This window comes from Dendropsophus ebraccatus, chromosome 11 (genome assembly GCF_027789765.1).
Source record: "Dendropsophus ebraccatus isolate aDenEbr1 chromosome 11, aDenEbr1.pat, whole genome shotgun sequence".
Classification (NCBI taxonomy): domain Eukaryota; kingdom Metazoa; phylum Chordata; class Amphibia; order Anura; family Hylidae; genus Dendropsophus; species Dendropsophus ebraccatus.
The window spans coordinates 63,766,566-63,838,654 of record NC_091464.1 but is presented as its reverse complement, the minus strand read 5'-3'; the positions used below and the strand labels follow the sequence as shown (position 1 = coordinate 63,838,654).

General features: G+C 42.2%; 1 long non-coding RNA gene across 1 annotated transcript; it reads left to right on the top strand.

Annotated features, from left to right (window-relative positions):
- The first annotated feature begins 16,659 nt into the window (after positions 1-16,659).
- Positions 16,660-45,298, top strand: LOC138768015 (uncharacterized). The gene is made up of 3 exons (XR_011358913.1): positions 16,660-16,797; positions 20,771-20,978; positions 45,185-45,298. It is a non-coding gene; the product is annotated as an uncharacterized lncRNA (long non-coding RNA).
- Positions 45,299-72,089: the final 26,791 nt, after the last annotated feature.

The following is a 72,089-nucleotide window of genomic DNA, read 5'->3' as shown; positions in this document are numbered from 1 at the left end:
TGAAAGAATTTTTTTAACCTTTTAAGGACAGAGTCCAAAATGGCCTTAAGGACCGGGAGTTTTCGTTTTTTCCTCTAAGAGCCATAACTCTGTTATTTGTTATATGGTGTACATTGTAATGGCACCTTTCAATTTTCAATACAGAAACCCCCAAAATATAATTTATGGGGCGAAATTGGAAACAAAAAATACAATTCCGCAAAGTTTGGGGGGGGGGGGTGCGTGTTTACGTAATGCACTTTATGATGAAACTGACAAGCTATCTTTATTCTATAGGTCAGTCTGAACACAGCGATATGTAGTTTGTATAGCTTTTTTAATGTTTTACTAACAGTAATTTTTTATTTTTTTTGCAAATAGGTGTGATTACAATGGCCCCTATTGTAATAACTCCTATAACGACTCCTATTAGGATTTTAGTTTTTCACCTATGGGGCTATATGGGGCGTCATTTTTTGCACCATGATCTCTTGTTTTTATTAGTACCAAATTTTTGTAAATCAGACGTATTGATCACTTTTTATGAATTTTTTTATATATAAAATGTAATTTAAAAAATCATCAATCCTGGCTTTTTTTTTTACTGCTTTTTTGTTTACGCCGTTCAGCACGTGGGAACAATATTGTTTTATTTTAATAGATCGGACAATTCTGCACGCTACGGTATATAATATGTTTATTTTTATATGTTTTATTTATAAAATGGGAAAGTTGGGTGTATAAATTTTTATTTTACACGTTTTAAGTCCCCTTAGGTGACTTTTACATTTTTACAGTAGATCAGTAACACTAATCATTGCTATGCCATAGCATAATATTGATCAGTGTTATCTGCGATCATTGCATAGAGCCGCCTGTGGCAGACTCAATGCAGGGATCGCCGATCTGACTGCTGGGGAAAAAGTAAGAGACCTCCGGCAGTCAGTTACACTGCGGGGGTAACGATTGGACAGTGACAGCTGCAGCTCCTGTCACTGATGTAAGTCCCGCAATCACAGAAGTGCTGGTGTTCATGGCGGGTGGACGCACAATTGCGGTGGCCCGTCATTACCAGTGAGAGCCAGGCTGCATATAGCATAGAGCTTGGCTGCATATAGCAGCCGGTCCCCACTTGCTATGAAGTGAGCTCAACTCCTGAGCTTACTTGATAGCGCCGCCGGAGCCACTGGCATACCGGTACGTCATGGGTCCTTAAGTGACAGGATTCCATGACGTACCGGGACATCATGGGTCCTTAAGGGGTTAAAGTGACTCTGTACCCACAATCTGACACCCTTAAACCACTTGTACCTTCGGATAGCTGCTTTTGATCCAAGATCTGTCCTGGGGTCCGTTCGGCAGGTGATGCAGTTATTGTTCTAAAAAACAACTTTTAAACTTGCAGCACCGTGCCCAACGGGCGTATCTGTGCCCTAACTTTGCACCACCCCACCACCCCTCCTCCCCACCCTCTTCATCATTAGGAATGCCACTGGAACATTTTCTCCTGTCTGAACATTGCACAGGTGCCTTAACGATCCAGCCCATGTTCAGTATTCACACAGCTGATGAATAGAAGACAATCTGCCTGGAGCATTCCTAATGATGAGGAGGGCGGGAAGAAGGGATAGAAAGGTTGTGCCAGCCTAATGCATATACAATCTAAGCCCCAGACATTGGGCACAGGGCTGATAGTTTAAAAGTTGTTTTATAGAACAATAACTGCATCCCCTGCCGAACGGACCCCAGGACAGATCTCGGATTAAAAGCAGCTATCCGAAGGTACAAGTGGTTTTGGGGGGTCAGATTGTGGGTACAGAGTCGCTTTACCTACCTGATCCTTCTGTTTTTTAAGTAACTAGATAAGCTGCAGCCAGAGCTTTCTGGCAGTGGCTAACCCCCCTTCTCCCAATTCACAACACATTAACATCTGGCCGAGCCAAGTGTTCATATATATGGGGTGAATGGCATGAAAGTTCTCGTGGATGGGTGTAGCCATGACTTTAGCTCTGCCCCCAGTGCACCAAACTGTCTAACATATTAGTTAAACAGAGGATTGAAGAAAAATGGCGCTGAGGAGGAAGCTAGGAAAGCTATGAGCTTCTTTAGTGTCTTTTGCTCTGTGGGAGCATAACAACAGGTTAGCGTCTCCTAACCAGTGGTTATTTTCCCTTTAAAGGGTATGTATCACCTAGCTTTCTTATGCTGATTGGAGCCAGATACTGATATTTGTTCTTTCTTTCTAATTTGTTTTCAGTTTTTGACTGTTATTTTTTTTTATTTCATCCTTTGTACATTGTCATGGGGGCTGCCATCTTGCCTGAGCTGTTTTTAACAGCATTTAATAACATGCTTTACAGCAATCCCCATAGACTTAGTGTCCTATTGCACGGCCCGATCATAAACTATAATCGAGCAAACATCTGCTAGATCAGTGCTTGTTTACTGAGCAATTACATTGGCCAACTATTGGGCAGCAAGGGCTGCACGGACATCGTTAGCAATGTCCATGCAGCCCTTGCCTTTAGAGTAAAATAATAAAGTATTAACTTGCCTTACCACGTTCCCCGTGTCCTCGAAGGCTTTCCCTGGTGTCTGCAGCTTTGCCTTCTGCTTCCTTCTATTCCGGTCTCTGCACTGACAGGCCGCAGCCACTCAGCCAATCACTGGCTGTGGCCTGTCTCGACCAGTGATTGGCTGAGAAGCTGTGGCCTGTCAGTGCACAGACTGTAATAGAAGGCAGAGCTGCAGAGACCAGGGAAGGCATCTGAGGACACCGGGGAGAGTGGCAACGTAAGTTAATACTTTATTATTTTATACTAGAATCATCAGCCGTCGGCCGTGCATCACTATTACACGTAGAGATGCGCGCCCAACTATTTTAGGTCGGCTGATTGTTCTCTCTCGATATTAGTCCAATTATCTCTCGTGTAATAGGGCCTTTAGACAACAACAAATAAGACCTGTCCCTTTGAGATGAATGTGAAACATTACTGAGCATGCTCTGTGACCTGTGACGAGGTCATTTCACAGGGAGCTGCTATTGTCCTACACTGGTGCTATCTATCCACTGGTGTCACCTGCCGCTGCAATGCTGTGCAGATCACTTTACAGCATCTTCCTGCTTATCATCACAGACAGAACAGGAAGTCTTAGCTTAGTTTTAAACCCAGTAATGAGAAGAAAAATGCAAAAACACCCAAAATTCTTTAAAAAATGTTTAAAATAAAAATGTAATTTTCAAAGTCATTTTCTGATTAAACATTCCCTTTACGTTGTCTCTTAGAAATGTTTTGATTTAACAGTCCCATTGGCTTTAATAATTTCTAACGATATATATATATATATATATATTTATTTGTACCCCAATCCTCAACTCTGATACCCTCCACCGCTCTCAGCCTCTGTTGATAAAATGAACTGCATGTAGTTTGCTTTGAATAACTCCAATGCCATATGGGGTGGGCAGTGCCATCCAATAATTCCAACCTGTGGACTTGGATGGGAGGGGGTTATGCCAATCAGGGGTAACATGACGACCCCCCTTATATAATGAATGCCATTCACGGCATGGACATAGACTAGATTATGGGGTATATCGGCCCGGACTCTATACTCTGTTAATTTAAAGTCTTATCCAGTAATTTTAAGTTTTAAAAAACTGACAAGGAAAGGAGAAATGGAGAAAGCTGCGGTCCCAGGAGAATGTTGGGTCGAGTTTTTTGATCCCTGTTGCTCATTGATTTGCTGGCTCATGTAGTGTAAAGGGTCCCTTATTAGTGGCGTCTGTCAGTGCTGTTATGTTTTTGTTATATTTTCTCATTTGTTCGCTCTGACATCATGTCATTACAGAATGGCGCTGTTCAGACCCGGCCTCGGCTGTTCGTTAGCGTGTGTTTAATGAGCAGCTTAATTGAACTGTCTAGTAGGCCACCTGTCACCCTCCGGACTTATTAACATATTAATGGCCTGACATTGTATTCACTGACAGGCAACAGGGTTTGCTGATTTGATGTCTGGACATGGGGATTTAATGCGGCATCGAGAGGGGATATTGGGAAGGAGGTTTTTAAAAAATGCAGGTTAACTCCTTGGCTCCCAGGCCTTTTGTGAATCCCGGCTGCACAGCGGGGTGTAGGATATTGCCGGCGAACAGGTTTTACCCATTCGCTGGAGTGTATTGAGCAGCACTAAATATGGTGTCTGGGCGTGAAGAGACACATTGAACACATTGCATTAATGATAACAGGAAACCCCCGAGTAACATTTTCTGCTTAACAACGGCCTGTTGGCTATTGAACTTTAACCCTTTTTCCCAGCATAGATCTGTACAATGGCGACTAATAACTCCCCAAATATTTGTTCATGAGAAATGCAGGTTGAGGCTCTCTGCAGATACATAAGGGGGAAGATAATTTTATATATATATATATATATATATATATATATATATATTTATATATTTAATTTTTACTGCAATACCCAGTCCATGTCTGGACCAGACAGGGCAAGTTCTTTTTATAGTCTACCCTTATATTATTTCCTTCCTTATTACATTAGATAGATATATGTTTATCCCAGACAGGTTTCCATTAAATTACTGTAGATTTACCAACCACATCTGCTGGAATTTTGTTCCAAGCATCTACTACTCTTTCAGTAAAGTAATATCTCTTGCCTGCTGTTCAGTACTACAGAGCTCCACAGACAATATGTGTATACCTGTTGCGCTTAAAGTGATTCCAGGGCTTCATGCTCGGCCGGTGCTTGGGAATAGACCGGCGCCGTGTGCAGGAACCGGGCTGTGGTTCAGAAAAAGGACCATGGCATGCATAAAAATATAAAAAGGGTAAACATCCTTGTATGGTATGGTTTTAAAAACCTAGCAGGGTGTATTTTTATTGCACTCACATGAACAATGCATTGGAGAAAGCAATATACATATATCAATTACCACAGTCCAACTGGTTTCATCAGGTGTGTTCTGACTTCATCAGGGATTTTCAGCAGTGTTGTGCCAAAGGAGCTGGACAAGGGTAGGGGGCACCCTACCCTACCCTCAGTCTTACACTGAAAGGCAATAATGCTTTGTAATACTATATATATTGCCATGAAGGGATTGCTGCTTAAGTGCCCTGGTGGGTCAAAATTAAGTTAAATTAGGTTTAATAAAATTATTATAACAAAAAGTGCTACCTAAAAAAAATTCTATGTTCATTAAAAATATATATATATTTTTAAGTAAAAGAATAAGTTTAGGGTATTTACACAATTGTTACAGGACAATTTTTTTTTTTAGAATCCAAACTTTTTGTAATTTATTTTGGATTTGTTTCTTTGCTGCTCCTGCACACAAAGCAACCTGGAGGTAAGTGGTGATATTGAATGTATAACAGCTTGTATTACTTAATTACATGTACATGTAACATATGTATTACTTAAGGGCCTTTCACACAGCTCGATTTTTGTGAAAAAAAAAATTGTTTGAATTTAAGCGATAATCTTCTGGTAAAACAATCAAACTACAAAGGTAAAATATTGTTGATTGCATCTTTTAAGCTGACTTTGAAATCATTGTTAATCGTTCTCAATCAGCACTTGTCGTTCACTGAACAAGCGCTTAGTCAATTTATCTGTGTGGGTACTTTTACACAGAGAGATTCATCTGACAGATTTTTGAAGCCAAAGCCAGGAATCGACTATAAACAGGGAACTGGTCATAAAGGAAAGATTTTTCCTCTATTCAAATCCATTCCTGGCTTTGGCTTCAAAAATCTGTCAAATAAATCTCTCTGTGTAAAGGCACCTTAAGTGTAAAAGTACCCTTACTAATTGCTGGGTGGGGTGCTCATTGTACAGGTGCAGTGACTCCTGTCTTTGATAGGAGTACCTGCTCCTGTACACATTCCTTGTAGGGGTAGTCACAAGGCAATCAGACAATCAGGATCTGAATCTAAAACTCACTGAATTAAACTCGAGCAAATATCAGGAGATCTATAAATAAAGTGAAATAATCCATTTGCATGGACTTCCAAAGAAGTGGCAGCTAAAATGAAAACCTGTTCCACAAAAACAAGCCGGTATATAGCCATATTGTCTGACAAATGTAACTCAGACTGTTGCATAGGAAAAAAAGCAATTCCCCATAAAACATACTAATAATAATCAGTAAAATTACTAAAATTAAAAACAAACCATATCAATATGGTATAAAAATGTGGTAAAATAAAAATCTAAAAAAAACCTTCTTCCAAGAAAATAGAGATGATTGGAGGCTCGGAAACCAAAATAAATATCTACCCCAGGGGTGTCAAACTCGTGGCCCTCCATCTGCTGCAAAACTACAATTCCCATCATATCTGGACAGCCAAAGCTTTGGCTGTTGGTTGTCCAGGCATGATGGGAATTGTAGTTTTGCAACAGCTGGAGGGCCGCAGGTTCGACACCTGTAATCTACATAATGATTGTCATAAAATTGAAGTGTAAGTTCCAAGTTTTTGAAGCTGCACAACTTCTAAGCAGATCTTTGGATTATAATGCTTTGCATTCGACTTCTCCTGCTGATATATCCCATTAAGCTGATTCTGGCAAAAGAATAAGCAAAAGCATAATTGTTCGTTCACTGATTCATGGAATTTACAACCAGTCCATTCACCAGAGTATTAGTTTTTTCACTGGTCTTCCACATTGGCCCTCTACTGTACCACTGTGTTTCCATATAAGATATATACAGGCTCTGTAAACTGCCACACAAGCTCCATAAACAGGAGTCCTGATGATAAAAGGGAAAAGTAAAATAAAAGGAGAAATCAGGATTATTTTCTTCTCCAGATCCTCGCTCAGAAACTTTCCAGCAATATCAAGTAAGATGAAAGGAGTGCTCCAGAGTTATACAGATTTATATATTACTTTTATTGTAAATCTCCAGTCTTCCAGTACTTATCAGCTGCTGTATGTCCTGCAGGAAGTGGGTCCTTTCCTGCCTGACACAGTGCTTTCTGCTGCCACCTCTGTCGATCTCAGGAACGGTCCAAAGCAGTTGTAAATCCCCATAGAAAACCTCTCCTGCTTTGGACAGTTCCTGACATGGACAGAGGTGGCAGCAGAGAGCACTGTGTCAGACTGGAAAGAATACACCACTTCCTGCAGGACATGAAGCAGCTGATAAGTACTGGAAGTATGGAGATTTAAAATAGAAGGAAATTACAGATCTGTATAACTTTCTGACATTGGTTGATTGAAAAGGTTTTTTCTCCAAAGTACTTCTTTAAGGAGGGATAAGGACTGCCTCCAATTTATGCAGCTTTTAAAGGCATAGTCCAGTATTTCTTTTTTTTTGTTTTGTTATACCTGTGCTAAGTGACCATTCTGTCATAGCAGCCACATTATTAAAAACACAAACCTTGCAAAAAGTATACACATCAGTTCCATGTAAAGGCCCCCATACATACTATACTTTTTTGGCAGTACCTGGCTCCTACTCACAGGGACAGGTGCATGGGGCTTTCCCGACCGACCACCACAGATGATGTCGCCATTTTTCTGGGGTTTTTGACTTTGTGACGAACAGAAGACATTCCATTGGACTCTATGGGAGAGAAATGCCAAACGCAAAGAATGTAGCCAGTGTGAAACCAGCCTAACCCTCCCCATAGAGAACACAGGATTGCATGGCCATGCGGAACGTTCCTGTGTATGGAGAGAATGATTGTACTTGCCTTGGCAGCAGCTGCCTGACACTATTTGCTACAGTAAATTTATTGTCAAGTCCATTGTTGCTTTTCAAGGTTTGCAAGCAGTTGTTAAAGAGGCGGTACACTTGTCTAGAAGGACTTGGATTGACTACCTGAGGGACCGTACTCTGATTGTGCTAGGGATGGGGCCATGTGCACATTTGTACATACACAGTCACAGGCAGCTCAGTGGAAGGAAAGACCCAGGCAAACCTAGATAAGTGACTGGGGAAACCACATAGGTAACTCCATGTTGACAAAGGCTAAGGTGGTGTACAAGGAGCCACCTCCCAGGAACTTGTAGCTGCACAGAAGATTCAGGCAAGAATTAGCGGCTATCTGGCAGCTGGCTGACAATGGCATTACCTTCATCATGGTGGTAGATGTCTGTGGCTGGGTGATGTGATCAGTATACAAAAAACTGAACGTCCCATGGACGTGCCTTAAGTCTGTACAGAAGTGTTGGCCAAAGATGACACCATAGAGAGAACAAAGTTGGTTACTGCAAACAAGATGACTTTCTTCTAAAACTGGGTGGGGGGGTCAAACTCGCGGCCCTCCAGCTGTTGCAAAACTTTTTGTTGCGAAAGCTTTAGGTTTAGCTGTCCTGGCATGATGGGAATTGTAGTTTTGTAACAGCTGAAGGGTCGTGAGTTTGACACCTGTAATTTAAATCAGGGATCCCCCACACACAGGGCCACAGACCAGTACCAGGCCATGGATGGTTATGGTTATCAGCTCGGTATACTGAGGCGCTGCCAGCCTTATTTCATTGACGCCAGCCTCTCATCACTACCACAACCCCCACAGCAATTGACCCTGCTAGCTTAGCAGCTCCAAGTACCGTGCGGGAGGACGGCAGCAGCAGGGGTTTAGGGGGTTGTGGTAGCGATTAGAGCGATGGGCAAAACAAACCCATTAGAATGGATGTTTCCTGTCCACCAAAACGAAAGGGGGTTACTTTTTAGGATCTCTGCACTGTGATAGCCTGGGTTTGGGGTGGGGGGGAACCAGTAAGGGGCCGGCGGCACCTCAGTATACAAAGCTTCTAGGGCATCAAAGCAGAGCACACTGTGCATTGTGCGCACGTTCACATCATCGCTTTTCCGGCCGGCAGTCACACTCTCCAATGCATTCTCTATGGGAGAATGAGACTTCCGGCCTTCAACCGACATAGAAACAAAAGAGGGGCCAGAAGAGCGGTGACGTGAACACGCGCAGGATTCGAACGGGGCCACAGCACTGGAACGAAGCCGCACCACAAGACACCGGAATGCGTCTTTAATTGCAGATCACGCCTGAAGTGGAGACAAAGTGGTGCTGTCTGTGGAAGAAAGTGGCCATGTTTTTGTAGAGCTGGATAACCCCTTTAAATGGCTGTGCTGTGTATGGAAAGACTGTGAAGGAATCTGGGGATAGGTGGGGATCACAGAGGTCAGACTCCCACAACCCTTTAAAAAACTCTTTAAGGGTGCCTTCACACCTACCGTATCGCAGTAGAAAATCCGCTGCGGATCCGCAGCAGATCCGCAGCGGATTTAACTAAATGAATGAACACAGCACTAAATCGGCACTTACAAATCTGCTGCGGATCCGCAGCGGATTTGACAGTGCGTATTTAATGCTGTGTTCATTCATTTAGTTAAATCTGCTGCGGATCTGCTGCGGATCCGCAGCGGATTTTCTACTGCGATACGGTAGGTGTGAAGGCACCCTTGAGGCTGCGTTCACACGTAATGGATCCACAGCGGGTTTCCTGCTGTGGATCCCTGCCCAGTACACATTAAGCCGGAGCGAGGACCAGGTGAATTATGAGTTCCAGCAGGTTAACAGGGCGGGCTGCTGACATACTCGCAGCTTGATGTGCATCCTGCTGCGAGTTTGTCTGCCCATAGGGTGTACTGGCCAGGGATCCGCAGGGGGTCTAGCTGCAAATTTGCAGCAAGAAACCCGCTGCGGATCCGTTACATGTGAATGCAGCCTAAAGGGGTTAATTTATATGTCATGAAAATATTTCATATTTGGTTATATGGACATTATAGAGGGGACCCCCTGTTCTATAGGGGTGACTTCCATTATGGCAGCTATTTAGCTAAATCTGTGGTACCCAAACTTTTTTCCACCAGGGATCAGCTTTAGGCAATTATTGTTCCATGGCCCGGTGGGGCTTTGGTGATATGGGGTTGGGGTTATGGTGGGCAGGGGTATGGAGGAGGGATGATGATCACTGCTGCTACTAGGGATGGATGCTGTGAAGTGTGCTCTTTTTTAATGGCCTAGCAACTCTGTATATTGAGGCGCCACCAACCTCTCACCATTGCCCCCACCACCACACACACAACCTGGGCTATCACAGTGCAGAGCTCCTAATAAGTAATGACTTTCATTTTGGTGAACAGGAGCCATCCATTCTAATGGGGTTCACTGCCCTCAGTTTCCAGCATACTTAATTGACCCCAGGCACCAGCCTCTCACCGCTACTACAACCCCCCGTACCCGCTGACGCCACCCCTCTGCACTAGTCAGAGCGGGTGGGGGGGGGTTGTATGGAAGTGATGAGAGTCTGGCGGTCTGGATCAATGAAGTAAGGATAGCAGAGGCTGGCAGCACTTCAGTATGCAGCGCTTCTAGACCAGCCTAGCAGTGCCCCAGTTTGACTCCCTTGATCTAAGTGGATGGCAGTGTAATAACAGACTTCCCTATGTCTCTCTGGCCCATGGAAGAGAGCGGTGCTATGTCACACAACTCCTTTATTATACTGATCCTCATGTATAGCTATCTTATATTATACCCTAGTTTTCATGTATCATCGCCTGAGCATGGCGGCTTCTCATTGAGCGAGATCAACTGAGCTAAGCGTGCTCCTAAATAACATTAGGAAACAATTTTGCACTTGTTTTCCATTTGGGTAAAAAACACGGGGACAGCTGCTCCATTAAGGACAAACTGTCATATTAACCACAGACCACATGGATGAAGGAGGACAAAGGGCTGGGGATAGGTGATACGTGCTCTGGGCTCTGTGGTCACAGCTAAGCCGTCTGTGTTCTCTTATCCTCCATCGTGTTTAACAGATCTTCTGCATCATTTATTCCACGTTGGGAAACAAATACTGTTATACTAGGTATAGTTTCAAAAGCGCGTGTGTATGCGTGTGTGTGCGTGGGGGCTTATGTGCAATGTAGAGGTGTGCAATTTTGCATCATGGGAGTGCATATATGATGTAGAGGTGTGTTTATGTGTTTATACAGGTATATATATGTAATATGTTGGTGGGGCGATGAGTGCTGTGTAGTAGTAGTGCATATGTATAGTGTAAAGAGGTATGTCATGTGTTATGAGTGTATATGATTGTGTAATGAGAATGTATATGTTTGTGTGTACAATGTAGCATATGATGTGTTGGCGGTAGGGTACATAATTGCAGTGTGAGGGTTTATGGGGGGAATTTATGATGTTTCTCACATTTTTACAGGCTAAAAAATTGGCAATTTCCAAAAAGGAAATTAGCACAAAAATTTTCAACTTTTTGTCGGTTTATGTTGCCTTTGCCAATTAAAAAAAAAAAGGGTAGGTATGGCTTAGTGGCCAGGGGAACTTTTGGCTTGGGTGGAATTGGATCAGGAGATTTTGGCGGGTTTAGCCAACCATCTAATATTGTATATGATTGTCGCCCGACACCCCGATGACAGATGTCAGAAGAGAAAAGGGTCAGGCATTTTAATATAAATGTCCAACTTTTTGCTGGAAGAGGTCCAGTATCTGACATCGGCTTACTACCCTCACCCCATTCAGAATACTATAGGTTGGGGGCTCGGAATAGATATCTGTTGGGAAAACAAGCATCTGAAGATCGGGATCCCAACTTTTACACATAATCCAATGTTTAATTGTTTTCCCATTATAATCATTTAGGAAATAAACTAAGATGTAGAAAAGAAGTATGTTTTTTTATACCTATATTTTTTTCTGTGTTTCATTTTCTTTTTAATTCCGTTTCTTCTCTTTGTGGCTGAGGTTATGGTATTACTCTTATTATATTGCCTTTAATCTTTGGCAGATAAAGGATACTGGGAGATTTACATCTCATTTACGGCTGCCACCCATCAAAACCAAGACAACTGGGAAGACATAAAAATAAAATCCCAGACTGGAGGAAGGTAACGGCAATGAGCAGAGCGGCCGGCTGTATAGAGCCACACACCAGGCTCAGCACAGGTCATATGAGATCGCTTACATTTCTTTGTAGTGTCCTCGGGTCCTGAGGGAGAACAGGCTTTTTTGTCCCAACTCCCGGATCTGGCCCCTCCCAATTATCTCGTCCTCCCCTCCTGCCTGACAAAGGTAACAGCAGAAGGCCAGGCATTCCTCCTTCCCTGGGGTATAGGGAAAAAGTCAAATAAAGGGATTCATCATTAATCTCTGGGGGACTATGGGCGGATTATGGTTGAGGATACATATATTTGTTTTTACATATATGGATAACTATATTTTTTTCTGGGTTCACACGCAGTAAAATAATATCAAAATACAGTGGTAGTATCAATCTGATAATGTGCTACATTAAAGTGATCGTACCACTAGGTGCATCGCTTTGTGTTTTTTACACGAACAGGCGGCGTTGGGATGCCGGTTCCTGAGCACCGTCCGGGGATGAAGCACTGGAGGCGGGCCCGCCAGCCCCCACTGTGACGAGACCCCCTCCCTTCTGATTGGCTGAGTGCCGGGAGATGCCACGAGCCCCCGAAGCAAGCCGGAGTGAGGACCCGGTAAAGTATGTACCTGGGAGGCAGCTGACTTTGACATACTCGCAGCCGGATGACAATTAGCTCTCCTGCTTAATGTAGAACTACAACACTCAGCATTGTGTTATAGCTACAGGCTGCCAAGTACTCTGGGAGTTGTGGTTCACAGCAGCTGATGGGAGAACATGGACATGGGAGCAGGATATTTCTTGACTTTTTATTGGGGGAGAAATGGGTACAGGTAGACGGAGGCCACTTGTAGAAGTTATTGAGGTCACAATAGTAAAAGTTTTTATCCAGAGTCTCAAACACCTACAAAGACATTAGTGTTATATGATGTTATATGGTACATGATGGTAGGAGTGGGACCATAAGTTTCTATACCTCTAATACCAAGCATCCCTAAAGGATATTTATATAATAACCTGATTTTGGAGAATTATTATTATTATATATGCAATTCCTCCAGCCTGGCATTCCATTCTTGTTGTTCCTGCCATGAGATGCTTTTAACCTATAAAAATTAAAGGTCATTAAAAAGCCATTTATTGTCCTAGTATGGTGACTCCCAGAACTACCCTCCATAGCCCTATGGGAGTCCTCCGCCGATTCCAGAAGCACACATCTATAATTCATACGGTGCTTGTGCTATGTTTAACTAACACACCACACATGCTGGGTCCCCTGTATGACAATACTGCCTGCCATCACTATGATGGATGACCTGGTCTTTAGCCTGTGACCTGACACCAGTTACAGGTGAAGAGATCAGGGACAGGGATCTATACGACCATTGCCTGTCATCAGTCTTACTCAGAGAAAATCTTTAAAGCTATTTGCCAACACTTCTGTAGGATGGACTGGAGAGGGGTAACTTTATGCCGACCCTTTTCTGCACAAAGTTTCCCCTTCTCCCCTGAGTCCACGCTGGGACTCGTATGTCTCTGATGAACTCTGACTCACGGTCATGCACTTAGCATTCCCCAGGTCTGCTTCACAATGGACTTCACATCCCCAGGGGGACACGGCTACATTGACGATGACTTTGTTAGAAGCAAAATATCTTGTTAATCTGAATGTTAGTGATAAAGCAGATGTCAATGGTAAGCATTGTGGAGGGGCCCAGGCTCTGGAGGTCTAGTTTAATGCATACTACCTGAATACATACATAGGTTTTGTGCAGTCTCTTTTGGAAGAAGGTTACCTATTTGTTGCTGAGTTGCCTTCAAGGTGGCTGGTCGTCGTAAGAAGGTTCAGAAACCCGAGGCTAGTAAGGGGTCCAGATCCGCCAAGACAGGGATCTAGGGATCCAATTAAAAAAAAATTACATATACAAGATAGAGATAAATGGATCAACGCTAAGGTAATGGTGCACTCACAGGTCCAGCATTAAAGGGATAATCCAGGGATTTTTTTTCTCTCTTAAAGCAACTTGTGTCAGCAAGTTATACAGATTTGTCATTTACTTCTATTTAAAATTCTCAAGTCTTCCAGTACTTATTAGCTGCTGTATGTCCTGCAAGAAGTGGTGTTTTCTTTCCAGTCTGACACAGTGCTCTCTGTTGCCACCTCTGTCCATGCAAAAACTTTGAGGGTATGTTCACACTAAGTAAATCAGGCGGAATTCCACGGTGGGACTCTCCGCCACGGACATGTCACTTCTTTGAACGAAGAGTAACGGCAGCGGCGGCAGCAGAGGAGCACGCACTCTCCCATAGATGGGCTATGGCACATTGAGACAGGCAGAATTCCGCCTAGTTTACTCAGTGTGAACATACCCTAATATGGGTTAAATGTAATTTATGATACAGTGTTACCTCCATCCTCAAACACCTTAATGCTCTAACAATTCAGTTCTTGAACCACAATTTCTCCTCTGTTTAGAGTGGTGAATCCCTTCATTATGAAGAGATTTCCTGCTCCTCTAAATGGGATTTCCCAGCCAGAAGCAGAAAACTTCTCCCCTGGAGGAGGCCCTGTCCTGTCTGTGCTGCTGTATTGGCACAAAATCACCTCCTAACCCCCAGGAGGAGAAGAACACCTAAATAATGGGTGTTATGCTCCTCTTTGGAAAGGATTCACTTACTCTTCCTGGCTCCTGTCTGTGTATTCATGTGCACAGCAGCCTCTACTGATGGCCACATGATTGTCACTCCAGGCTGCTGTGCACCAGAATAGATAGACAGGAGCCAGGAAGAGTAAGTGAATCCTTTCCAAAGAGGAGCATAACACACATCAATGCACTGCTACTTACTGTACGCCCAGATGAGGTAAGCAGTGATGCTGTTGCATCACTACATAACTCTTTACACTCTGTGGGTGAGGCTCTCTGCACCTGAGCCATGGAGGATAAAAAACAATTAAATGTATATCCATGATTTTCTATGGAAAAACTCTGCTTGGTTCTCAAACTGCTCTGGAAGATCCCTCTAGAACAGATTAAGTTGGAGAACAGAGGTATGACTGTACTGGTATGTTCTTAGGAGGCAGAAGCCCCCTTTCCCTTTTTAGTAAAAATCGTTCTATTGGAGTTATAGTGACTAACAACTATCAGAGAATTAAATTTTGTGTAAGCGTAAGGACATGACCATAGTGGTGTGTGTGTGTGTGTGTGTGTGTGTGTATGTGCGTCTGGAGGGAAGGGGGTGGTCACAGGTTTTTGCATTTTGCATAGAAGCGGCTAGAGATTCGGGGTCCTTTGTGATGCTTTCCAAAGTCTTTTCGGTTCTAGCTAAAAGGAGCAGGTAATGAGGGTAGACTAGGGGGTCTATGAGGTTGGAAACATGGAGACAACTTTTGGGGTCTGAGCAGACTCTTTGTGATAGATGGGGGCCATCAGTAGAGTTTGTGGGGAAAGAGGACCATGAGCTTCATTCTGGGCCATAGGCTGTATCCATGTTTTCCAGAACTCTCTAGGACTGCATTCAACTTCTCTCAGCCACTGGTAATCAAATGCCAAACGATTGGACTTGAGCATGGTTGAGTTGCGTTCAACTCCAATATCCCCTAATTAGAACGTATTACAGAAATATACACTTGCCCCAATACTTAAGATAATATACAGCAAAGGGCGGTGCACTTTAAAGGGGTATTCACATCTGATTGCTGAGGGTTCGACATGCAAGACCCCCACCAATCCCAAGAATTTAGCGTATTGTCCATTCTCCTCAATAATCCAAGATGTTACCTTAATAGATGATATTACATATTAGTAGAAGTGAAGAATGGGCCATGCCAGGCTCTCTGCCACTCCTTGTCTTATGTTACGTGACCTATTCTGTATCTGGTGGTCAGTTTATTACTACCTGTAAGTAACACACCGCTGTATCGCTGTACAACATAACACAATTTAATTCTATAATCACGTACAGTCTGAAGTCCAGATCCCGCTCACACGTGCGGAGATTAATTCCGCCACCTCCCAAGAGGCTGTACATTTAGCAGAATAAATCCTTGATTTGGATAATTCTTTTCAGCTGTATCTGATAACCGGCTCCATCTTTCATAATTAATTTGCATTTCCCACATTTATCACCCTGATGTCAAATCAGAAAAAAATTATACGGGAATGAGTCCACATTTCTTTTTTTTGTGTGAATCCGTCTGCTATTAACTTCCATGATAACTCACAGTACTTTAACCCTTTCTTGTCACAACACTTTTTGGTGGTTTCTATTATGAGGGAGACCTGTAGTTTTCAGTATCATTTCAGATAGAAATGACTTTTTGATGACTTTTATTCGTTTTTGTTTTTTGAGAAGGGAAATTTACTTGGAGTGATAAGCTGGAAGGCCTAGGGGTCTTTACTAAGCTTCCTAACAGGGGTCCCCTTCTGATTTGCCACCTAGATGCCATGGTTACTATTGCTCTTGGCATATAGGAGGTTAAACGTATGGGATCAAAACTATGTCTTATCCCAGCAACAGCAGCAGGGGTGTTGCTAGCAGACGACTGCCACCCCTGACTTCAGGACTCTATTATGCAGAGATACACTGTTATATACAGGGTGGTCAAAAAGTAGGTGGACAGTATGTGTAATAGGGTTATGAAGGGGGAGATTTCTCAAACATGGTGTAAAGTGAAACAGGCCCAGTTGCCCCTAGCAACCAATCAGATTCCACTTTTCATTCCTCACAGACTCTTTGGAAAATGAAAGGTGGAATCTAATTGGTTGCTAGGGGCAACTGAGCCAGTTTCACTTTACACCATGTTTGATAAATCTCCCCCTTCATAACCCTATTACACATATTGTCCACCTGTGGTGTCCCACTACGGATCTTTTTATCTCTCCTGTGCACCTCTCAAAAAGCTCCTTCCTTCAGGTTAAGTGGTGATGAAGGGTAAGTTTTGCCACTAGATGTCAGTATCTTTTATGTGTCTATGTATTGCACAGCTGAGGAAGGTAAAGAGTTACTGTTTTATATGTATGCCATGTGTTATTGTGGACCAATAGGAGGTGCTTTCTACTTCTAAACTATCTCTTTCCCTCTTTCTTATGCCCACACTCATTCCCACCGCTCACAGCAAGGCATACAGAGGCCCCTGTAGGAAGTAGTTGCATGGTGGAGGAAGTGCAGTTCAGTCTTATCCAGATTCTCGTGGGAGAAAGAGACACGAAGCAAACATCCCTGCTGTACCTGTACCTGTACTTCCTGGGTCGCCTAGAGGCGTTCAGCGCGGCGGCCCCGCTCTGAACTGCCGCGGTCCCGGGTGCTGCATGTAGCCCGGGACCGTGGCTATTAGTGGGGACGGTCCGATCGCCATGCCTGCTAATTAAGTAAAGAAAACAGCACTATCTGAACCCAGAAAGGATAATGAAGAAATATAGGATTTAAAGTCACACTCCATAAAGAAGTGAAGACAGTATAGTTAAAATTTCAGGTTCTCTCTCTTTTCATCTTCCTGCCACAGTTCCTTCAGTTCCATGCTCTTCCATCAATTAGATAAGGTACCTGCTTAACCCCTAGGCGACCTAAGACGTACCGGTACGTCCTGGAAGTCTGTCCCCAGACGACCCTGGACGTACCAGTACGTCCTGAGCTATGAAGCGCGGCGGAGCACGCTTCATAGCAGGTGGGGGCCACCTCACCGTTAATGACACGCTGCAGCGATCGCGCTGCAGCGTGACATTAACTCCTTAAAGGCCGCGGCGTTTAAGTGTAAGTGACAGGGGGAGTCCCCTGTCACTTACTGATCGGGACCCCCGCAGTGTGACTGCAGGGGTCCTGATCGGTAAAACTGACCGCCGGAGATCTCTCACCTGCCTCCGTGCGGTCCGATCGGCGCTCTGTTCTCTGAGCCTGCACAAGCAGGCTCAATGAGCAGAGTGCCGATAACACTGATCAATGCTATGCCTATGGCATAGCAATGATCAGTGTAAAAATCAAAGTACTGTATGTAAAAGTCCCCCAAAGTCCCCCAAATGTATATAAAAAAAAAGTTAAAAACACCAACACACAACCCCAAAACCCCTCCTCCAATAAAAGTCTAAATCACCCCCATTTCCCATTATATAAGTAAAACATATAAAAATAAATAAACATATAATATACCGTAGCGTGCATAATTGTCTGATCTATTAAAATATAACAAGCGTCATTGCGAACAGTGAACGACGTACACGAAAAGAGGGGAAAAAGTGCGCGGATTACCGATTTTATGTTACATTATATATAAAAAAAAATAATAAAAAGTGATCAAAACGTCCGATCTTCACAAATATGGTATTAATAAAAACTAGAGATCATGGCGGAAAAAATTACACCCCATACAGCCCCATAGGTAAAAAAATAAAACCGTTATAAGCGTCACAATAGGCCCATTTTATTAATATTTAATTGCCAAAAAAAAGGATTTCATTAAAAAAAAAATATATAACATTAGAGAATCTGTGTAACCTGCATATGGTTGTGTTCGGGCTGACCTATAGAATAATTGTATCATGTCGCTGTTACCATATAGTGTATTACGTAGACACAGGAACCCCCCAAATGTTACCATATTAAATTCTTTTTTATGATTTCACCTATTTATATCTTCATAAATAATATATTTGGGGTTCCGTCATACATGTTATGGTAGAATGAAAGACGCCATTACAAAGTACAACTATTCCTGTAACAAATAAGCCAGTACATTGCCTTGTAGATAGAAAACTGATAGTGCTAGAGCTCTTAGAAGGGGAGGAGGGAAAAACTAAAGCGCAAAGATCAAAATTTGCACGGTCCACTGGGTCATTTTGGGCCTGGTCCTCAAAGGGTTAAAGGGGTTGTTCACCAATTATTTTTTTTTTCAGATCAACTGGTGCCAGAAAGTGCTAGAGATTTGTCATTTACTTCTATTAAAAAACCTTAAGTCTTCCAGTACTTATCAGCTGCTGTATGTCCTGTAGGAAGTGGTATTCTTTCCAGTCTGGAGAACAGGAGAGGTTTTTATTTATGGGGATTTGCTACTGCTCTGAACAGTTCCTGACATGGAAAGAGTGGCAGCAGAGAGCATTGAGTCAGACTGGAGAGAACACACCACTTATACAGCAACTGATAAGTACTGGAAGACTAATAAAAGTAAATGACAAATTTTTGGCACTTTCTGGCACCAGTTGATTAAAAAGTAGAAAAAAAAATGGTGAACAACCCCTTTAAGGACTACCCTATATACAATGTACTAACATAGTCTCAGGCATGACCCCTCAAGACTCTCATATGGATCTGTGCTGATAATTATGCACATGGTGTGAAATTCTTATGAAGAACTAAAGCTCTATTGGAATTTGGTCCAAAGAATATGGTATACATGTATCTATATATGGATCTGTCTGAAAGGAGGTTGCCATTTCTATTACAAAGTCATGTGACCATACAAATCCTAACTAAGGTGTACGACAAATTTCAAACTATTATAGATTTGAATAACGTTTTGGACGAATCCTTTAGGCCTCCTGAGCACATTCACCACATTCACATTGTTTCTGTGGTCAGCAAAGCCACGGATCAATGTGACTTTTCCCAGTACATGTGTCAAGCATAATGGCCCATCTGTAGATGAGAGCTATGTGGGATCTTTGGATAGATCTCTATGCTGAGGGGAGAGATGCCCTGGTCCAGGTATGGGTAAGTGCTGCTCTGTGACTGAACCAATGACAGAAAGAAAAATGAGACTCATTCATCAGTAATGTGAGACAGCGACGGAGCAACATTATTAATAGATGTTCAATAAAGGATGACGTTACAGAGAGATGGCTTCAGCTGTCTATGGACTGTGTGTAGTATTTTCTTCTGGCTGCCCGTAATATGTAAAAATACATATGTCAGACATACAAATTAAAGGGACATTTCATGCAAAGCTCATATCAGAATGACGGCTAAATACAGATACAACAAGTCATCTCTGCTGTCCCTTACCGCCAGTTAGTCATGTGACCTTTGTGTTTTGATTTCAAATTTCTATATAAATGACATTAACAAATTCAAAAGTTTCCTGTAACCAATGACAACCAATCAGTTCTGGAACCATAAAAACATAATTTGTGGGTGCTCTCTCTGTAGAAGCGTTAGGGTACGTTCACACGTACCGGATCCGCAGCAGATTTAATCTAAATAACTGAACACAGCATCAAATCTGCTGCGGATCCTGTACGTGCGAATGCACCCTAAAGCAGAATTGTCCTGTGTAACACAGGACATTCCAACAGAGAAAAGAACGAGTGGGTCTGTCATGTTACTGAAATTATTGGGTGCTAATATTTCTGCTGCATTCAAGCCCTTATGTGGGAGGGGGCTTTTACCAAATTTAAAGGGGTTACTTTACACCATAAAATAATGAAGTATGGGCTCAGGCTGGCAAAAAGAAGAAGTTATACTCACCCAACCCACCCACCCACCCAAATCCATCTGCACATCCTCTCCGAAGATGTCCAGTCCAAGCTCTGCAGCAATTCCTGATATTGCTTTGACACGTTTGCCCATCCATTTACCTGGCGGGTCACCTCTGTGGCTAATGATTGGCTAAACAGGCATCCCCTGTGAGTCGAAGCAAAATCAGGAACAGACTGGATATCAGAATGGGCAAACAGAGGGGTAGTTGGGGTAGTTGAGAAGGACATTTTAAGGCCAGATAAACCCTTTGACCCAGCCCTGGCTGCACTGCACATAGAAAATAGATGAAATACTTGCCTATGAAAACAGGTACAGATGATGGTTCACAAATATTTAAACTTATGAACTTGACAGCAAAACATCATGGAAACATTATGGAAAAGCTCCAATGTAAATCAGAATTGCAGTCACTCATCCAGCTTTCTTGGTCTTCTAACAGGAAAAAAAATGACCTGATCACAAGAGAAAAGCATTCTTCCAGAAATAGTGATGCTCATTAGGACATAGGGGGCCTCTACACTATCCTGACAGAGTACACTCCTAACTAGGCAGGGCCCCCAAGACAGCCCCTATACCTCTCCAAAGTCAAGCTACACTTCTTTGCTCATTGTCACTTCAAGTCACTACCTCAATCACTTCTATTTCCGGTAAGTTGCAGTACTGTATTGCACTGAAGTTCTCAAGTAGAGTTGTTACTTATTTAAGAGTTAGACTTTGTGCTCTTTTTTCCACCGCACATGCACCTGCACCCACACATTGTGGTAACGTGGTGTCCCACCACAGGTGTTTTTTTTTTTTTTAATCTCTCCTTTGCGCCTGTCAAAAAGCTTCCTCTTTTCAGGTTAAGTGGTGATGAAGGGTACTTTACATTTTCATCACTAGATGTTAGCATTTTTTTTATTCCTATGTAGGAATCTAAGAAGGTCATGGGTTAATGTTTTTATGTATTTTTATTGGACAATATGAGGTGCTCTCTGCTTCTAACCTATTATCTTGCTTCTTTCTTATGCACACACTCATCCCCACCACTCACAGGGAAGTTTATTTAGGCCCCTGTAGGAGGAGACACTGGGGGAGGGAGTGCACAGGGAGTTCTTACCAGATTCTTAGAGAGGGAAGACGCAAAACCTTCTGTTCCTGCTGTAGTTAATCCAGGGCCTGGCTGCTGCCAGGACCCCTGACAGGGACAAAGAGAAGTTCAGTCTAGACACGAGTTTGTACAGATGCAGCTCGAGACAAGAATTTATTTAACCACTACTACTACGTTCAGTATGCTGTGCTAAGCACCTTAAAGAGAGAGGAGTCTAGGAACACAGCTACAAAGCGCTGGGCAGTACCCTGAAACATAAGGAATTAGCCTGGATAGGACAACGCTACTGTAAAGAAGGTCTACATATCCTATCTCACAGTGCAGGTAACTGGGACACCCCCAGATACTTATCTATCCCGGGCCAGTTAACAGGGCTGCCTTTGGTGCGTCTGACAGGCCAGCGTGCGCCCCAGCTCATAACACTATGTTTTCCAATTTTAAATAACTCCTTTATTTGAAAGAGAACCTGTCATCACTTTCCTGCAATTTGAACCACCAATCATCAAAAGCTGTTTGGGTATATAGATACAATCAAGTCTGGTGGGGTGGGGAGAAGTCAAAGGTGACCATGCTGATGACTGGTGGTTCAGGCAGCATGAAAATGATGACAAGTTCTCTTTAATATGATATAATATAAAGAACAATGCAAACATAAAAAAAACTTATTATCTCCAACAAAAGAAAAAAACTAAATACAGTGGTACCTTGATTTAAGAGTAACTTGGATTGAGAGCGCTTTGCAAGAAGAGCTTACAGTTTTTCAAAATTGTGACTTGGTTTAAGAGCATTGCTTTGGTTTAAGAGCTCCCTGTACTGGGTGGGAGGGGAGTGGAGGAGGGGCATGGTCTGCATAGTGTTGTCTACAGCCCTGTACTCTGACCCAGGAAGTTTCCCTCACCTTCCATGCTCCCTGCAGCCTCTATCAGCGCTTGTGTTTCCCAACCTCTCTATTCTTGCTATAATGTTCCTGCACTCGCACTCAGCTTTACACACTGCTGCTATAATGTGCCTGCACTCACACTCAGCTACACACTGCTGCTATAATGTGCCTGCACTCACACTCAGCTATATACACTGCTGCTATAATGTTCCTGCACTTACACTCAGCCATTTAGGCTGCTGTATAGAAAAGTTTCTGTCACTGTTCTCCTGAACAGCTCTGTGATGCTCACTTCCTGATTGGTCCGTGCTGAACAACCCCCCCCCCTTCCCTTCCCCATTGCTGTCATGTGACCACACAGACCTCTGACAGCAGCCCTGCTTCTCTATTCTAGCCTGTTGTACTACGCTACTGCATTATGGGGATCTGCAGTTCCATCCTGTATCTACAAACTGCTACTGATTTTTCAGGTTTATGCAGTTACTGTACATTATACACCACATGCTGATTGTTATACTGTACAGTAACTTATAATATCTCATATTCTGGTGTTTATAAATGTTTGTTTCATCTGTTTTACATGTTATTCAGAATAATAAATCATTATTTTTGGGGTGTGAAACCAATTGTCTGGATATTAGTGATTTTTTTTATGGGGCAACTTGCTTTGGTATAAGAGTGGATTTGGATTACTAGCACGGTCCCTGAACAGATTATGCCCGTAATCCAAGGCACCACTGTACAAGCGTAAAGCAGTTTTGATAAATTTAAACATAGACTTCCAAAAATGAGTGGGTTTTTGTTTTTTTGTTTTTTTAATTTTAACACACATATATCAAATTTTATAGGTGTGTACCTAGTGTTAGTGGGAAGATGACTGCTGCCCATGGTTGATGTAGCTGGGGTGGAGGATTCACAATGCCCAACCACTGACTTCTGTATAATAATACATCTTCCACGTTGTAGCCCTCATTTATTTTATAGGATCTCCCAATGATCATAACAATCACACAAAAAAAAATCTAAATTTGAAAATGGATAATCCCTTTAAATGACTAGTGAGTGGATTTCATTATCAGATATTTGTTACCCGACCTTCTGTATGATTCGCCCAATAACCCTCAGCTAGAATCCTTTACAGGATAATACATATAAAAAAGATTAGACCTGCCGTCTAGTACCGAAGTTTAAAATAAGAGAAGTGTATGGCGTTGTGATTAACCCCTGCACTGCCGGCGATTATCATGTGAAGCGTTCGTGGAGACGTCCTATATTTTTTATCTGCTGGCAGACCTTTCCTTCTTTTCTTATATTAATCAATGGGTGTGCGCCGCTATTCAAGCCAGTTCCTCTTCTAGGAAGCAATTATTCAGAGGTGTGGTTCATTTCAGGCATTTAATCTGGGCTGAATGGGAGTTGTGTTACCCATTTCTGTGCAGAGTTCAGTGATCGCAGGCAGCTGGTCAGTGGAGAGTAACAATGACCATGAGGGAGGAATGGGGGCAAGTGCTTTTCTGCAGATGCCTGCATCCCTCTACCATTGACCTGTGTTATTTTCCCCTTCCCAGGGTGCATTACCACTCCCAACAGGGGACCGGCTTTTTTTAACTGCTTCCATTGTCAGGAGAGGGACTGACAACCTGATGGTTTATTCTATCTTAGCTTAATAACATTTGGTCCCGGCAGATAGGCCCCACATGGGTACAAGGCCTGCACCAATATGTAGACGGCTCCCGGAGGCAAAACATCACAACAGATTCCTGGTTTTCTGGACAGATGAAGGACGATCCCGCCTGTTCTCTTGCAGCTGTATGGCTGTGCATTCATATAGACTGTGAACCCATTGTCTGTGGGGATTCATTGAGCTTATTATAGTGCCTAGATGCCTTGCTTTAGTTTCAGGACCTTGTTGTTGGAATCCTATCACATAGAGAATAACGTTTTTCACCTTTTTTTAGATGACTTAGTGTACATCGTTTGACTGTGTACAAATGCTTACCTTTTAACAAAGTCTGATACTAAACAATGGAAGTACATTACAGTGGTGCCTTGGATTACGAGCATAATCTGTTATTACCTCCACAGTCCTGTCCCCTGATGTAAGCCCCAGCCTGAAGTGGATCTGCTATGATTTGGAAGGTGAGGGAGACTTCCTGGGTCAGAGTACAGGGCTGTAGACCACGCTATGCAGACCATGCCCCTCCTCCACTCGCGCTCCCAACCAGTACAGGGAGCTCTTAAACCAAAGCAATGCTCTTAAACCAAGTCACAATTTTGAAAAACTGTGAGCTCTTCTTTTAAAACGCTCTTAAACCAAGGTACCACTGTACATAGCCTATAGCCCATGGCTATATACATGTTTTCCCAGACTCTCTAGGGCTACATCCAAATTTTTCAGCCACCAGTATTCAAATGCCGAACAACTGGACTGTAATTGTGCTAATCTCTAATAGTTACTTGTACTCTGTCTGGTCCACTATCACCCACAACACCTGTGCACACCCCTTATTGGTCAGAGTTACTGGTGGCTCTGCAAGTATATTAGTCAGTAGGAGGCAATAAAGAAAAATTAAGAGCTTTAGGTCCATGTTGGTTATAATCAGGAAAGGGGCCCAGTTTCTTGCCCAGTCTGGACTAAAGCACTTGGTACCATAGTCCTACACCAGGGACCTAAGAAAAAGTTGGTTTTAATCTTTTTACTCTTTTACTGTGTTTTTTTTTTTACATATTTTTTATATTTATTAACTGGAAGATGAAATTAGGTCACCCTTAGGTCAGCGCTGCCGAAAGACCTGCAACAGTTCAAAACAGCTAAAAAGTTTTAAATATTTATTAAACTATGCACAATTTACGCATTTCAAGGATCAAGTCCTATTACAAGGAACGATTATCGTTTAAAAATTTGCTATAACGATCGAAAATGAGCGATTATGTGTCCGTGTAATAACTCCCAATAATCAAAGGGCGAACGAAAAATCGTTCATTTTTGTTTTCAACGTGTTGAAAAATTATTGTTGGTAGTTTGCCGATCGTTCACATATCTGTTTGTGTAATAAGTCGTTCGCCGATAAAACATGTGGTGTTTTCCCTAGCGATTGATCAATATAGCAAATCTTTAAACGATAATTGCTACGTATAATATGGGCTTTACTCTGGACATACGGGACAAAAGCTAAGTCACATCAATGAATCTGGTACGCTAACAAATGGGCTTCTCTGGCCATGAAGAGGCTACTTAACATCTAGATGAGCAGCGTCTGATAACATTCCATTGAGGGGACGCCATATGCAGCTCCATTAGGTTGTCATCTGGCACCAGATGACATCTTATGAAATTCGGCTCCACTGCTGTTTCCAGAATGGGACTACAGGATGAATAGGGGTAGGCGGAGGTTTGGCTGAATAGAGTGAGGTCCAGCGAGAGTTATAAGTCCGGGAAATCCATGTTGCCTAGTATTTGCCCGCCCATTACATGTTAAGATGTCAAATAAGCTTGGAGGCCCTTCTTTCTGACCTGCATAGCTACCCCCCAATAGAAGATTTACTGCTCTCTGACCCAGGATTGGGCCTGTTACATCAATCTGGGTCCCAGGTCATGGAGTAGTAAATCTTGCTTTACGAGGCTCCTCTGTCATGTCAGACTTGGACTCCTAGTTTCTTTGACAGAAGACATGCAGTGGGCAGGCAGATACACTTGTGAGAATTTAAAGCCCTCTTATGCGCTCCTTTACTCAACCTCCCCTCCCTCTTTTACCATCCCCATTGTTCCCTCACTCACCCACACATTACCAGGCCCCATTCAACTAAGGGGAATAAGAATAAGAGGACGATTCTGCTTTTAATCATGTATTGTGGAGAAGAAATGCAAAACGTGAGCTGGAATGTACGGCTTTTGTTGGGAACAAACATTACAACATCAGGAAGGAAGAAAAGTTCAAAGGCAATAACCTCAAAATATCTGGGTAGGTAATGTCTACCTATCAATCTTTACCCATTGGAGATCTAGCACATAGATGTGATCCATAGCTGTCTATGTAAAAAAAAAAAAATTTTGTTACTTTTGTGACTTTTTTTTTTATATATACAGTATATACATATATAATATCTATAGTCTACCTTCTAGAAAACACTTTGAACATATGGATATGATTTACCCTTTGAAGAGTACCCATCATTTGAAAACACTTCTGACATGTTATAGCAACATGTCAGAGGTTTGTATCAGTAGGGGCCCCTATTGTTTCTGCTTATGGAGACGACCAGAGAGTTTTAAAGGCATGCTGGGAAAAGATATGCAAATTAGCTCTCTAGCGCCACCTGGAGTACCAGACACAGCCACTGCAAAATGTATGGTGCAAAATTTATGGCGCTGTTTCTTGTAAAATAATCTTTGTATAGTATCAGTAAAACAGAGGCTACATTCAAATTCAAGCCCCCACTGCCCCCGCTGTGGGACCTGCAGATTTTCCACAGCATCAAATCTACACCATCAAATCTGCTGCGGATCTGCAGCAGATTTTACAGTGTGGATTTGATGCTGTGTTCATTCATTTAGTCTAGTCGGATCCGCAGCAGAAAATCCACTGCGTTGCGGTCCGTGTGAAACTACCCTAAGAAAGATTCAGTCTCGGACATGATGTTAGGGGCACAGGTGTTTTGTACTAGTGCATGGGAAAGAGCTATATAACTAGGGGCCATCAGTATAAGGCCAGGTTCACACTAAGTAAAAAACACGGCCGTATGTCATAACAACGGCCGTATTTGCACAAACAACTGCCGTTATTTGCAAAATATGGCCATGTTTTTTACGTAGTGTGAACATAGCCTAAAGATGGAATGGAAAGCCAAATTCATAGTTTGTCTGATGGGCACTGTATAGAGGGAAGAGAGAAGATGAGCCAGGTCTGATTCTTGTTTGCGGACGTGGACGGCCAAAGATCAGGTCAAGTTAAGAAATGAGAAGATTAGAGATGGATTGATAGTCATCAGCTCAGGACAGGTGCGGGGATGTTTTTTTGGTAATGCGTGACAAAAGAATATAGAAAATTATTAGAAGAAAGAGGAAAACAATGCAGTCCCTTCATTCATTTGACCCGTTGACATGACCGTGGCCGGCCCCCCATCAATGGATAGGCCATCAAAATTCTCAAAAATCCTTTAACATTCCAACACCATCAGGATAATGGTGAAACACCCTGCTTTGGTTTATGTCAAATTTGAAGACACCTAATAGGTTCGCATTTACATATGTAAAGTATTCTGGACAACCTTTCCCTATAATCGGAGAATTCAGGGCGACTTCTCCTCACCGCTAATTACCCATAGGTGCGACGCTTTCTTTAAATTCCGCAGATACATTCTCATAAAAATGTCAGAATCTCCCATGTTTTTATTTTTCTCTCTAATTTTCATATCAGAGCGCTAATTTATTGATTGAAAAAAGTCAGCGCCGAATCTAGAAGTCGCCAGTGTGTGAAAGGTCATCGATAATTACTTGGCGAGGCGTCGAGGAAGTATCAAATTATACCAGCCATAATGTAATCACATTAACAAACCTGCTAGTTATATTGTTCTCATTAGGTATACTTGGGCTCCTGCTCAAACGCCTCAGGTGGAAAAGTATCCAAACAATGCTGCAGCTTCATCTGTACTTTGTGGTAGAGAAGAAGAAGCGGCCCCGTGTCTGGGACTCCGGGGTTATACATGCCACCTTAAAAGTTAAGGAGGAATTTTTAACTGAAGTTAATTGGAGATTTTGCGGCTACGGTTTATATTCGGCATTTAGCCGCTAACAAGAGGAATGTAGGAATTTTGTTTCATGTGCATCATTATCCTGAGCTATTAAAAGATCCAATATTTCGTCCTGTTGGTGTTTGTTTGGTACAAATATGTGTAAAAGGTGGTCGGGAAGTAGTTAAAGGGGGGCTCTGGTTACTGACAATCAAGGCATATTTAGGAAATAATTGTAGATTATTGGTGTGGTTGAAGAGTGAAGACAACTACTGTTTATGTTATTAGATTATATGGACATTTGGGGGTATATGATATCTGAATACCCTTTAAAGGGGTACTCCAGAGGAAAAATGTTTTTAAATACAGGTTTACAATTACTTCTATTTAAAGATCTTAAGTCTTCCAGTACTTATGAGCTGCTGTATGTCCTGCATGAAGTGGTGTATTGCTTCCAGTCTGACACAGTGCTCTCTGCTGCCACCTCTGTCCGTGTCAGGATTTTCTATGAAGATTTCCTGCTGCTCTGGACAGGTCCTGACATGGACAGAGGTGGCAGCAGAGAACACTGTGTCAGACTGGAAAGAATACACCACTTGCTGCAGTGCATGCAGCAGCTGATAAGTACTGGAATACAGGAGATTTTTAAATAAAACTTTCTGACACCAGAATCTATAAAATCATCATTATCATCTGCACATTTTCTTGTACAAACAGGGGATGTGCGGACAATAATGATGAACCTGATTAATCACATGGTTAATTGAGGTTTGTTCGCTCTGGCGCAAAATTTCATCTTGCCCCCCCCCCTCCTCCCGATCAGACTCGGTCAGGGGCAGAAAAAGGGTAGCTTCACACACAACATATCCGCAGCGGATTTCTCGCTGCTAATTCGCTAATTGTCATCCTGCTGCGAGTATGTCAAACTCAGCGGCATTAACCCCCGCGGCCCAGGAACATACTGTACTGTCTCCCGGCGGTCAGTCAATCAGCGCGCTGCCCCGTCCCAAGTATGTCAGCCCATTGAAGTGAATGGGCAAGTATCCGCAGAGGATTTTGCTGCGAATTCACAGCAAGAAATCCGCTGCAGATATGCTGTGTGTGAAGCTACCCTTATTTTGCCCCTGACGGAGTCTAATTGGGGAGAAGGAGGGCAAGATGAAATTTTTCACCAGAACCAACAAGCATCAATCAACCATGTGATTAATCAGATTCATCATTATTGTCTACACATGCCCTGTTTCTACAAGAAGATGTGCAGATGGTCATAATGATTTTATAGATTCTGGTGTCAGAAAGTTATACAGATTTGTAAATTAATTTTATTTAAAAATCTCCTGTATTCCAGTACTTATCAGGTGCTGTCAGCACTGCAGGAAGTGGTGTATTGTTTTCAGTCTGACACAGTGCTCTCTGCTGCCACCTCTGTCCGTGTCAGGAACTGTCCAGAGCAAGAGAGGTTTTCTATGGGGATTTGCTGCTGCTCTGGACAGTTCCTGACATGGACAGAGGTGGCAGCAGAGAGCACTGTGTCAGATTGGAAAGAATACACCACTTCCTGCAGTGTGAAGCTACCCTAAGCAGTTAATCCCTTAAAGGGGTAGTGTGGCGCTAAATAATTATTCACTAAATAACACACATTACAAAGTTATACAACGGCCCTCCCCTCTGCGGCGTCATCAGCTTCTCAGCCACAATTGGCTGAGCACACGAGATGCGGTGAGTATAATGCACCACACTTCCGGGTCTAGCGTTGGTGGGGGGAACATGGGGAAGGGGGCCATTCACTAACATAACATACATTACAAAGTTGTATAACTTTGTAATGTGTGTTATTCAGTGAATTATTGTTTAGCGACACACTATCGCCAACTTGCATTTTTGCACATCCGTTTTTTTCCTCCTTGTGTTTAAAAGGCCATAGCAGTTGCATTTTTTTCACCTAGAAACCCACATGAGCCCTTATTTTTTGCGCCACTATTTGTACTTTGCAATGACAGACTGAATTTTTTTTATAAAGTACACAGGGAAACCAGGAAAAAAATAAATGTGTGGTGAAATTGAAAAAAAAAAGCATTTTGTTTATTTGGGGGGTATGTGTTTTTGCGTCGTGCACCCTGGGGTAAAACTGACTTGTTATATATGTTCCTCAAGTAGTTGTTACGATTAAAACGATATATAACATGTATAACTTTTATATTATGAGATGGCTTGTAAAAAATTCAAACCATTGTTAACAAATATGTTAATTAAAATCGCTCCATTCCCAGGCTTATAGCGCTTATTCCTTTGGTCTATGGGGCTGTGTGAGGTGTAATCTTTTGCGCCATGATGTGTTCTCTCTATCGGTACCTTGATTGCGCATATGCAACTTTTTTTTTTGTTGTTTAATATCTCTTTATTAACTTTTTCACATATTTAAGAACACAAAAACACCAACATAACATAACAAAATAACATATACACAACATAAATATATTACCAACCACATCACCTCATACAGGTGTAACAATTTTCAAAACATAACACCTATCAATCACCTATATGATCTTTTACATATCTCATAACCTATAACCCCCACTTCAAAAAAAAAACTCCCCTCCCCCTACTTCTCCCTGGATCTGATCCATGGTCCCCAAATGTTCTGATATTTTTCCTGATTATCAATATGTTCTGCTATCAATTTTTTTAATATTATCTACTTCTCTAACCCATTCATTAAATATAGGGGTTTCCTTTTTTTCCAATTACGGGCAATCAAGTGCGACTTTTTGATCGCTTTTTATTACAAGTTTTCTGGATTTGATGCACCCGAAAAATGCGCAAATTTGCACTTTGGGATTTTTTTGCGCTTACACCCTTTTCCGTGCAAGATCAGGAATGTTATAAATTAATAGTTCGCGCGATTACGCACGCGGCGATACCAAACATGTTTGTTCATTTATTTATTTGTATTTATAACATGGGAAAAGGGAGTGATTCAAACTTTTATTAGGGGAGGGTTTTTTTTTTTAATAATAGTAGCACTTGTTTTTTTACTTTTAAACATATACTAGAAGCCCCCCTGGGGTTAGGATTATTCCCCCTGGGGTTAGGGTTATTCCCCCTGGGAGACTTCTAGTATATACACTCTGATCTCTCATCGATCTATGCTGTATATTGCAATACTGCGGCTGCGGCAGCCGGAAACAACCAAGTGCCGAGCCGGGATCAGCGCCATTACGGCGCAGAACCCGGCCGGCAGCAGACACAGAGATCGCTCCTCCGGGACGACGTCCACTAGACCACCAGGGATCGGGCTGCATAAGTAATCAGATGCAGCTGTCAACTTTGACAGCTGCATCTGATTACTTTATTAGCAGGCACGGCGATCGGACCGTGCCCGCTAATAGCCGCGGTCCTGGGCTACATGTGGCACCCAGGACCGCAGCGGTTTAGAGCGGGGTCGCCGCGCGGCCCCCCTCTCTGAACTCCCCAAGGCGGCCACAGGACGTAAATATACACCCAGTGTCGTTAAGGGATTAAATGAAGTGACTGACATGTGTCTGGTGGCTCTTCAGCTGTTGCAAAACTCCAACTGAACTGTCAGCCTTGAGTGCTCACCTCTCCTGCTGTGCTCCAGTGCTCTGGCCTCCTCTGGTCGGGTCTTTTTTTTCTTTATAAATTATTTTATTTTCACCAAAATGTACATAAATTGTAATCTAACATACATTATTACAAATTCATTCACTTAAAATAAAACCTTCCCATTATTAATAACAACCAATATCTACTTCCAAACTGTCCCCCTTCCCCTCCTTTTTTTTTTAACCCCCCCCCCCTATTCGAACCCCCCCCCCCCCCCCCTCCCGGTCTGACGAGAGAAAGAAAGAAAGAGAAAGGAAAAAAAAAAAAAACCCGCCACCAGGTCAATTTTCCAACCATTTACCCCAAGTTTTTAAATATTTCCTCATAGGTGTATCCCTACTGCCAGCCGCTATCTTTTCATATCTTTGTATTTTCTCCATGAGTTTGTGGAAAGTGATCCAAAGCTGGCGGGGAAGAGTCCAACCAAGCTCTAAGGATTATTATTCTAGCAAGAAGCAATGCCTTGAGAACAAAACCTCGATGTACTTCTATCCCGATAGAGCAGCCCAGGATTATATATTTTGCACAGTATGGAATAACAATCTCCATTTTCTCCACAATACTCTCTATTACTTTCTTCCAGAACCCCTGGATAACTAAACATCTCCACAACATATGGACATAGTTTGCTCCCTCTTGGCCACATTTTGGGCATATGTCGTCCATTCTCACTTCTACTTTCCATAGAAAGGACAGATGGTAGTGCAAGCGGTGTAATATTTTAAATTGTATCAATTGGTGATTTTTGTTTATACTACTCTTCTTGATATTACCCAGGATGTTATCCCACTCTTCTTCATTTATCACACCCACATCCTCCTCCCATTCTTTCCTCTTCTTACCATTCAAAAACCAATCTGTGTATAAATTTTCTGTGAAAATCGTGTATAATTTTTTTCAATTCCCCCTTTCTATTACCCTGCATTTCCTCTACTATCTCTAGAAAACTAAAATTCTGGATTATCACCCTGTTCCCTTCCACCTGAGCTCTTACTGCGTGAGCCAATTGCCTATATCTCAACCAGTGATTCTCCTGTAGTGCAAATTCTGACCTCATCTCTTCAAATGTTTTGAAGTAACCAACTCTAAATAGGTGATCTACTAATGTAATCCCGTGATTATACCAGAAGGGCTGGTCTCCGACCTTATCTAAATGTGTCAATTGTAAGTTCCCCCACATAGGTGTGTAACAGATATTCCCCGTGACCCCTAACAATTTCTTAATTTTCCTCCATACTTTCCCCCACATTCTCACCATCGTCCATTCTTTATACGGCCTCAGAGACCATCTTTGGGATTCCATAAATTCGTACAATGATTGATATTTCAAGTTCTCAATACTAAAAAGTATTCCCCTCCAGTTTTCGTTGTTGTTCCGTTTTATCTGGAGGATTTTGTACATATAAAAAAAACTCGAAAGTCCGGTAGGGACCAACCCCCCATTTCAGAAGGCAGGGTAAAAGTATGGTATCTAAGCTTAATTTGTCTACCCCCCCAAATCAGTTTCCCAAGAAGGACCTCTAAGCGTGCAAAATAACCATCAGGGATCCAGGCAGGTGCCGCCTTAAGATAGTACAATACTTGTGGTTGAACCACCATTTTGATCAAGGCTACCCTGTCCGACATCGACAGTGCCAGTTTGATCCAAATGTTAATCTTACTTTCCAGTATACGCAAGTAAGGTTTAATATTTAACATAGCGTATTTCTCAGAAGTCGCTGGAACTTTCACTCCCAAATACTCAAAGAAATGGTCCCTTCTCTGGAGAGGGAGATTATCCAATACTTCGTTTTGAGGGTGATCTAGCTCCAGCAACGTAGATTTAGACCAATTAATTTGGAACCCAGAATGGGAACCAAATAAATCAAATTGTTCCATTGCCGCTGGCAGACCTTTTCCTGGATCCCTGATGAACATAAGCACATCATCGGCATACATTATTATCTTACTTTCTTTGCCCTTAAGCCCAAAACCTTCTATCCTTTGATCTTTTTTAATTAATTGCGATAAGGGTTCAATATACAAGGCGAAAAGAACAGGAGAAAGGGGACATCCCTGTCTCGTACCTCTCTTCAGAGCAAATGCCTTTGAGACTGTTCCGTTTACTAGTAAACTTGCAGTGGGTTTAAGGTATAAGATTTTTATATATTGGATAATTCCCTCCCCAAGCCCAAACCCTCTAAGAGTCTCCCACAGGAAGCCCCACTCCACCCTGTCGAAGGCTTTAACAGCATCTATCGACAGGATGGAGCGGGGCACCCCCCCCCCCCAGCCATCTGAACATTTGCAAACGTCTCCTCTATGTTAGAAAACACTGACCTTCCAGCCATAAACCCTCTCTGATCTTCACTTACCAAAACTGGCATAAGATCCTTGAGCCTAAGGACTATTAATTTTGCAAAAATTTTAGCATCTGTGTTTAACAATGAAATCGGTCTATATGAACCTACCTCCAGGGGGTCTTTCCTTTTTTTAGGAATAAGTACAATCAGAGCCTCATACATAGAGGGGGGAAGTTCGCCCAGGACACAGGATTCTTTTATCAAGTCATAGAGGATAGGCAAAAAAACTTTTTTATACTTTTTATATACCACGAACGGTAACCCATCCGGGCCTGGCGTAGAGTTTTTCACAAATGATTTCAGCGCGTCTTCTATCTCTAATTCTGTAAAGGGGGAATCCAGGCTGGATTTCCATTCATCCGAAGCCTTTGGGAGATCAAGGGCATCCAAAAACTGCGCAATACGTTCAGAGGTTGGATGTCCCTGACTAGAATACAGCATCTCATAGTATTTTCCCAGCACCTGCGAAACATTCGAGGTGCCAAGCACCGTCTCCCCCTTCTCATTATTAATGGCTAATATGTCCGGCCTGGATTCCTGGGCTCTCACCACGTCTGCCAGGGTTTTATTGGGTTTCCCTGATTCCACGAAATTTTTCTGCCCCTGGAAGAATAACTTCTGCCAGATTGTCTTGCGCTATTTTCATCTGTTCATGGGATTTTAACGTACCTTCCCCCCTATAGTATTCCTCTGCCAGCCTAGCCTCTTCTCTAAACTTGTTTTCTTTCTGCCTAAAAGTTCTTTTAAGGCGCACCACTTCTCTGAAGAGAATACCTCTAACAAAGGCCTTTAATGTGTCCCAGACTATGAGTATTGATGCCGACCCTTTATTTATGGCCCAAAAATCTTTAATTTCTTTGTTTATTAGTTCTGAGTTATCCATCAATTCTAACCAGTATGAGTTGATCTTAAAGCAATTAATTTTAACATTCCCAGATTCCTTTCCCCCCTCTGATTTTATTTCAAATGTAAGTGGAACATGATCCGACAGTGACCTACCCTCATACCTCACATTACTGATTTTAGGGAGTGCCAACTTATCTGCCAGGACCATATAAATTCTTGAAGCTGTTCTGTGTGACGCACTATAACAAGAGAAAGCTATCCTACTGGAATAGAGAGAGCGCCATACGTCCGCCCACCCCACCTCCCCAGCAAACCTTGCGAGGGGGGAGGGATGGGCAGAGGAGGGCCCACCCTCAGAGCGTCTATCCAGCGCTGGACACATTACAGCATTGAAATCACCCGCCAGTATCAACGGAGTATTAGGTTTGTCTTTCATGTACTCCACTAACGTTCTAAGTACTTCCATTTTGAATGGAGGGGGAAGATACAAAAATGCCAAAACCATTAATTCACCATTAACTCTGGCATACAGAAAAATATATCGGCCACCCCTATCTTTCTTTTGATGTATAAGGAGGAAATTAATCTGCCTGTGGATGTAGATGGAGAGGCCTGCAGAGTAACTGGAGAAGGGTGCATGGAATTCCTGGGCTGCCCACCTCCGCCGTAGCCTGCCAATTATATCATCTGTGGCATGAATCTCAACTAAGCAGACCACGGCCGGAAGATGGCGTTGAACTACGTCAAACACCGCCCTCCTCTTCACCCTATCTCCCAGCCCTCTCACATTCCACACAAAAATTTTCACAGGGTTAGCCATTCAAAAAAAAATTCCTCTCGCCAGACCGTCCCCTCCTCCCAGAATCCCCCCTCCCTCCCCCCCAACCCCATCCAACCTCACCCTCCCACCCAACCCCAACCCCCTTTAATGACACACAGAGGGCCATTGCCTCTCTCTATGCCTCTTACCTACCACAAACACCTCCCCCCTCCCTCCCACTCCAGCCAGCGATTACACCTTTGAAAACAACCGAATTAATGAACCGAGCATTAGTGAACCGGGCCTGCACTCCAGGCACATATTTACAATCCCTTACTTTCAATCCATTCAAGTGCGTCCGCAGGAGACGCAAATAAATGTATTCTATCCATATAAGTCACACGTAGCTTTGACGGGAACAGAAGGGAAAAGGAGATATTTAAATCTCTAAGTCTGCGTTTAACCTCCTTAAAAGATTCCCTCCATTTCTGTGTAGCTTTGGAATCGTCAGGGTATAATGCAATCCTATTTCCATTAAACAACACTTCACCTTTCTGTCTAAAATGTCTGAGAATCACATCTCTGTCCCTGGAGGACATGATCTTAACTAACATAGTTCTAGGTGGAGCCCCCGGAGGAGGAGGTTTAAATGGCACCCTGTGCGCTCGCTCTATATCAAAGTACGAGGAAAGGAGGGTCGCCTCCATGTTGTCCCGTATCTATCGGGTCTGGATGCTGTGTAATGCAGGAGAGGGAGCATGGGGCACTCCTTGCCCTGCCAGGATTTGGCTATACAATTGTATCAGCGATTGCTGAAACAACTGAATACAAGGAGAGCAGCTAACCGCAGTCAGGGGGACTGCAAATGGACAGGAGGTGGTGAGGAGATTGGCGGGCCCCCCTAGCCTGTGGGCCAGGACACAATGGCTGCCGTTGCGACCGCTATATCTAACCCACTGCTGGCAAGTCAGATATTGATGGTCTATCCTGAGGAGAGGCAACTAAGGTAAAAGTCCTACAAACCCCCTTTAATGCAGAGGCATATAGCCCCCTTGCAGAGGTTTAGTGTTTGTTGCTCTGTTATTTTTAGGGGATTCAGTATGTACCAGTATCGTATTTAGGGGGCACAGTGTGTGACGCTGTAGTTTTCAGGGGGTACAAATTGTAGCAGCTTTGCAATCATAGTAATATTTCCCCGCTATGTTGCTGTAGTGGGAACATAGCCCGTAACTGTATTATATGCAGGGAATGCTGGGTGGCACTGTTGTTGTACAGTATGTAGCAGTATTCGGGGCACAACGTGTGGAGCTGTTATTTTCAGGGGTACAGTATGTAGCAGTATTCAGGATGCACATTGTATTGAGCTGTTGTCAGAAAGTATAGTATGTAGCAGTAATGTATTCGGGGGCACAGTGTAACGAGCTGTTGTTTTCAAAGAGGAAAGTATATAGCAGTATTATATTTAGGAATCACAATGTGTGGAGATGGTGTTTTCAGGGGGTACAGTATGAAGCAGTATTTCTCTCAGGGACACCATGCATGTTGTTTGTTTTCAGAGGATACAGTGTGTAGCAGTAATATATTCAGAGAGTATTTGCGAAGATGTTGTTCTCCCAGTACAGGAGTCACTAAGCTTTTTATCGTCTGTCAGAAAGTAACTTTGGTGCCAGGTGTCAGGTGCCACACCAAGAGCTGGGAGCTGTGGTCTCTGCTCGAGCCACTAGGTGTCTCACTCTTCCCTGAGCACAGCTGCAGTGTATAAGGTTTAGCTTAACTGTGTTGTGTGGTCCCATCACAGGTGCAAAACACTCTATGCTTTGCCTCCTCTCTTTTCCCTTCTTGCTGTCACACCACCCTATATAAGTTAGGGGTTTACTGCTTCCTGGGAGGAGTTAAGTCCAGACTGGGTCCTGACCTAGTTTAGTTCTGTTCCAGTCAGGAGAGAGAGGACCTGTTTCCTTACTAGAGACTGAGACCGCTAGTATGCAGTGCTAAGTCCTAAGTGTGAGGTAACGGTGGGATGGGACACCCTTGCCTACACTGTGGATCTTCTATTTGTCAGGACAGTCACCCCCGAGATGAAAAGAAGTAGGACTGATGGGACTGATCCTCAGTAAGACAAAGCTGCTAAGTGCTGACGTATCTTACTGACACACGCTCTTCCACTTAGGGGAATCTTCAGTGAGAGCTCAATCTAAAGAGAGGGACCCGTACTACCCTACCGTGTGGTCTCTGAACTGGTGGGGCACAGGGCGGTCATATATGCCCAGTACAATCTCAGCAGAGTATTGCACTACTTAGACACGGCCCCATACACTACCCTTGCTACCAAGTCTTTTTCTAGTTTTACTTCCACCTGTAGTCTGTCTTAAGAGTTTTTCTATTTTTGCACTAAGCACCTGGGAGCAGCTACCTACTGTGTGTTTTTGTATTGCACTGAAGTTCATTAAGTAAAGTATTAACTGTTGGTTAAATGGTGGACTTTTTCGCCTTACTTGTCCTGCACCTGCACCCTCACACACTATAGTCCTACTTGTCAAGCACAGTGCCTGTGTGTCCGGGGCTGGGTATCGGCACTCCTGGCCACCGTAACCAAAGCACAGCAACCTGGGCCACAGCAGCAATTGTTTTGGGGGGCACAGTATGTAGCAGTATTGTATTCAGGGGCACAGTGGAGTTTTCTTCAGGGACATAGTATGTAAGAGTATTGTATTCAGGGGCACAGTGGAGTTTTCTTCAGGGACATAGTATCTAAGAGTATTGTATTCAGGGGCACAGTGGAGTTTTCTTCAGGGACATAGTATGTAAGAGTATTGTATTCAGGGGCACAGTGGAGTTTTCTTCAGGGACATAGTATGTAAGAGTATTGTATTCAGGGGCACAGTGGAGTTTTCTTCAGGGACATAGTATCTAAGAGTATTGTATTCAGGGGCACAGTGGAGTTTTCTTCAGGGACATAGTATGTAGCAGTGTTGTATTCAGGCGCACAGTGGAGTTTTCTTCAGGGACATAGTATGTAGCAGTGTTGTATTCAGGGGCACAGTGGAGTTGTTTTCAAGGACATAGTATGTAGCAGTATTATATTCAGGGAGCACAGTGTGTGACACAGTTGTCAGGACTGGATGGAAGACAAGGAATCATTCCAGGGGAGATTCTGGATTCTGCCTGTGTCCTATTAGTAGTTCTTACTTTAGTGACATCTGTAGCAATAACGGGTAAAACAGCAGCTTCCATCTTACCAACTGGTATATTTTATTATAATTGTAGTCAAAACTCTATTCAGTGTTGCACTACTGTATATATATATATATATATATATATATATATATATATGTCGCAAAGAATTAATTCTCAGTGACCTACACCTAAAACATGTCTTTCTTTAAAAAAAAAATTTTGAAAAGTTTGACGAACCATTTTATTCCTCCAAAGTTCTTCATTTGCATAAGATGTAAAGCCACTGGTGCTGGGACTAAGCTTCTCTCAGCATGGATTTGCTTGCTCGTTCACACACACCTACAGACAAAGACTATGGTTCATGAAGAAAAAAAAAGAGGGGGGGGGGGGTGGAAAAAAAAAAAGAAACATGTTTTTTGTGCCTGGTGAATTTATTCAACATACAAGCAGAAATGGGCTTCACAAAATGGATGGAGTCACTAGTCAAAGGAAAGACCCCTATGTAAACTTCATTGCCATTCACAAGATTTGCTCTGACACTTTACAAGTGCTGTAAGAAGAAAGGACAATCTGTTCTCAGGTTTGGGGTGTTTACCAGCGAGCCTCTAGACACTTGACCCTATGTTGCGGACCCCCTAATCCTCTGATCTGCATGCGCTAGTCTCGCCCACAGCTTCTGATGAAATTGACTGGAGCACTTGTGACTGATTCATTTTACCATTCCTAAACCACTCACCTACCCCGGCCCTATTCTCTATCCAACTCCTTCCCACCTCTCCTAAACAACCCCCCTTTAGGAAACTCGATTCTGCTGGCAAATTGTAATATAAGTTGTCTGGGCTGGATTTGCAGAGCGATTGTCCCTATAATGAAACAGTCTGTTCATTATACAGTGGTAGCGAGTAAGACTTTGCACTCCCACACCCCGAGACCCAGTCGGGTTAACATTTTTAGACCGGCCATTGACAAAAGACTGAATAGGTGGATGATGTCAAATTGGACTTACAAACAGCTTGGCATACAAACAGTTACTGCTTGTGTGCGTGTTGATTTATGGTCTCGTTCGCTTAATAACGTAGATTTGTAAGAACAAATTGGCCGCCGCCGAATGTGTTTGCGAAAGGGAATTGGAGAGTTGGCTTCATTTTTTTTTTGTTCGAAAAGATAAAGTAAAAATAGAAAACCTAGGTAATAAATTAACAAAAAAAAGGGCTCTCCATTGCTTGTGTGCTTGTGTGGATATGGTGGCCAATATAGGAGTAAAAAAAAATGTTTAATTAGATTTTTTTTTTTTTTACAGATGAGATGATTTAAAAAATGTATGTATATATAGATTATGTTTTTAGAGATGTGCACATAAGCTGTATATTTACATAGAGGTAAAAAAATAACAAAATAAAAAAAAAACTCTGAAAAGAAGATGGCATTACCCCACTACAGAAACCTTAATAGACACCCTAGTAATAAACAAAAATCTAAAAAATAAAAAAAAGTTTATAAAGTCAAATTTACTAAAATGTATTGGTTTTGGATTATCTTGATTTTGGATTATGCTGTGGGTTTTGTCTTTCCCATAGAAGTTAAAGGGAAATGCTGATATGTCCCTGCAGGGCACGGGGGACTGAGGATGAAGGTGGGTTTCTCACCTTTTATCCTTGGTGTCATTTTCAGGATTAGCAGTGTTTAACCCTTTAACGACCTGGGATCACTGATGCCTCAATGCCCAGGTCGTGATTTTACATCAGCTTATGGAATCATAAAGATCCCATAAACTGATGTCCCCTTGCTCTGCCGCCTCTCCGATGTCCCCTGCCGCTGTTACTATCTTATAACAGAGGCAGGGGAGAGAGGGGAGGCGGCAGAGCTCACAGGCACGCGCCCGGCGCGTGTTATGTCCTCCCTCCCTGCCCCGGACGGCCTCCGTAGATAGAAACCAGAAGCCAGAGGCTTCCGGTTTCTATGGCTACCATCGGGGCTCTGCGATCAGTTTGCAGAGCCCCGATGGACACCGGAGAAATAATTCTCCCTCCGTAGAGGGTGAATTGTCTCTCTGGAGCAGTATCTATAGGGTTAACTCTCAGCACCGGAGCGCGGCTCAGGTGCCGAGAGTTGCGGCGGGTCCCCGGCTATCACTGATAGCCGGGACCCGCCGGGGATGACACAGGCGTAGCTTCTACGCCTGTGTCATCCTCTGCAGTAAATTCACATCGCTGCAGCACCAGGCATAGGCTGCAGTGACGTTAATTTACAGTGCAGCGGCGGGAGGGGGTTAATATGCTAATGAGGTATTTTGGTGCACTGGGGGCACCAATCCACCTCAGCCCACCCCTCCTAATGAACATTGGGGTGGTGCTCTGCACTGTTCTGCTAATATAACATGGCCTAGTGGGAGCAGAGCCACATCTGCCATGAAGCGAGATGAAGAACTTGCCACAGGCAGCAGATTCTACAGCACTTAAAGGGGCAGCACTGTTGTCCACTGCACAGTAAGCATCCATACATACATTATATGTATGACTGCACACTACAGTACAGTGGCAGAGAGATTAGCAGTAGACTGATGTATCTGCTCCTGTACATGCCGTATGCTGGGGTAGCTATGTGGTAGCTGCGTAGGTATAGGGTCACTTGGGCACTTGTCATGGTGGCCAGGAAGGGTGTTGTAATCCACCTCCGGATAAACAGGCACTGCATGCATTCGTGGTTTTGGATAGCCCAAGTGTAACCTGGTGTGTAGGTGCAGGTGCAGAATGATAGCCTCAACAGGATAACTTCCGATTACTTAGAATCTTCAGTGCAAAACAATAATAACACTTTGGGATGCAGGTGCAGACAAGAGGTAGTTGTATTAGACTTTGTAGGTAAGAGTAGAGCAGAGGAGCGTCTTGAGAGCCCTGTCCTAGGTAGCTGAGTACTCTGCCGGGATAGCATAGTAGTAAAGAGAAGAAGATACTCGTACTCACGTATAGATATCTGTGATCTTACTGCCTTATGCCCTATTATGTCGAGTTACCCGTCCTGCTTAGGTAGTACGAGGTCCCAAGTCCCTGCGCTGGGTTGAGTAAACTTCTCAGGGATTCCCAGAATAGCCGTGCATTGAAGTAGAATACTTAGGCTTTAACTGCAGCTTTGTCCTACTGGGGTCAGTACCTAGCTCAGGTATACTGTCCTGTGTAGGGCAGATGGTATCTCTGGCATGGACAAGGTTATCCTCAAAGGATGTCCTTCCTCCTGAGGAGTCTGGCACTGCATGCTAGCAGTGGTTAACAGCATATGAAATCTGTTTCTTGGTCCCTGACAAGAGTCCTGGCCTGAGCAAAGCCCTGGCTTCACTGCAGCAATCTCTGTGTGTGTCTCGTTGTCTCCACTGACTAATAAATAAGACCCCTCCAGCCAGGAACTAACTCCTATTTATAGGGTTACCTTAGCTAGTGTAGGATTGGTGGGGCTGCGTGTGTAGAAGAGAGAGAGCGGTGCATAGAAAACTTAGTGGCACACCTGTGCTGAGACACTATATACACACATTCATAGTGCTAATAGTGTACTGCACAATGGAATATGCATACAGAAGCAGGGATTCCAATCTTGCTCCAGACTCCCTGCCTTTGTACTGGGCCCCACCGCTGTCATCGTTGTCTGTATCCTTAATTAATACAGAAGGCACAGAGCATTACGTAGCTGGTGATGTCTGCCTGGCACAGGCTACTCCATGAGAATGACATAGAGCCATGGCCAGGCAGCATCTGGTGGGGCAGAGAAGTGTGTGAGCAACTGGAGAGGTGAGTAGCTGTTTTTGTTAGCTTTTTTTTTTTTTACTGAAAGAAACATCTAGGAGATGATGGGGGTCACAGGAGAGGGGGTTATTACTGCTTGTTGGGCACAATACGGGTATTATCCAAATACCAGGAAGCCATTGTTGGGACCCAGGAAAGGAAACTGCTATAGGAGAAGCCCTCTAGAGAAATCATCTAGCAGGTTAAATGATTGACATAAGAGGTTTCTCTAATCCTGGCCATTACAGATGTCAATCATTGCTGGCTGGGCAATCACATGGACGCAGCATCGGTGCCTATGTGATCACAATGATGTAGCCACTCAACTTTTCAGTTTCCAACACTGCGTCTCTGTGGGACTGCAGTGCCACCACCAATGCCCAACTCCTCTCTTCCTGGCCAGGCTGCCTCTCATGGCAAGTGCGTGATTATTGTGTACTTAGCCTTGCCCATCTCCTCTCCTCCAATGCAACTGGCTGTAGGAGGTGACATCCCTAATGAGTACCTCCCCTCTGCTAGGTGCAACCTTGAGATAAACATTCTATTCACCACTTTGCTACTTCTTCACACTAGCTATTTGATTTGGACTAACCTTTGTTGGTGTTACAGACCTTCTCTTGTGTTACCTTCAGAAACCACTCCTGGTACTTCTAGATCTACTTTATATTGACTAGAGATTAGCGATCCTTGGGGACGCTTGGGTTCGTTTTCTAACGCTCTGCATTTGATTACTGGTCGCTGCAGAAGTTGGATGCAGCCCTAGGGAGTCCTGAAAAACATGGACACAACCATAGGCCATAGGCTGTATCCATGGTTTCCCACCAGCCTTAGGGGTCAATCCAACTTCTTCAGCCACCAGTAATCAAATGCAAAGTGTTCGGGTTTGTCCGAACCCGAACACTTTGCATTTGATTACTGGTGTCCCTCAGTTTTACTCATCTCTAATATTGACCTTGGCACTAACCTAGTTTCTGTTTACCCTTTTGATATTTTACATGGGTCCTGTACTACTTTTACCTTTTGATATATTCCTAATCATGCTCTACCTAACTCTTGGAACTGTTTGAAACCTTTGGGTTCTAAACTTGTTTGTGAGCAAGGAAACTTCCTGCTTTCATTTCCCTGGTAATCCAATCCACACCCTGCCCAAAGGACCCATTACGCGAAACAATTATTCGCCATACTTGGCCGATAACTGGTCGTTTCAGGTGATAATCATTTTGTGTAATAAGACATGTTAAAAGGCCATGATCAGTTGACATGCACAATTTCGGCTAATCTTGGTCTTTCAACATGTTAAAAAAGCATGATTAGTGTAGTGATGGTCTGCTGCGTGTGCAATAGGCGCAATAAGGAGCATGGCCCTGGCAGCAAAGGCCGGGAGGGAGATCGCACAGCACGGGGAGGAAGAGATTACAAAGCACTGGGCAGCAAGGGACAGGTTAGGATTGACTCCACTACATAGACTTCTTCATATACTGCGCCCCCTGCAGGACACTTTTGATACATACACCCGAGTCGTGATGTCACGTTTTTTTTAGAGAGGACTGCCTGATCTACTAAATTGAGGGAAATAGCACTATGTGTGCATTTCCCATAATTAGTGTATATTAGGAATTTGTCTAACTTTCCTTATGTAATACCATACTAAAAAATACATTTCCCCAGAGTTCCCCTCTAAAGGAGAAGTCTGGCAGATTATAAAATCCTGCAGCCGGCAGGGGTAGGGGGGGGGGAAATGATTACAGGTTCTAACAGGACCAACCTCGGGACCTCTGCCGGAAGGCATTTTTCCCCGAGTTGTGATGATGTCACAACTCTTGGAAAAAGGCCTGTCCCGGCCATTCAGCCAATCAGTGACTGGAACCAGTCCATCAGCCAGGTCATGACGGTGGGGGTCCCCATTCGCGGGTACAGGTAAGTTAGTACTATAATCTACCGGACTTTAACTCTTGGTTGTGAAATAGGAAACATCCTGCATTAATATCCCCACCAATACAAGACTATTTTGGTTACTGCAACCTGAAGAGTCTCTATAGCAACGTCCATATCTACATGTAAGTTAGGCAGCGGCAATTGGGTTTCAGTTTAGAGGATCTACATGTGAGTATTAATGCGTTAAGGAGTTAATTTCCTAACAAAAAAATAACTTAAACTTTTTTGTATTCAGTGTCAAACGCATAAAAATAACAGATTTCAAGAACAAATAATAAATTATGTTGACAAATAACAAAATTCTCGTTATTATTGCAAATTATGGGATGGAAGCATGATGTAATTCCGCTAATACACATATATGTAAATGTCAACATTGTTAGTGGCCGCTTTTTAATTTGCTTTAATCACTAACAATGAAGGATTAGCGTGCTGAAATCTTCTATTTGATAATTACATACTTGATGAAATAGAAAACAGTTTGATTTTCATAAGCTCCAGAAAATGCAGCTTTTGTTTTTCAAAGATTTATCCCGGGAGGGTGGTATTAAACCCAGATCAGACTTAATAAAGCTGGCAAATGAAGTTACAAAAATTCTAATGAATGCTCGTAAAGAAATGTTTCACTTTTTTGAAAAAAAAAAAAATCGAAATTTGATTCCAATGTTCTTTTTGTTTGCTTTTTGTTTCAAGACGTAGAATATAGGAGGCAAGGATCCAAAGCCAGTCAGGGCATGTTGGGACAATGAGAGCCAATTCTTGTAATGCCCATTGTCGCACCGACTTCAAGATCTGAAGGCAGCATATGGAGATGGAAAATTCTAAAATAATAAAAGATTTTTACAATTTTTTTGTAATTAAACATTTGATGAAAAAAATCTGAAAAATAAACTTGAGGTGGCATGAGGAACTGTGTCCACTGTGCTTTTTGAGTTGACATGTTTATTACACCCTTATATGAATTTGATATGATTTCCAGGGGCTAGAGATAAGCACAACTCAAGCATGTTCGAGTTTGATGGCTCGGCTTTTAAAGTGTCACTGTCGTTATAACTTTCAAGATCTAAACCAACAGTACATGTGATATAAAGCAACTTTGCAATTTACATTAATTATTATTTTTTTTTTAGTTGTCATGGAGAACACGGCACTTCCTGTTTTCTGACAAAACAGGAAACAGTCAGAAAACAGGAAGTCCTGTGTCTCCCAGGCCATCTGAGCGCTCACAGAGAAAAGACAGTCATGTGATTAACGGACACATTGAGCCGTGACTCTCTGTACTGGCTGGAATTCCTGTGTTTAGTTTTTTTCAACCGGTACAAGTCAGAAAATCTGCCTTCAGGAGACTGGACCTAGATTTCTGGTAAGTTCAGCTTTGTTTTACAGCATTATAACAACAACAAAAAATAATGAATGTATATTGCAAACTTGCTTCATTTCACATCTACTGTTGATTTAGATTTTAAAAGTTATAACGACAGTGACACTTTAAATACTGGTGGCTGAAGAATGGTTGGATGCAGCCATAGGGAGTCCTGGAAAACATGGATACAACCATAGCCCTAAGGCTGTATCCATGTTTTTCAGGCAGCCTTAGGGCTGCATCCAACTTCTTTAGCCACCGGTATTTAAAGTGTCACTGTCGTTATAATCAGACTCGAACATGCTTGAGTTGTGCTCATTTCTAATAGATAAATTATACCACAAATTTCCCCATACCTAGAGGTGGTCATATCCAATTAGGTCATACATGTGGGCAGGAATGGTGAATATGTAAACTGTACGGAGGCCCAAACAACTCATCTCCAATGGCAGATGTCTGGGAAGCAAAGGATTGGGCAGTTGGATCTCAGCATGCCTGGGCCTTTGGCCTTAAAGTGTAACTGTCATTTATTTTTTTTATTTTTTTATTTTTTTTTAGAAATCAGTAGAAACTCTATAATTGGTTTTATTAGGCAGAAAAGCATTTTTTCTGTACTCAAAAAGCAATCTCCCAGCCTCCCCCCTCACTTTTTATCTGTTCATTATCAGGCAAATCCGTCTTCATTACAGAGAAGCCAGTGAAGACGGGTTCTGCTGTCTCCATTATATCCTATGGAAGGGGGGGGGCGAGGGAGATAAGTGAGCAGGGAGTAGAGACATGAAGGTGTTGTACACTGTCTGGGCACCTAAAACGCTGGATTCAGAGGTCAGAAAGGTCAGTGCTTATCTAGGAACTTGCTTAGAGAAGATTGCAGGGTGTTGTGCTGTGCAGGACTGCTCCGTGCTCACTCACTCCTCTCAGCCCCTTCCCTCTCCATAGAGCATATTGGACACAGAAATCCTGCTTCTTCTGAAGTCAGGGGGAAGCTAGGAAAACAGCTTTTTCAGTACAGAAGTAAACTCTTTTGCTAAATAAAACCCATTACAGAGTTTCCTAAAATCGCTTGTACTGTTGATATTTATTGTTGTCAGAAAAATTACCCTGAAATGACAGTTACGCTTTAAAGGGAATACTCCAGAGACATATTTCTAATACATTGCTTTAAATGTTAGATTATTTTGTAATATAGCTTTATTAAAATAAATACTATCACTGCTCACTGTGCTACTAGTTCTAGTAGAGGCTGCTAATTAAAGCAATGTATTAGAAATATATTGTTAGCCTCTGCAGTACCTCTTTAAAGAGACAATAAGCCAGAGGTGTCTGGCAGCAGCTTTTATCATTTAGAACACATAAATGCTCAGCCAAGCTAAGGCTACGTTTGTAGAAAGGGTATAATCTAATATGTAAGACCAACCCAACTTTAAGCAAATCTCAGATGTGATGGAATTAAATTGGTTTACAGTAGACAAGTTTAGTTGGTTCCGGTTGCCTTCTTTGTGGTTATGTTTCAGGTTAAATTTATGTAATTAGAATAATTTTATTTGGTTCACATGAAAGACTCCCCTGAGACATTACATTGGGAATGGTGCTTATAGCTCCATCGTGTTGTCTGTATAGCTTTACTGGGGAGAGCTGGGTATAGGAAAAGATTAAACCTAAAGGGGGCTTCTAGGGTAGGGGATAAAACAGGAAAAAAAATAAAAATATGCACTTAGCCCCAGACCCCCATTGCTCCACCACAGATCCCATTCTTCTCTCTTTGGTTCCCCAATCTTCTTACATTTATCTGTTATTATGACTGCAGCCTGTGACAATGCCTCTGCACCTCTAATAATGTGACTGCAGCCTGTGAGGTGGGCCCTGCACCTCTAATAATGTGACGGAGCCTGCACCTCTAAAAATATAACTGCAAACTGTTAAACAGATCCTGCACATCTAATATTGTGTCTGTAGCCTGTGAGACAGATCCTGCATCTCTTATAATGTGCCTGCAGCCTGTGATACAGATCTTGCACCTCTAATATTGTCACTGCAGCCTGTGAGACAGATCCTGCACCTCTAATAATGTGACTGCAGCCTGTGAGACAGATCCTGCACTTCTAATAATGTGACTGCAGCCTGTGAGACTGACTCTGCGCCTCTATTAATGTGTCTGCAGCCTGTGAGATGGACCCTTCACCTCTAATAATGTGTCAGCCGCCTGTAAGACAGGCCCTGCACTTCTAAAAATGTGACTGCAGCCTGTGAGACTTACCCGGCACCTCTAATAATGTGTCAGCCGCCTGTAAGACAGGCCCTGCACTTCTAAAAATGTGACTGCAGCCTGTGAGACTTACCCGGCACCTCTAATGTGTCTGCAGCCTGTGAGATGGACCCTTCACCTCTAATAATGTGTCTGCAGTCTGTAAGATGGATCCTTCACCTCTAATAATGTGTCTGCAGCCTGTGAGACTGACTCGGCACCTCTAATAATGTGTCTGCAGCCTGTGAGATGGACCCTTCACCTCTAATAATGTGTCTGCAGCCTGTGAGAAAGGCCCTGCACCTCTAATAATGTGATTACAGCCTGTGAGAAAGGCCCTGCACCTCTAATAATGTAACTACACCCTGTGAGAGAGACCCTGCACCTCCAATAATGTGACTGCAGCCTGTGAGAGAGACCCTGCACTTCTAATAATGTAACTACACCCTGTGAGAGAGACCCTGCACCTCCAATAATGTGACTGCAGCCTGTGAGAGAGACCCTGCACTTCTAATAATGTAACTACACCCTGTGAGAGAGACCCTGCACTTCTAATAATGTAACTACAGCCTGTGAGAGAGACCCTGCACCTCCAATAATGTGACTACAGCCTGTGAGACAGACCCTGCATGCCAATAATGTGACTTCAGCCTGTGAGACAGACCCTGCACCTCTAATAATGTGACTGCAGCCTGTTAGACTGACGCGGCACCTCTAATAATGTGACTGCAGCCTGTGAGAAGCACCCTGCACCTCTATTAATGTGAGAGACCCTGCACCTCTTATAATGTGCCTGCGGCCTGTAAGACAGACCCTACATATCTAATAATGTGACGGCCGCCTGTGAGACAGACCATGCTCCTGTCATATATTTCTTATCTATTGGGCTGTTGTTATGAGAAAACCCTCACCCACTATGGTGGCATATCCTTGTTAAAAGAAATCATTTAAATTAATATTACATATTTAGTAAGTGGATCTTGAAAGCTATAGCACTTAAAGAATCATGGCCACCTTTGACCAGCGAAACCAGGCGAGACAGGCAGCATTCTAGAGATAGGTGCAGGTCTCATAAATGTCCATAATGGACATTGCCTAGCGCTGGTTTTCTGCTGCTCCACCAGTTCTGCTATATCTGGTCCCTTAATCTGAGCACTTGGAAGCACTAGGGAGAATGACCTGCCACCTCAGTCAGTCACTGACCGATTCAGCACTCCAGTGCAGTCTTGGAAGCTGGAAGAAGAGAAAAGATCTGGAAACTGTATATAACTAGAGCTGCAGGGGCGCAGCAGGGTACCAGGTCTAGGTAAGTACGCCACCCCCCACCCCCGCTCTGGCAGCATATGCATTTTTACAAAAGGACAGGAATACCCCATTAAAAGGGAAAAGTGAAATCAAAAGTAGAAGGATTATTTTATTCTCCACAACCTTCCATACATTTGGGCCATATAAAGTGAGATTAAAGGAGGGCTCCAGAGAAAAGTGTGCTGTCAGAAAGTTATACAGATTTGTACATTACTTCTATTTTAAATCTCAAGTATTCTAGTACTTATCAGCTGCTGTATGACGTACAGCAAGTGGTATATTATTTCCAGTCTGACAGAATGCTCTCTGCTACCACCTCTGTTCATGCCAGGAACTGTTCAGAGCAGCAGAGGTTTTCTATAGGGATTTGCTACTGCTCTGGACATTTCCTGTCATGGACATAGGTGGCAGCAGAGAGCACTGTGTCAGACTGGAGAAAATACACCACTTCCTGTGGAACATACAGCAGCTGATATGTACTGGAAGATTTGAGTTTTTTAAATAGAAGTAAATTATAAATTATAAATGTACAAATCTGTATTACTTTCTTAAACCAGTTGAGTTTAAAACTATTTTTTTTTCATGTGAAGTACCCCTTTAAGAATTTTGATGTCCATATCTATAAATGTCCATAAAGTTAATATCCCTTTATTATATTAAATGGATATTCTTATCTCACATAGTTAATCTTGAATGACCCCTCAAGTTAGATATTTTTTCAAATTCATTCATTTAGCAAACATGTCTCCTTCTCCTGATATGCTGCTCTTTTCCTCCCATTGTAAACAGCTTGTTCTCTAGGTTACCGACCACCACTCTGCTCTAAAAGCAGTGGTCTGGCTGTATCTGGATGTATATGTATTTATATATCCAAACTTCCCTCATCCTCACCAAAAATCATTCCTTGTGACTTTATGAACAGTCGTGAAGTGAATGGCAACGCTTCGCCTTTACTACAGCCCTGACTACTCTGGAATCTTCTATTATCAGCGGCGTCCATTTGAAGTACGGCACATTACCTCAGCGCTGTGTGACTGAACCACTTCACGGTGCTTAACACGTACCTCGGGCCTCTCACAGTGAAGTGCCTCCATTATAAACACCTTTGAGGACAACTAATTGATACACCAGGCTCATTTCATTTAACTGGAGTGAAGTGCCCAGGAGATTTACAGAAAATTGCTCATATACGTACGTGGCGTCCTATAGGCAGCGATTCCGTCAGGCATTTATAAAAGAAATAAGGATTTCATGTTTCTCCTTCTTTCGTCTTATCATGAACACAGCCATTTCTTATATGATGCAATGGTTTTCGCTATTCTTGGAAATGGTAAGAGAGATATAGTGTGAACAGACTGGCCAACGGTACCAGAGTATCTCTATGGAAGCAGGATTGCGCCTTGGAATCCTTCTGTCTGGTGGCCCTTAAGAAGCCCAGTCAGGTACTAAGGGCCCTATTCCACCGGACGATTATCGTTTGCATAATCGTTAACGATTAACGATCTCAAACGACCGCTATTGCGAAAGACCTGAAAGCGTTCACTCATTTCCATGGAACGATAATCGTTACTTATGATCGTACTTGCGATAGTTTTTTCTTCGCTATTTATTCGATATTGCGTTCGTATCTACCGAACGATGTCTTATTCAATGCGAACGATTTGCAAACGTTTTGCGAACGAGCAACGATAAAAATAGGTCCAGGTCTTATAAAGCGATCAACGATTTCTCGTTCGGTCGTTAATCGTTAACTGCATTTCAACCGAACGATTATCGTTTAGATTCGAACGATTTAACGATAATCTGAACGATAATCATCCGATGGAATAGGGCCCTAAGCGTAAGTGAGACTCACATAGTATTTGTTGAAATATCAGCAACAGCTACAGACTGTTTAATTGCTGGATAGAATATACTGAACTGACAGCAGATGGCGCTGTGTTCACTGTTAATGGTTATTAATGTGTACGGTTTTATGGGTTCAGCAATGTTTTCCAAACCCCAACGCTTGGCATTTGGCTCTCAGCAGCTGGAGAAGTTTGATAGTACCCTAGGGTGTCCTGGAAAATATAGAAACAGCCATAGGCAGCCCTAAGGCGACATCCAACTGCTCCAGACCCTGGGAGTCAAATGCTGAACATTGGGGTTTGAAGAACGTTGCTGAACCTGAACAGTTCGGCAAGTCCGCTCAACCCTAGCAGCAAGTCCGCTCAACCCTAGCAGCTTTGCGGGGTGTTAGATCATCATTGACCTTGTTAAGACTTATCTCTATGTTTTCAGATCCTGTAGACATCTAATAGCCCTGTCTGATCGTGTCCCCAATTTAGATATCTTTTTGTGAGTTGTATTTGGGAACTGTTGCCATTTTTCGTGGTTTAGCTGCAATTTTGGAAATCAAATAAAAATTTAAAAAAACTTAGAAAACCATCTCCCTGTGTAGCTCCCCGCACCAGCGCACACCAGTCCCTGCTGGTAATCGAGGGTACACGGGGCATCAGGATACACTACAACCCAAATCTTATTGCCCCTAATTCTAGACAGCAGCTTGCTGGTTCCAGGTCATGTTCCTTCTGTCTCTCTCTGTCCTCCCCATCAGGTCACCTCTGTCCTGGTGGCTTCGGATGTCGCCCACTGATTGAGCTCTATTTATTTCCAGGCTCTGCTGCTGCTTCAATCCAGTTTTTATCTTTGTTTGTATTCTGTCTTAGGTTTTAACTTCACTTCTTGTTTAGTCCTTTTGCTCTCTTCTAGTCTTTCTGGTAGCTGTACTACTGGGTTTTGACCTCAGCTCGTACCTAAGTTTCTTCATGTTTTACTTGTTAACTGTATTTTGTGTCCATCTCTCCTATAGAATCCATCCATGAAATCACCGTCATCAATCCAGAAATGTTCTAAGGATCCCAACCTGTTACTCTACCTGCAACCACATATCCTTATGGAGATTAAAAGGTTAAAAACCAGGATATCCATAATAATGTGTATGCTGACTTTTGTGAACTGCCTAGATTTAAGATGGATGGATAGATAGATAGATAGATAGATAGGAGATAGATAGATAGGAGATAGATAGATAGGAGATAGATAGATAGGAGATAGATAGATAGGAGATAGATAGATAGATAGATAGGAGATAGGAGATAGGAGATAGATAGATAGATGATAAATAGATAGATAGGAGATAGATAGACAGACAGACAGACAGAGAGAGAGAGAGAGAGAGAGAGAGAGAGAGAGAGAGATAGATAGATAGATAGATAGATAGATAGAACACAACAATTACTGAGCTCGGGGAGATCAGTGAAATAATCCAATGGAGTACTCATTAAAGAGTCTCCACTGATTGTCCCCTACAAAATTTGAATATGCAAAGAAGGGGTCGGTGGAGCCTCAGTTACGAGTCTCAAAACTTGGGAATAGCCAGATATCCCTCTCTCCAGAGAAGGAAGCCCGTCGCCAAGGGGTGCCTCCCTGCCTTCCTGTGGTTTGAGACTCGCAACTAAGACTCTACAGACCCCTTCTTTGCATAGATAGATAAATAGATAGGTATATGATAGAAAGATAATAGATAGAAGAAAGAAAGAAAGAAAGAAAGAAAGAAAGAAAGAGATCTCAGTCCAACTTTTTTATATTCTCTTTATACCAGTTGTGTTGGTTTTCCCATTGTCAGCCTCCTATGCCTTGAAAGTCTAATTGCATTAGTAAAGGAGACATATAGGAATGTGAGCCCTGACTTTTAGGGTTTCGGTTTCTTTCAAAATTAAACAAACCTCTGCAATATTACAGACTGCCAGTAGTGTAAATGTGATATTCAGAAAAAATGACAAAGTAATATTGTCCTTTTATTTGCATTTATTTAGATTTTTTTCTTGTAACAGTAAAAAGTGACCAGTTTTATATAAGGTTCTGCAATTTTTATGTATCCATATTGCCCATTGGATCAAGAGAGCAGTGTTTCTTTTTTCTGTATTTCTATCTATATATAAACATATATTTTTTAGATTTTTAAAAAATATTATTTAACTTTTTGTCTACTCAAATAGTTTTGATTAATATAATTTGATGATGAATAGTAAAATGTAAAAAAAAATAATAATGTAACTTGCTATACTAATAATGATAATCAAGATATAATGATGGTAATATATCAGTAATATTATAATAATGTATGGATAAAGAGCAAAGCAATTGTACTGGTGAGTTCAAAATTATATATACTCAAGTACAGTAATACCTCGGTTTTTGAACGGTTTGGAACTCAAACTGCTTGGTATTCGAACGAAAATTTACCCAGAAGTAGTGTTTGGAATTCGAACTTTGCTCGGTTTTCGAACGTTTTTCGAACGTTTTTGCGAGCGTGGATGGTGGGTTGTACCTGGCGAGTTAAGCAGGGGTGAGGCTTCACATACAGTACAGTGCTGTATAAGACTGCTGGAGTGCATATACAGTGCAGTAGTAGTACAGGCAGTGCACCACATCTCCCATCCTGTACTGTATAAGACTGCTGGAGTGCATATACAGTGCAGTAGTAGTACAGTCAGTGTACCACATCTCCCATCCTGTACAGTACTGTATAAGACTGCTGGAGTGCATATACAGTGCAGTAGTAGTACAGGCAGTGCACCACCATCTCCCATCCTGTACAGTGCTGTATAAGACTGCTGGAGTGCATATACAGTGCAGTAGTAGTACAGGCATTGCACCACCATCTCCCATACATTACAGTGCTTGGATGGGGGGGACGCTATACAGTAAAGGATGGGTGAGGAGTTGGTGACTACTGTACTATAATTGCTGGTTCTCATGAACATTTCTTATGTTTAATGTCCTGTACAGTATAGTGCTGTTCTGTACTGTACTGTAGTGATTATACTGATCACTTATCAGTGTAATAAATGAGTATTGTAGGTAATTATTGGTAGGGGCTGGAACCAATTAATCACATTTACATTATTTCCAATGGGAAGACACTGCTCGGTTCTCAAACTGCTTGGTTCTCAAACTGCCTTCCGGAACCAATTAAGTTTGAGAACCGAGGTACCACTGTACTGTATTTAATTTTTATTCTTTTTTATAACAGTATGAAAAATTATATGACAAAATAACTGAGTACAAATTATTAAATATTCAAACGTTTCAAACTGTATTTATTATGACAATTCATAAATTCAATACCTCTTGAATATACATATATTATTATTATTACTACTATTATTATTTATTTTCTTAAATATCGCTATGACTATAACTATAATACAATATCACAACTTTGGAAAATATCACTTATTCACCATAATAAAGTCTTGAAATTCAATTTAAATTTAGTTAAAAAAAAAAGTTGCATAATGAAGATGAATAATATTTAGTAAAGCGGCGAGCAGTGTGCGTGTCACCGTAACCAGCGGTACATGAAATAGTCGCCTGGAACAGGTGGCATTGGATTGCGATTGTTCTAATAAATTGTTTTGCAGCTGCTGATCCTAATCCTTTGTTACTTAGCAGATTCCAACAGAAAAATGGAAATGACAGGCACCTGCTAAAGTCTTGTATAGAATCTGTACTTTCAGCTCCAGGGAATGTAGATCATATAGAGAAGAAGCTGAACTCCAGGAAGAAAAAAGATGTTGGGAATGATGATAAAAGCAAACTTCTCTTTTTATCACGTGAAGAATGATAACTTTCCCTTGCAGACAGATTTCTGGCAATGGTTCTCTTTGGAAAATGTTTTACATACCATTATTTCATGTATTAATAAATTGGTGCACGGTTTACAGTAACTATAGGTTTATTAATATGTTGTTATGGCGGCTATGGAACAGAGACATGGAATTTATTTATTTTTTATCAAAAATATTTGTTTAATATCAGATATAGAAATTTAAATCCATTTTATAATATGAGCATTAAGTATCATGGAGTAATGATTATAATAATAACAAATAAATAATTAAAATAATGTGATTTATTAGATATATAAAATGTCAATGACCTATGGCAGATAACCTTTTGATACAATAAGTAAAATATTATATATTAAATAATCATTAACATATTCATTATATAATATTTAGTATCTTAATATAAGAACTATTTTAAAAATAATATATATATATATAGGTCAATGTTGTTTAACATCAACAAAACTGATCCTAGCAATTGTAACTTGGAAACAGTTTTCTTTAGGAATAAGAGCACAACCGTTTTCAAGGCGAAATGCAGAGGATTTCTACAGTTAAAACGCCATCTAGTGGCTAATCTCACCCATAACTGCTTTTAGCCAACTCACCATTATATAGTATTTGCTTATTTTAAAAAAAGTACCCAATTAAAGAAAAACTTTTGACATGTTAAATCAGTGGGGACTGTCACGGCTGAGACCCCCCTACTTATAAGCAGAATGAGCAGGAAGATGAGCATGGTGCTGCACTTCCTCACTGTCAATCATATCTGTCCAGACAGCCCTATAGACTTTTATTAAAGGGATATGGCTGGAGATTAATTCGAGCCAGGAAGTGAAAGGCGCTGTCCCAGCTCAATCTCCTGATCGGGGAGACCCTAAGCAATCAAAACCTTTTAATGACAGTGCCCATTTATTATAAGTAAAGCTCAGACTTTCTGTTCACCTGTGTGCAAATTTTTAAGTGTTATAAATAAAAATTATATATATGTTCCCACCCCCCCAACCCCCATCATGATATGCCATTAATCCCTATGCACCAACCCTTAGAGTATGCCAATTCCTTAACCCCCTATTTTCCACAGGCTTTGGCAATGCTAATGTGTAACTTTGACCTGCTAATGAAACTTTTTCTATTAGATAGATAGATAGATAGATAAATAGCATAAGGTGGACGCAGCACTCCAGAAATCTTTATGTGGTTGGTGCCTGCAGTAAATACCCTTGCGGACCACGGGTATAAGAGTATATAAACCAGCAAAATTACCGCAGCACTCCGTAGGTAAATTTTCAAACTGTGAAGTTTATTGCTTCCACAAGTGCATTTAGCAACGTTTCAGCTCAATCGGTATGAGCCTTTCTCAAGCTGTGCAACATACATGTGTATCAACAGGCTTTAAATAGTTACAAAGTGATTACAAAAACACATCATGTGACCAATCAGTAAAAAAAGTGAATAGTAGCAAAATCGCATATCAAAAGTAATATATATGACAATCATAATAAATGTGAGAAGAGACAGCGTAAGCTGTCATAATAGTAATGTGAAAAAAAGTGTCCATAGATATCAAAAATCGTCTTTGAAAATATACAATTGGAGACAGGTGGGATGATCGCTCACCGGATGACGTCAGTCGGCCCCAGGACAGGTGTAAACAAATGCACGAGGCATATGGAGATCTCTCCGCCTTAGCTTGTAATGAAGCAAATAGCGCATGCGCCAAAAAAGGACCGACCGGATGGAGAAACGTAACCAGATCGGATAGGCACAAGTGAGTCATGTGCTATGTGACGTAACCCTCTACGTGATTCAGCAGGATGGCTTCGCGGATCTCCATGGAAACCAGACGCTCAGGCCGGACTGTGTGGGGGATTAACCTCTTACAGGTAGACGGCATTTGCACAATCGCGCTCTTGGAATCATAGTGGCCAAGGAACATAGTCCAAAAAAGGGCGAATTCCTGCATAGGGCTGCGCCCTCGGACCTATGTCACCCCCGGGCAGTCCAGGGATGTCCAGATTCCCATCGAGGCCTCATCCTAGCGATTGCAGTGCAGCCGAAAACCTTGTTCCGGCACGTCAAGTTCATGAACCAGGAAACCGCATCATTGCCAACGTCACAAACGCACCGTGTGATTGCGCATATAAAGATGATAGATCCAAGAATCAGTACATATAGGCCAAGACGTCAACCAGGTAAGTGTCCCACTCTGTTCCACCAAAAAGCAGCTTGTTACTATGGAAAGAAAACGAATATTAGAAAATATATAACATTATTTTGAATATCAGTTAATTTTAAACATAATACACATGTATATACCAATCCAGTCATATCGGATATGGAAAAGAAACCCGGGGTCTAGTTCACGAAGTACCCTAAAGTGCAAATCTATAATTATGATCATCTACAATAGCTAGGTAGAATTTTAAAGTCTACATTGAGACCATTCGGTCTCAGTGTGTTAAGAGTATCAATCCAAAAAAGTTCCCTTCTTTTTAATAATACATGTCTATTGCCACCACGAGGTGGTATTGGTATATGTTCAAATACGATGGCCTTAAGATCATTTTCGCTATGTCCCTTCTCCAAAAAATGTTTTGAAACAGGCAGGTCGGTTCTCTGTTTACGGATACTATAACGATGTTGGACGAGTCGAGTTTTGAAATCAAGTGTGGTTTCCCCTATATATAATAGTTTACAGGGGCATGTCAAAATATAAACCACCCATTCACTCTCACAAGTTAAGTGATCTTTAATGTGAAAGATCTGTCCTGTTGTCGGATGTGCGAACTTGTCACACTTGACAATGTGCTTACAGTTCACACATCTACGACAGGGGTAACATCCGTTTTTTAAAGGGCCCAAGAGTAGCTGGGGGGGGCGTTTTTTACAATTAGTCACTGCCCTTACAAGAGAATCTTTGATATTCCTTGGTCTCTTATATGACATAAGTGGACGGTTCCTAAATTCAGGGATGTCTGGAAAACTGTCCCCCAGAATTCTCCAATGCTTACAGAGAATTCTTTCTATGTGTTGACTCATGCCACTATATTGACTTACAAAGGGTATGCGTGTTGGTCTCACTTTGCTATCTTTTTTATTTAGGAGTTCCTTTCTGTCAATCTCTAAAGTCTCCCTTTTGTACCTAGAGGTAAGTGTGCGTGGATAACCTCTATGATGAAAGTCTTCTGCATACTCATCTATAGTTTTCTCCAATAGTGTCTGATCCCCAACAATACGTTTTACACGCAAAAACTGACTCTTAGGGAGAGATCTAATAGCACTCTTCGGATGATTAGATTTGTAATGCAACAAAGTATTTTTGTCTGTATCTTTTTTATATAGTCGTGTACTAAAGTGTGTCCCGTCTCTGTACACCATTGTGTCCAGGAATTGTACTTGTGTAGTTGAATGATTCAATGTTAGTTTTATGTCTGGGTCCATAGAATTTAGATATTGGAAGAAGTCAAGAAGCTCCTCCTCCGTACCACCCCATGCCAAGAAGATATCGTCGATGTATCTCCACCACCCCACAATGTGGTGGGCATGGTGGGACACACCGACGTATATCTCCTCCAGATGGGCCACAAAAAGGTTTGCGAATGCAGGCGCCATATTAGACCCCATTGCAGTACCCTTGCATTGCAAAAAAATCTTTTCATCAAACATGAAAAAATTCCCAGTGAGAATTAACTCCAAAAGTGAGAGTAAAAATTGTTGGCAACTGTCCGAATAGGTCGTCTTCTGCAAAGCTATGGCTATAGCTTCAATGCCTTTCCTATGTGAGATTGAAGTGTATAGGCTTGCTATGTCCATAGAAGCTATATACGTAACATCCCTGGAGCGTAGATTTTGTATTTTTGTAAGAAAGTGTGTAGTGTCCTGTAAATACGAGGGAACTGCTTTAACCAGGGGTTGTAATACCCGATCCAAGAATTCCGAAGCTTTATTCAGTACTGAGCCCATCCCCGAAACTATGGGGCGCCCGGGTGGATTGTGTAGGCACTTATGTATCTTGGGCAGTAGATAGAAAAGGGGCATAATTGGATGCTCCACCCAAATAAATTCCCTACATTTCTTATCAATGTCACCATTAGATACAGCACGTTCTAATAATTCATTTAATTTTGTTTTTACCATAGGAGTAGGATCTTGTTGTAGAAGTTTATATGTACCCATATCGGACAGCTGTTTGTATGCCTCTGCCATGTATTGTTTGGTATCCATAACCACAACACCACCACCCTTGTCAGCCGACTTGATGGTGATGTCGCGGTTACGGGCCAAATCATCTAGTGCTTGCATTTCATCTGTACTCATGTTTGGGTGAGCAATGAAGTCTAAAGGTGTATTGAGCCTGAGGTTTTTAATATCCCTCTTAACAACTTCTATGTAGGTTTCAATGGGATGCACAGTTTGTATAGGGACAAAATCACTTTTTACAAATAAATCCAGATCTTTTAACAATATATCAACATGATGACTGCCAGTGTTGGAACTAGGTACAGACTGGTCTATGGTATCGCTCCAAACACGCAACTTAATGCGACGAAAGAACTGCCAGAGATCCATCTGTACACTGAACCAATCTGTGGTATTGCCCGGACAAAATGAAAGTCCTTTCTCCAAAACACGCATATGTATATCAGATAGTATAGTAGAGGAGATATTTACCGCTATGTTGTTTCGTTCTGTGAGCCCTCCCTCTGTTTGGTCACGGGCACTCGCTGTACTGGTGGTTTGAAGGTTTTGCCCACTCTTTTTGGACCGCTGTCTCTTGCGGCCCCCTCGTCTTGTTGGTTTTTTGACTGTCTCGAGATGGGGGTAATAGACTGTTGATTCGCCCCTAAAAAAACTTTAGCTGGAGAGTCCGTTTGCGAGTTGTTGCTCTGTACACGATTCCTCTTGTTTTTGCGTCCTATATTGGCTTCCCCCTCCATATTCCAATTATAGATGTTACCATGATCATAGTCTTTCATATCTCTGCGCCATTTCCTCTTTTTAACCTCCTGTATCTCATTTTCATGCTTGCCTAGAAACTCTTTTAATTTTTGCATATGAGTGTCCATATCCTGTTCCAATAACAGAAGTCTCAAAGATGTCTCCAATTTCTCAATGCGGATACGTATAACGCATAGTTCTTGCTCTAGATGATCCATATTGAGTAAAATAATGTCTAGTGCATAACGGTTGGAAATATCTTCAAACCGCTTTTTGAATACAGCATTAGTGGTGAAGAGTGTTGGTTTCAAGCGAGATCTCATTCCACGTGGAATACAGCCACTCTTATAGTATTCAGTTAGTGTGGTTAGATGTAATTTCAAACCAACTTCTTTTTTGCACTCAAATTCAAGGTCACGTTTGATATCATTAGCAGAAGGTACTTTTAAAAAAGAAGGGTCACCTCGTGATGCCAGGACGATCCTGTTCCTCTCCTCCTCCGAAAAACTGGATCCCTGTGGGAGCCGTGCTTCTATACTTGCCAAAGTAGACATGGTAATAGTATTGGTGCCAGCGTCTTGGTCCATCATATAAATAGCATAAGGTGGACGCAGCACTCCAGAAATCTTTATGTGGTTGGTGCCTGCAGTAAATACCCTTGCGGACCACGGGTATAAGAGTATATAAACCAGCAAAATTACCGCAGCACTCCGTAGGTAAATTTTCAAACTGTGAAGTTTATTGCTTCCACAAGTGCATTTAGCAACGTTTCAGCTCAATCGGTATGAGCCTTTCTCAAGCTGTGCAACATACATGTGTATCAACAGGCTTTAAATAGTTACAAAGTGATTACAAAAACACATCATGTGACCAATCAGTAAAAAAAGTGAATAGTAGCAAAATCGCATATCAAAAGTAATATATATGACAATCATAATAAATGTGAGAAGAGACAGCGTAAGCTGTCATAATAGTAATGTGAAAAAAAGTGTCCATAGATATCAAAAATCGTCTTTGAAAATATACAATTGGAGACAGGTGGGATGATCGCTCACCGGATGACGTCAGTCGGCCCCAGGACAGGTGTAAACAAATGCACGAGGCATATGGAGATCTCTCCGCCTTAGCTTGTAATGAAGCAAATAGCGCATGCGCCAAAAAAGGACCGACCGGATGGAGAAACGTAACCAGATCGGATAGGCACAAGTGAGTCATGTGCTATGTGACGTAACCCTCTACGTGATTCAGCAGGATGGCTTCGCGGATCTCCATGGAAACCAGACGCTCAGGCCGGACTGTGTGGGGGATTAACCTCTTACAGGTAGACGGCATTTGCACAATCGCGCTCTTGGAATCATAGTGGCCAAGGAACATAGTCCAAAAAAGGGCGAATTCCTGCATAGGGCTGCGCCCTCGGACCTATGTCACCCCCGGGCAGTCCAGGGATGTCCAGATTCCCATCGAGGCCTCATCCTAGCGATTGCAGTGCAGCCGAAAACCTTGTTCCGGCACGTCAAGTTCATGAACCAGGAAACCGCATCATTGCCAACGTCACAAACGCACCGTGTGATTGCGCATATAAAGATGATAGATCCAAGAATCAGTACATATAGGCCAAGACGTCAACCAGGTAAGTGTCCCACTCTGTTCCACCAAAAAGCAGCTTGTTACTATGGTAAGAAAACGAATATTAGAAAATATATAACATTATTTTGAATATCAGTTAATTTTAAACATAATACACATGTATATACCAATCCAGTCATATCGGATATGGAAAAGAAACCCGGGGTCTAGTTCACGAAGTACCCTAAAGTGCAAATCTATAATTATGATCATCTACAATAGCTAGGTAGAATTTTAAAGTCTACATTGAGACCATTCGGTCTCAGTGTGTTAAGAGTATCAATCCAAAAAAGTTCCCTTCTTTTTAATAATACATGTCTATTGCCACCACGAGGTGGTATTGGTATATGTTCAAATACGATGGCCTTAAGATCATTTTCGCTATGTCCCTTCTCCAAAAAATGTTTTGAAACAGGCAGGTCGGTTCTCTGTTTACGGATACTATAACGATGTTGGACGAGTCCAACATCGTTATAGTATCCGTAAACAGAGAACCGACCTGCCTGTTTCAAAACATTTTTTGGAGAAGGGACATAGCGAAAATGATCTTAAGGCCATCGTATTTGAACATATACCAATACCACCTCGTGGTGGCAATAGACATGTATTATTAAAAAGAAGGGAACTTTTTTGGATTGATACTCTTAACACACTGAGACCGAATGGTCTCAATGTAGACTTTAAAATTCTACCTAGCTATTGTAGATGATCATAATTATAGATTTGCACTTTAGGGTACTTCGTGAACTAGACCCCGGGTTTCTTTTCCATATCCGATATGACTGGATTGGTATATACATGTGTATTATGTTTAAAATTAACTGATATTCAAAATAATGTTATATATTTTCTAATATTCGTTTTCTTTCCATAGTAACAAGCTGCTTTTTGGTGGAACAGAGTGGGACACTTACCTGGTTGACGTCTTGGCCTATATGTACTGATTCTTGGATCTATCATCTTTATATGCGCAATCACACGGTGCGTTTGTGACGTTGGCAATGATGCGGTTTCCTGGTTCATGAACTTGACGTGCCGGAACAAGGTTTTCGGCTGCACTGCAATCGCTAGGATGAGGCCTCGATGGGAATCTGGACATCCCTGGACTGCCCGGGGGTGACATAGGTCCGAGGGCGCAGCCCTATGCAGGAATTCGCCCTTTTTTGGACTATGTTCCTTGGCCACTATGATTCCAAGAGCGCGATTGTGCAAATGCCGTCTACCTGTAAGAGGTTAATCCCCCACACAGTCCGGCCTGAGCGTCTGGTTTCCATGGAGATCCGCGAAGCCATCCTGCTGAATCACGTAGAGGGTTACGTCACATAGCACATGACTCACTTGTGCCTATCCGATCTGGTTACGTTTCTCCATCCGGTCGGTCCTTTTTTGGCGCATGCGCTATTTGCTTCATTACAAGCTAAGGCGGAGAGATCTCCATATGCCTCGTGCATTTGTTTACACCTGTCCTGGGGCCGACTGACGTCATCCGGTGAGCGATCATCCCACCTGTCTCCAATTGTATATTTTCAAAGACGATTTTTGATATCTATGGACACTTTTTTTCACATTACTATTATGACAGCTTACGCTGTCTCTTCTCACATTTATTATGATTGTCATATATATTACTTTTGATATGCGATTTTGCTACTATTCACTTTTTTTACTGATTGGTCACATGATGTGTTTTTGTAATCACTTTGTAACTATTTAAAGCCTGTTGATACACATGTATGTTGCACAGCTTGAGAAAGGCTCATACCGATTGAGCTGAAACGTTGCTAAATGCACTTGTGGAAGCAATAAACTTCACAGTTTGAAAATTTACCTACGGAGTGCTGCGGTAATTTTGCTGGTTTATATACTCTTATACCCGTGGTCCGCAAGGGTATTTACTGCAGGCACCAACCACATAAAGATTTCTGGAGTGCTGCGTCCACCTTATGCTATTTATATGATGGACCAAGACGCTGGCACCAATACTATTACCATGTCTACTTTGGCAAGTATAGAAGCACGGCTCCCACAGGGATCCAGTTTTTCGGAGGAGGAGAGGAACAGGATCGTCCTGGCATCACGAGGTGACCCTTCTTTTTTAAAAGTACCTTCTGCTAATGATATCAAACGTGACCTTGAATTTGAGTGCAAAAAAGAAGTTGGTTTGAAATTACATCTAACCACACTAACTGAATACTATAAGAGTGGCTGTATTCCACGTGGAATGAGATCTCGCTTGAAACCAACACTCTTCACCACTAATGCTGTATTCAAAAAGCGGTTTGAAGATATTTCCAACCGTTATGCACTAGACATTATTTTACTCAATATGGATCATCTAGAGCAAGAACTATGCGTTATACGTATCCGCATTGAGAAATTGGAGACATCTTTGAGACTTCTGTTATTGGAACAGGATATGGACACTCATATGCAAAAATTAAAAGAGTTTCTAGGCAAGCATGAAAATGAGATACAGGAGGTTAAAAAGAGGAAATGGCGCAGAGATATGAAAGACTATGATCATGGTAACATCTATAATTGGAATATGGAGGGGGAAGCCAATATAGGACGCAAAAACAAGAGGAATCGTGTACAGAGCAACAACTCGCAAACGGACTCTCCAGCTAAAGTTTTTTTAGGGGCGAATCAACAGTCTATTACCCCCATCTCGAGACAGTCAAAAAACCAACAAGACGAGGGGGCCGCAAGAGACAGCGGTCCAAAAAGAGTGGGCAAAACCTTCAAACCACCAGTACAGCGAGTGCCCGTGACCAAACAGAGGGAGGGCTCACAGAACGAAACAACATAGCGGTAAATATCTCCTCTACTATACTATCTGATATACATATGCGTGTTTTGGAGAAAGGACTTTCATTTTGTCCGGGCAATACCACAGATTGGTTCAGTGTACAGATGGATCTCTGGCAGTTCTTTCGTCGCATTAAGTTGCGTGTTTGGAGCGATACCATAGACCAGTCTGTACCTAGTTCCAACACTGGCAGTCATCATGTTGATATATTGTTAAAAGATCTGGATTTATTTGTAAAAAGTGATTTTGTCCCTATACAAACTGTGCATCCCATTGAAACCTACATAGAAGTTGTTAAGAGGGATATTAAAAACCTCAGGCTCAATACACCTTTAGACTTCATTGCTCACCCAAACATGAGTACAGATGAAATGCGAGCACTAGATGATTTGGCCCGTAACCGCGACATCACCATCAAGTCGGCTGACAAGGGTGGTGGTGTTGTGGTTATGGATACCAAACAATACATGGCAGAGGCATACAAACAGCTGTCCGATATGGGTACATATAAACTTCTACAACAAGATCCTACTCCTATGGTAAAAACAAAATTAAATGAATTATTAGAACGTGCTGTATCTAATGGTGACATTGATAAGAAATGTAGGGAATTTATTTGGGTGGAGCATCCAATTATGCCCCTTTTCTATCTACTGCCCAAGATACATAAGTGCCTACACAATCCACCCGGGCGCCCCATAGTTTCGGGGATGGGCTCAGTACTGAATAAAGCTTCGGAATTCTTGGATCGGGTATTACAACCCCTGGTTAAAGCAGTTCCCTCGTATTTACAGGACACTACACACTTTCTTACAAAAATACAAAATCTACGCTCCAGGGATGTTACGTATATAGCTTCTATGGACATAGCAAGCCTATACACTTCAATCTCACATAGGAAAGGCATTGAAGCTATAGCCATAGCTTTGCAGAAGACGACCTATTCGGACAGTTGCCAACAATTTTTACTCTCACTTTTGGAGTTAATTCTCACTGGGAATTTTTTCATGTTTGATGAAAAGATTTTTTTGCAATGCAAGGGTACTGCAATGGGGTCTAATATGGCGCCTGCATTCGCAAACCTTTTTGTGGCCCATCTGGAGGAGATATACGTCGGTGTGTCCCACCATGCCCACCACATTGTGGGGTGGTGGAGATACATCGACGATATCTTCTTGGCATGGGGTGGTACGGAGGAGGAGCTTCTTGACTTCTTCCAATATCTAAATTCTATGGACCCAGACATAAAACTAACATTGAATCATTCAACTACACAAGTACAATTCCTGGACACAATGGTGTACAGAGACGGGACACACTTTAGTACACGACTATATAAAAAAGATACAGACAAAAATACTTTGTTGCATTACAAATCTAATCATCCGAAGAGTGCTATTAGATCTCTCCCTAAGAGTCAGTTTTTGCGTGTAAAACGTATTGTTGGGGATCAGACACTATTGGAGAAAACTATAGATGAGTATGCAGAAGACTTTCATCATAGAGGTTATCCACGCACACTTACCTCTAGGTACAAAAGGGAGACTTTAGAGATTGACAGAAAGGAACTCCTAAATAAAAAAGATAGCAAAGTGAGACCAACACGCATACCCTTTGTAAGTCAATATAGTGGCATGAGTCAACACATAGAAAGAATTCTCTGTAAGCATTGGAGAATTCTGGGGGACAGTTTTCCAGACATCCCTGAATTTAGGAACCATCCACTTATGTCATATAAGAGACCAAGGAATATCAAAGATTCTCTTGTAAGGGCAGTGACTAATTGTAAAAAACGCCCCCCCCAGCTACTCTTGGGCCCTTTAAAAAACGGATGTTACCCCTGTCGTAGATGTGTGAACTGTAAGCACATTGTCAAGTGTGACAAGTTCGCACATCCGACAACAGGACAGATCTTTCACATTAAAGATCACTTAACTTGTGAGAGTGAATGGGTGGTTTATATTTTGACATGCCCCTGTAAACTATTATATATAGGGGAAACCACACTTGATTTCAAAACTCGACTCGTCCAACATCGTTATAGTATCCGTAAACAGAGAACCGACCTGCCTGTTTCAAAACATTTTTTGGAGAAGGGACATAGCGAAAATGATCTTAAGGCCATCGTATTTGAACATATACCAATACCACCTCGTGGTGGCAATAGACATGTATTATTAAAAAGAAGGGAACTTTTTTGGATTGATACTCTTAACACACTGAGACCGAATGGTCTCAATGTAGACTTTAAAATTCTACCTAGCTATTGTAGATGATCATAATTATAGATTTGCACTTTAGGGTACTTCGTGAACTAGACCCCGGGTTTCTTTTCCATATCCGATATGACTGGATTGGTATATACATGTGTATTATGTTTAAAATTAACTGATATTCAAAATAATGTTATATATTTTCTAATATTCGTTTTCTTTCCATAGTAACAAGCTGCTTTTTGGTGGAACAGAGTGGGACACTTACCTGGTTGACGTCTTGGCCTATATGTACTGATTCTTGGATCTATCATCTTTATATGCGCAATCACACGGTGCGTTTGTGACGTTGGCAATGATGCGGTTTCCTGGTTCATGAACTTGACGTGCCGGAACAAGGTTTTCGGCTGCACTGCAATCGCTAGGATGAGGCCTCGATGGGAATCTGGACATCCCTGGACTGCCCGGGGGTGACATAGGTCCGAGGGCGCAGCCCTATGCAGGAATTCGCCCTTTTTTGGACTATGTTCCTTGGCCACTATGATTCCAAGAGCGCGATTGTGCAAATGCCGTCTACCTGTAAGAGGTTAATCCCCCACACAGTCCGGCCTGAGCGTCTGGTTTCCATGGAGATCCGCGAAGCCATCCTGCTGAATCACGTAGAGGGTTACGTCACATAGCACATGACTCACTTGTGCCTATCCGATCTGGTTACGTTTCTCCATCCGGTCGGTCCTTTTTTGGCGCATGCGCTATTTGCTTCATTACAAGCTAAGGCGGAGAGATCTCCATATGCCTCGTGCATTTGTTTACACCTGTCCTGGGGCCGACTGACGTCATCCGGTGAGCGATCATCCCACCTGTCTCCAATTGTATATTTTCAAAGACGATTTTTGATATCTATGGACACTTTTTTTCACATTACTATTATGACAGCTTACGCTGTCTCTTCTCACATTTATTATGATTGTCATATATATTACTTTTGATATGCGATTTTGCTACTATTCACTTTTTTTACTGATTGGTCACATGATGTGTTTTTGTAATCACTTTGTAACTATTTAAAGCCTGTTGATACACATGTATGTTGCACAGCTTGAGAAAGGCTCATACCGATTGAGCTGAAACGTTGCTAAATGCACTTGTGGAAGCAATAAACTTCACAGTTTGAAAATTTACCTACGGAGTGCTGCGGTAATTTTGCTGGTTTATATACTCTTATACCCGTGGTCCGCAAGGGTATTTACTGCAGGCACCAACCACATAAAGATTTCTGGAGTGCTGCGTCCACCTTATGCTATTTATATGATGGACCAAGACGCTGGCACCAATACTATTACCATGTCTACTTTGGCAAGTATAGAAGCACGGCTCCCACAGGGATCCAGTTTTTCGGAGGAGGAGAGGAACAGGATCGTCCTGGCATCACGAGGTGACCCTTCTTTTTTAAAAGTACCTTCTGCTAATGATATCAAACGTGACCTTGAATTTGAGTGCAAAAAAGAAGTTGGTTTGAAATTACATCTAACCACACTAACTGAATACTATAAGAGTGGCTGTATTCCACGTGGAATGAGATCTCGCTTGAAACCAACACTCTTCACCACTAATGCTGTATTCAAAAAGCGGTTTGAAGATATTTCCAACCGTTATGCACTAGACATTATTTTACTCAATATGGATCATCTAGAGCAAGAACTATGCGTTATACGTATCCGCATTGAGAAATTGGAGACATCTTTGAGACTTCTGTTATTGGAACAGGATATGGACACTCATATGCAAAAATTAAAAGAGTTTCTAGGCAAGCATGAAAATGAGATACAGGAGGTTAAAAAGAGGAAATGGCGCAGAGATATGAAAGACTATGATCATGGTAACATCTATAATTGGAATATGGAGGGGGAAGCCAATATAGGACGCAAAAACAAGAGGAATCGTGTACAGAGCAACAACTCGCAAACGGACTCTCCAGCTAAAGTTTTTTTAGGGGCGAATCAACAGTCTATTACCCCCATCTCGAGACAGTCAAAAAACCAACAAGACGAGGGGGCCGCAAGAGACAGCGGTCCAAAAAGAGTGGGCAAAACCTTCAAACCACCAGTACAGCGAGTGCCCGTGACCAAACAGAGGGAGGGCTCACAGAACGAAACAACATAGCGGTAAATATCTCCTCTACTATACTATCTGATATACATATGCGTGTTTTGGAGAAAGGACTTTCATTTTGTCCGGGCAATACCACAGATTGGTTCAGTGTACAGATGGATCTCTGGCAGTTCTTTCGTCGCATTAAGTTGCGTGTTTGGAGCGATACCATAGACCAGTCTGTACCTAGTTCCAACACTGGCAGTCATCATGTTGATATATTGTTAAAAGATCTGGATTTATTTGTAAAAAGTGATTTTGTCCCTATACAAACTGTGCATCCCATTGAAACCTACATAGAAGTTGTTAAGAGGGATATTAAAAACCTCAGGCTCAATACACCTTTAGACTTCATTGCTCACCCAAACATGAGTACAGATGAAATGCGAGCACTAGATGATTTGGCCCGTAACCGCGACATCACCATCAAGTCGGCTGACAAGGGTGGTGGTGTTGTGGTTATGGATACCAAACAATACATGGCAGAGGCATACAAACAGCTGTCCGATATGGGTACATATAAACTTCTACAACAAGATCCTACTCCTATGGTAAAAACAAAATTAAATGAATTATTAGAACGTGCTGTATCTAATGGTGACATTGATAAGAAATGTAGGGAATTTATTTGGGTGGAGCATCCAATTATGCCCCTTTTCTATCTACTGCCCAAGATACATAAGTGCCTACACAATCCACCCGGGCGCCCCATAGTTTCGGGGATGGGCTCAGTACTGAATAAAGCTTCGGAATTCTTGGATCGGGTATTACAACCCCTGGTTAAAGCAGTTCCCTCGTATTTACAGGACACTACACACTTTCTTACAAAAATACAAAATCTACGCTCCAGGGATGTTACGTATATAGCTTCTATGGACATAGCAAGCCTATACACTTCAATCTCACATAGGAAAGGCATTGAAGCTATAGCCATAGCTTTGCAGAAGACGACCTATTCGGACAGTTGCCAACAATTTTTACTCTCACTTTTGGAGTTAATTCTCACTGGGAATTTTTTCATGTTTGATGAAAAGATTTTTTTGCAATGCAAGGGTACTGCAATGGGGTCTAATATGGCGCCTGCATTCGCAAACCTTTTTGTGGCCCATCTGGAGGAGATATACGTCGGTGTGTCCCACCATGCCCACCACATTGTGGGGTGGTGGAGATACATCGACGATATCTTCTTGGCATGGGGTGGTACGGAGGAGGAGCTTCTTGACTTCTTCCAATATCTAAATTCTATGGACCCAGACATAAAACTAACATTGAATCATTCAACTACACAAGTACAATTCCTGGACACAATGGTGTACAGAGACGGGACACACTTTAGTACACGACTATATAAAAAAGATACAGACAAAAATACTTTGTTGCATTACAAATCTAATCATCCGAAGAGTGCTATTAGATCTCTCCCTAAGAGTCAGTTTTTGCGTGTAAAACGTATTGTTGGGGATCAGACACTATTGGAGAAAACTATAGATGAGTATGCAGAAGACTTTCATCATAGAGGTTATCCACGCACACTTACCTCTAGGTACAAAAGGGAGACTTTAGAGATTGACAGAAAGGAACTCCTAAATAAAAAAGATAGCAAAGTGAGACCAACACGCATACCCTTTGTAAGTCAATATAGTGGCATGAGTCAACACATAGAAAGAATTCTCTGTAAGCATTGGAGAATTCTGGGGGACAGTTTTCCAGACATCCCTGAATTTAGGAACCATCCACTTATGTCATATAAGAGACCAAGGAATATCAAAGATTCTCTTGTAAGGGCAGTGACTAATTGTAAAAAACGCCCCCCCCAGCTACTCTTGGGCCCTTTAAAAAACGGATGTTACCCCTGTCGTAGATGTGTGAACTGTAAGCACATTGTCAAGTGTGACAAGTTCGCACATCCGACAACAGGACAGATCTTTCACATTAAAGATCACTTAACTTGTGAGAGTGAATGGGTGGTTTATATTTTGACATGCCCCTGTAAACTATTATATATAGGGGAAACCACACTTGATTTCAAAACTCGACTCGTCCAACATCGTTATAGTATCCGTAAACAGAGAACCGACCTGCCTGTTTCAAAACATTTTTTGGAGAAGGGACATAGCGAAAATGATCTTAAGGCCATCGTATTTGAACATATACCAATACCACCTCGTGGTGGCAATAGACATGTATTATTAAAAAGAAGGGAACTTTTTTGGATTGATACTCTTAACACACTGAGACCGAATGGTCTCAATGTAGACTTTAAAATTCTACCTAGCTATTGTAGATGATCATAATTATAGATTTGCACTTTAGGGTACTTCGTGAACTAGACCCCGGGTTTCTTTTCCATATCCGATATGACTGGATTGGTATATACATGTGTATTATGTTTAAAATTAACTGATATTCAAAATAATGTTATATATTTTCTAATATTCGTTTTCTTTCCATAGTAACAAGCTGCTTTTTGGTGGAACAGAGTGGGACACTTACCTGGTTGACGTCTTGGCCTATATGTACTGATTCTTGGATCTATCATCTTTATATGCGCAATCACACGGTGCGTTTGTGACGTTGGCAATGATGCGGTTTCCTGGTTCATGAACTTGACGTGCCGGAACAAGGTTTTCGGCTGCACTGCAATCGCTAGGATGAGGCCTCGATGGGAATCTGGACATCCCTGGACTGCCCGGGGGTGACATAGGTCCGAGGGCGCAGCCCTATGCAGGAATTCGCCCTTTTTTGGACTATGTTCCTTGGCCACTATGATTCCAAGAGCGCGATTGTGCAAATGCCGTCTACCTGTAAGAGGTTAATCCCCCACACAGTCCGGCCTGAGCGTCTGGTTTCCATGGAGATCCGCGAAGCCATCCTGCTGAATCACGTAGAGGGTTACGTCACATAGCACATGACTCACTTGTGCCTATCCGATCTGGTTACGTTTCTCCATCCGGTCGGTCCTTTTTTGGCGCATGCGCTATTTGCTTCATTACAAGCTAAGGCGGAGAGATCTCCATATGCCTCGTGCATTTGTTTACACCTGTCCTGGGGCCGACTGACGTCATCCGGTGAGCCATCATCCCACCTGTCTCCAATTGTATATTTTCAAAGACGATTTTTGATATCTATGGACACTTTTTTTCACATTACTATTATGACAGCTTACGCTGTCTCTTCTCACATTTATTATGATTGTCATATATATTACTTTTGATATGCGATTTTGCTACTATTCACTTTTTTTACTGATTGGTCACATGATGTGTTTTT